At 46.0% G+C, this 71,305-nt stretch overlaps 1 protein-coding gene, 2 long non-coding RNA genes and 1 pseudogene across 3 annotated transcripts; 2 read left to right on the top strand and 2 right to left on the bottom strand.

Moving 5' to 3' along the window:
- Positions 1-30,673: 30,673 nt before the first annotated feature.
- LOC101726104 (testis-specific serine/threonine-protein kinase 2) lies at positions 30,674-31,995 on the bottom strand. The gene has a single exon (XM_004843374.4). The coding sequence runs from the start codon at positions 31,860-31,862 to the stop codon at positions 30,798-30,800; it is 1,065 nt and encodes a 354-aa protein (XP_004843431.1). The 5' UTR covers positions 31,863-31,995; the 3' UTR covers positions 30,674-30,797.
- A 3,305-nt stretch (positions 31,996-35,300) lies between these two features.
- Positions 35,301-37,461, bottom strand: LOC147821948 (uncharacterized). Its single transcript, XR_015446165.1, has 2 exons — positions 36,878-37,461; positions 35,301-36,107 (listed from the first exon to the last, which is right to left on the bottom strand). It is a non-coding gene; the product is annotated as an uncharacterized LOC147821948 (long non-coding RNA).
- Positions 37,462-37,559: 98 nt separating this feature from the next.
- LOC110348854 (uncharacterized) lies at positions 37,560-50,205 on the top strand. Its single transcript, XR_002394439.2, has 4 exons — positions 37,560-37,634; positions 42,418-42,494; positions 45,030-45,140; positions 48,960-50,205. It is a non-coding gene; the product is annotated as an uncharacterized LOC110348854 (long non-coding RNA).
- A 14,709-nt stretch (positions 50,206-64,914) lies between these two features.
- On the top strand, positions 64,915-65,865 carry LOC101725757 (cysteine and histidine-rich domain-containing protein 1-like; annotated as a pseudogene).
- The last annotated feature ends 5,440 nt before the right edge of the window (positions 65,866-71,305 follow it).

Genomic DNA, 71,305 nt, shown 5'->3' with positions numbered 1-71,305 from the left:
AGGCAGCCACAGCTGTCATAGCAACAGTTTCAGCAACACTGGGAGAAGTGGCTGCTTGATTGACAGGTGTCTCTGCAAAATAGCAGGGCTAAAACTGGCACTTCTGCTGCTTTTGGGGAATCTCCAGGAGGGCTAGCCAGGTTAATCATGGCTTATTGGAGTTTGAGGATTTCAGGGATGTTAACAATAGGTGCAGATCCCTCTTTGATCTTTGCCCTGTTATGGTAGTTTTCTGGCAGCTTCTTCCCATAGGTGGCAACAACACCTGGAGAGGTGGGAGTGGGTGAGGCACCTCCTGTCAGTCTGTCTGTACAAAGTAACCTCAGGGGTAGTGGGAGGACATTGGATGCTTCCGTCCTTAGGGGACCAATGGGGAGTCCAGGAAAGTGACAGGGAGGGACATGAGACGCATTGGTTGAACTACACCCCCTTCCAGCTGTCACAGAAAAAGAGAAGAGTCAACCATTTCTTTTCTGTCTCACTCCTTCTCCTGTGCCCAGATGAAGACTTTTTTAAAAATACCTTTTTAAACTTATAAAATACTCAACTACTTATTAGGAGAAAAATTTCCAACCTGGGGATAATAGGGCAAGCTTTGGTTTCAGATGGATCAGAGTTCCAGCCTTGACTTGGCATACATCATGGGTGCCCTAGGAAGGTCCCAGACCCCAGAGCCTCAGTCTTCCCATCTGTGAAGTGGTGCTCATAATAGAGTGGGAGAATCTAAATGAGCCGACACAAGAAGGCCTGGGCACAGCTCCTAATGTGCAGCAAGTGGGACAAGCAGAGGTGGCTGGTAGTGTAGGAGATGGATGAACAGATAGACCACAGCCCTCCTTGCTCCCAGAGGTGGCAACTTGATGAGTGTGATTTTTCCCTAAATTCACACGCATACATCTATGTATGTACATAGAAGTATATAGTTGTTTGCTACCCTCTGTCTCTGTTTCTGTCTCTGTTTGTCTCTCTAATGTTTTAATACAAATACAATTGTTCAGTAACTTTTGGTCTGGGCTTGCTTTCCTCCCTTAACAGATATGACAGCTGGCTCTCGGATCAGCACACAGAGACCTCGGGTTGTGTTACAACATCTGGTTTTCTGTATGTGGTGGTCCTGTAGCAGTTTAGATTGATCCCAGTTTTGGGCTGCTTCCAGTGGTGCTGCAATAAGCACTGGTCAACTGTGTCATGGTCTGGTCAGCCAAGGGCTCTGCTGACCTCTGGGCTTTGTAGGCCAAGCTGAATTGCCCCTTCTGTCATCTTCCCCCTACCCCGGCCTTTGCCCAGGCTTTTCTTCCTCCTAGACTGATTCTAGTGTGGCCCAGAGAGATGGAGGGACTTCCCCAGGGTCCCACAGCCTGAATGGACTAAATTTTGTTTTTGGCCAAGGACTTTCTCTTTCTGGTGGGCCAGGGTGGGGGTGGACAGCATCTGGGGTGTTGCACTGCAGTGGGATTGGAAGTCTCTTCAATAGCTGGGACATTCCAGGTGCTCAGCAGCCCTCAGCCTTGCATGGGGTCACAGGCCCAGTGTTCTTGGCCAGGGCCGGGGAGGGAGGATGGTTTCAGATGACCTTTCTCTGCCTGGGCTCCTCCACACTATCAGACTTTGTGGCCTTGAGCCCAGGGTCAGCAGGTTCCCAGGCTGGGACCTTCACAGAGCCACAGACCATAGCTCAAGGGGATGGGGAGGAGATGAGAACTGAGGCTTCTGGGAAGGTGTCAAAGGCCAGGCTGAGCTTTCCATATCCCTGGGCTCTAATTCAGCTCCTCAATGCACCAGCTTGGTGACATAAGTGGTTGTCATTTACCTTCCTGAACTTCACTTCCCTTCTAAACAAGTTGGGGGAAGATTTTTGGTTCACCATTAGAGTATGATATAAATACTCTTAGCATATAATAAGTGTTCACTGCATGTATTGGAAATGTGATTTTAATTTGCATTTGGAGAAGTCAGTCCTCTGTACAGGAATACTGATTGTGCTTCCTGGTTTCACAGAGGGGTCATGAGGATTAAGGAGACAAAGTCTGTTCTATCTCATACCAGCAAAGGGGCCAGGCATGGATCACCTGCTTTGTTCAGCTTGACAGGCACTCAGGATGCTGCAGGATCCAGGATTGGGAACTATCAGGTCTGCTCAAGTAGGGTAGACATGGGAAAGGATGGAGGAAAGAGGTGAGCACAGTGGGCTTTAAAGGTAGAAGGCAGTGCATGGCGAATGGAAGGAAGTATGGTTCATGCAGTTGGCCGAGGGCAATCAAAGGCCTAGAGGGGAGGGAGCCATGGCATAGGTGGGTGCAGCAGTTCCCAAGGGCTAGGGAGCAGAGATGGTGGGAGTAAGGGAGTTGTCTGGAAAGGATTCCTTTTATGACATTCCCTAGCCAGGTGTGGTACTGGAAGTCTGTGGTCCCTGCTACTTGGGAGGCTGAGGTTGGAAGATAGTTGAGCCCAGGAGTTCGAGGACTGCCCTGGAAACACAGTAAGATCCTCATCTCAAAAAACAGTAAAGGTGTCGGGGATTTAGCTCAGTGGTTTCGCCGCCTGCCTGGCAAGTGCAAGGACTCAAGTTCGATCCCTGGTGAAAAAACAAAACAAAAAACAACCCACTAAAAAAGACTTTCTTGGGCCCCTAAAGTAGTGGTTTTGAGCCTGTCAGGGTATTGTTTGGATGATGGGGACAAAAGTGCCACTGGGAAAGTGATGTGAATTGTGGCTCCTCCTACCAAAATGCTTAAAACATGGTGTACAGATTTAGGGGGCTCAGAAGTCCCCTGCAGCCTATGAGATATCCCCAGGGTGCCCCAGTCCTCCCTGAGTGAAGGAAGAGAGGAGGGAGGAAGCAACCTGGGCTGAGAAAAGCTGGATGGTCCATGTGCAGGAGGGGCTCGCGGGCACAGAAAGAACACTCCCTGCAAATGGACAAATGTGCAGATGCACGCACATACAGGGGCAAATGCATATGCACACAGGAATACTCACAGATGCAGGGCAAGAATCTACAGACATAGCCTTCCTTCTTGCAAATGTCTAAGCATATACACATGCTTGCGCGCGCGCACACACACACTCTCTCGTGTGGACACAGACGGGCTGTGGATGTGCTCTCTGCATGTTCACACAAGCACACGCAGCACCATGTGCTCTCATCTATGTATGCATATGTACACACATGCACACACCACCAGGCACACACAGATTTGTGGAGACAGTCACAGCAGGGCCCTGGATGCTGATGCTGTCCTTCTCACATGTGTCCACACAGGTACATACGCATGTGCACACACCCTGTGCCCAATCTCTGGACTAGGCTAGGAAATGGGGCTAAGACTGTCCATAATCTCCTGAGTTGTTTTTCTTTACAGGGGCCTGGAAAACAATGTTTTATTCCATAATTTAAAATTTCCCTATGAAGGTCCCATCCTGGTTGTCTATTTATTTCATACAAGTGGGACTTTGCTTGAATCTTCTGCTTAGGAGGGAAATAAGAGCTTGTAGTTGGCTAGTCAGACCTTTTATAGAGGAGAGGACACTGACTCCAGGTGGGATTTAAGGTCAACTGGTCAACTCCTCCACCTGAGGATCACCAATTATTTCCCCATTGCCAGTTTTCAGGACATAGCCCCAGTGTACCCAGCATAAGCTTGACTTCCTCCACAGAATCCCACCTCTTTGTCCATTTTTCAGGTATAGCAGGAGGCTTCATAGAAAATATGGACCTAATGTTACCACTGCACATCAAAGAATCCCAAGTCCACCACGGCTCCCCATTGCACTGTAAGCCCTGCCTGCTCCATCCTTCATCCTATGTGCTGTTCTCGTCAACCACACACCCATGCTACTCCTCCTACTTCTCATCTTTGCAAACTAGGATTTCTATGCCTATAAAAGCCTGACCCTTGCCCTGCAAACTCTTATTCATATGTTGAGTCCCAGCTCAGATGCTCAGGTGAGGTTAGATCTGTCCAGGCGACCACCTCAGCCATTCACAGCTTTATAGGTACTGAGGTGGAGGCTCTGGGCAGGGACCTGGTTAGTACAGGGATCAGTTTACAGGGGCTCAGGGATGTTTGCTGAAGGACTGAGTGAGAGAATACACAGTGGCCCTGGGCAGCTGAAGTAGAACCTTAGGTTCCTAGAGACAGATGCGGTACTTGGACACTCTGCCTCCATCCCTGCTGCCCCTGGGGCCTCCTGACTGGGGTGTGACCAGCAATAAGGCACCCAGGAGACAGGTGAGGTTGGATGGTGAGGTGGGGCAAGGGCAGGGGCTGAGAGACTGCATATTCCTCTTGGTCCTGCCACTTCTGCCCACTCAGAACCTCCTGGGCCTCCACAGGGCTCTGGGAGAAGAGAAAACAGGACGACCTCCTCAGCCTGGCACTGGTCACCCTCATGTCCTCACCTCCTCCCAACACCAGCCCTCCACTCCCTGCCACAAGGGGCCCAGGGGACTTTGTCTCCACTGGGCCCAGGGCTGCGATCCGGAACAGTGATAGGGGGTAATTGCAGGAGGCAGCCAAGCGGGCCTGGAGCCAAGGGCCCTTATGAAAAGGAGAGGAAAGAACAGAGACAGGAGGAAGGGGGCGGGGTGACAAGAGCCAGAACCCCACACTGGGGGTGCCGTTCCAGTCCTGGCTCTGCTGCTGTCCAAACTGGTGGCCTTGGACAAGGCCCTGACCCTCTCTGACCTCGCTTTGTCCATCTGCAAATGGGGAGAGCAGAAGAATCTCCTCCGGACAGGAAGCTTCATGAAAAGTACTTACTTAGCATGGTTCTCAATGTGATTGTTAATTCTTGTTCCTGGGCTGCGATCCCATAGTCAGACATGGGCACCCTAGCTGGTGGCTGTGACCCAGGAGCTTCCCTTTGGCTTGAGGACACCAGCCCAGTCCCTTCTCCACAAGGACAGACTGTCAGGCTCTGCAGTTTACAGAGCGGGAGACTGAGTCTCCAAGAAAAGGCACCTGCCTGGTTCCCCATGTGGGCACAGAGCTGGGATCTGAGTTCCTTGACAGCAGAGCTCTCTACCTCCCTGGCACTTGGATTTGTCGGAAGGAAGCTAAGACTACAGAGGTCAGAGGACTGTGCCAGCACACCAATGACACTGAAGATGATGGCTTTAACTCTAGAACTACAGTGTTGAGATGAATATTTCAAAAAAAACAGGGACTCAACCTGGGAGAGAACTTGGGGGGGGGCAGGAATCAGCCCCAGCAGGGTCTGGGGGGGATGACAGGTATATTCATTCGTATTGGAGGTATCCTATTTGAGGCAGGTCTCAAAGTCTCACCACATTCCTTCGATGCCTTCCCAGGCCTCCCCCTCCCCAGGAACAAAGCCTTTTTCTTCCTTTGGTCCCTTGGTTGCCAAGGGGTGCCCGGGGCATGACATCTGCGTGCTGTCTCCGATGATGCTGGACAGGGCCACTGGTAGCCAAGAACCATAGTCTCCTCTGGATCCAGGTCCCCTCCCCCCAAATGCTGGTGATAGCAGGAGTGCTGTACAGGAGGTTCCATGCTGGTCCAACCCACTGGGTTTGTTTACTTCCAGAACAGACTGACCAAACAGCGTGTGAGGAAAAGAAAGGGAAATTGATACCTATGGCCTCAAAGTGACCCACTTTAGATTGCTCAATGAGTGAGTGATAGAGCCAGGAATAAAACCTGTGTCCAAAGCCAGAGCCCCAAACTCCTTACTAAAACCTACAAAGTTTTCCAGGCCCCTAAACTGACAACTTCTTTCCCTCATTTGGGAGGGATGCTGGGGAGGAAAAGATTCTGGATTTGCAAACTTCCTGGACTGGACTGTGCTGCCTCTTTTCCTCTCTTGGCCTCTGTCTCCCTAGCTATAAAATGAGGGGACGAGCACTGCCTACATGGCTTTTGTGATGCTCAGTCTGAGACAGAAGAGAAGCTCTCAACTTTTTCATTTTTTTCCATGCTGGCTGGAAGGAGGATGTGGCTTGGCTGGTAGGTGTTGTGCCCCTGCCCCTTGCCTCCTTTTCACCCCCTCACCCCATGAATGAACTGGGACTACTGGCTTCAGTGTCCTTCCTGGCTATCAAACCATGGTTCTCCACTCCAACATGAGTGCAGTCAGTCAGCACGGTACCCTTCCCCAAGTCCTGGCTTCAGAGCACACTGTGGCCTTTTTGAAAAAGGAAGAGAGCATCCTGGAGTGGCTAAGGTGGGGATGGGAGGGATCTGGGCCTCTTATTTACATAACCAACATTCCTAGCAAATTTTCAGCCCTGCCCCTCATTGAAACAAGCCTGCAGCTGCTGTATAAGTAGCACTCCCCAGCCAGCCACTTCTGAGGTTTTAGTCTAGGAGGGCTCCCTCCTGTGTACTGACCCACTGTGCTACAGCACAGGCCTTGTTAAGGTTGCTCAAGCTCACTTTGGTGTTCCTGTAAAATTACTAGTGATTTATGTCTTAGGTAGTGTGGGCTCCAAAAATCCTGTAAATCTATTTGGGATTTTTTTTTTTTTTGGTATCAGGGATCGAACTCAGGTCCTTGCACTTGTGGGGCAGGCGGTGGAACCGCTGAACTAAATCCTCGGTCCTATTTGGGATTTTTTAATCCTGAGTAGTGTAGTTGCTTCAAAAGAAAGAGCAATAAGCACTCAGAGCAGTTAACACTGAAAAGCTCCAGAGACCAGCAGACAACAAGACCAAGGACAGAAGCCAGTGCCTGGTAGAGCTGATCTACACTGCCCAGCATGAGCTGGCTCTTGCAGAGATCAACAGCTGGCTGTGTCAACTGTTGTCATCCAGCATTACCTAGTGTCATCTGGTAACATCAGGACTGCCAGCAGAACTGCACTTTGCTGATTCATGATTTCCATTTGAATCACACAAAAGAATCCTGGGCTCATGGGGCTCAAGTCTATTTTGATCAAGTCTACTGCTCTCACCCGGAAATCTCTGGATGTGAGGAGCCCAGTCTGGGAGGCCTGCTTCAGACTGGCTGGAGAAGAGGCCAGGTCTTACGTTGTCTTCACTATAGTACTGAGCCTGACACGGGGAAGTCCAAGTTCATCATCTCTGTCATCTTAGCATTTGAGATCCTGGGGTTCACACCCATGCTCTGGGCAGGTCATATTCCCACACATTGGCTTCCTGCTCTGTGAAACAAGGATCCAAAAAGCATGTCTCTGATAACTGGTGGGAAGATTCTGGAGGTCAGGTTGCAGTAAAAGTGCCCAATCCAAACCAGCCCTGGCCGGCACACAGTAGGTGGTGGCTGTGACAAGTAGTGATGAAAAGTCTGCCCCAACTCAGAAAACTGCTCTTCTTGCCTCTGATGCCTTGGCTACCTCCATCCTCCAGGCCTGCCCATGTCATCTGCTTTTGCTAGCCTAGTAGAGGTCATGCTGGCCCTTGACCACTGAGAAGGGTGAATTTCTGAAAAGAATAGAAGAGCTGAGGCCATAGGAGTTGGAGGCCAGGTTGACTTTTGAATAGGATGAAAGGACCTGGAGAGGCCTGGCTAGTCCACATTGTCTGCCTTGGATAATGGTGGCTGGTCCTCCAGAGAGGGCCCGGCAGCAGGCAGCTCAGAGGCCAGGACAGGTTCAAACACTGTCATCAAGGCCAGAAAGACAGACTGAATTCAAATCCTTCAAGAAAATTAGTCTAGATGATTGTCAATTCTCTGGTCTTAGTCTGCTTTGCTTATCCATTAAATGGGGACGTTTTTTCCTACCACTTTTAGTCCTTGAAAGATTAATGAGGAGACTATCTACAGGGCCTTACAGCACAAGGTCCTGCTAGATACTTCATAAAGGCTAGCAAAGACAGTGTTCTCTGCTGTTAAGGGCTGTTAGGAGAGCAGTAAGAAAGTAGAATACTCTGTTCCTCTATCTCCAAAATGCCAGATCCCAGGAGAGCCTCTGACACTCATTCCCTGGTCTGAGACTCCACCCCAGTCCTTTCTCTAAGGGCAATAAATAGCTGGTGTACTAAAACAGGCCAGAAGACAGGAAAGGGGGAGGGAGCTCCCAAATGTTCCTAAGGGGTGTCCTGGGCCTTTCCCATGTGCAAGAGAGGGGCTTTGGGCCAGGGTGATAAAGTCCTGAAGGGCTTTGCCCTTATTACATCTTTCCCCCTCCAGCTGCACTTTGGAGCTGAAGGAGAGGGAGTGAGGAGGCTGCCAGCCCTGGATACTTGGGTAGCGGACCCCGCACATCCAGGAGTCTCCTCCAGATAGCCCAGTACCTGGGTGGCTCAGGTCCCTGCCCCAGCCGGTTTGGCATCGTGGTGGGGGACCCAGTTGGCTCATCCAGTCCTGGGAGTACATGGAAGTGGTGGTATGTGTGTGCCTGGACTCCTGGTTCCTACACCATCCTGGTAGGGAACAAGATGTGGGGAGGCTTTACCTGTGTCAAGAGAACAGGGCACCCCTGACAGACCACATGGTGCTGCCTCCTGGGAGCAGCAGTCTAAGACAGAGCAGCACCCAGGCCCACGGATCACCCATGCCATCCTTGCCTGTCATGCTGCCAGCCTTCTAGAAACACAGACCCGGGTTCCCAGCATGACAGGGGAGGGTGGGACCCCAGTGGGACCCCACCCCCACCCACTCTGTTGCTGCCAATCTGCCAGGTACCCACCTGAACCCTCAGTCCCAGTTCTGGTCTGAGTAGCCATCTAGGGGAAGGGGCCATTTCTGAGGTGCTTGGAAAAATGACAATTTCTATGCATCCCTTAGTTTGGAAGCCCTGATGTCCATTTGTCACCCATCAGAGACATCTTATGCATACAGTGTGCTGCCCAGATTAGTATGGTTATAGGGAGAGCCTGTTTCTATGTGAGAATAGTGCTGGTGGTAGTTTCCCCCAAAAAGTGACATAGGAGCCCAGGTACAGATGACCAGCAAGGGTCTAGCATGTGCACAAGAAGGACATGACATGCTAGGTAGCCATCATGGTTGTCTTGGCCGGAGGCACGGCCATGTAGATAGGCCTGCAGCAGGTAGGGAGTGTCCTGTGTCTGGCAGCTTAGTCAGGCTGCCAGGCTGAGACAGGATGCTCAGGGTGGACAGATGGGCCCACGATATCCAGCTTCCAGCAGCACCTTCCTCTTGTTCCAGACCCAGGACCATGATACCTCCATCTACTTCTACATCCCTTGCACCTCCAAATGCCCTGTCTGGTACATCCCTGTATCAGCCTTCTCAGCTGACTCTAGCAAATCATTCTCCCTCTTTTGTGGATTCTCCTCCCTCACATCCCACCCTTGCTCAGGACAGTGTGGTCTTTGGTTCATGGGGGGCATGCTAGAAGATGCAGGTGTCAGCTTGGCACAGGCAGAGTTGCTGGGGCATGGAGTTGGTGGCTTCATCCAGGATGTGCACACAGGGCTGGAACACCTGATGTGTTCAAGGGAAGGGGTTAGATAGGATGGGGGACCTCCAGGGTTCCTCCTGGTGTTGCAGTCCCATGGGCCCATGCCCCACAGATTCTGGGAAATCTACTGCCCTCTCTGCTTGGTTTTCCTTCTGAAAGTGGATACCATTGACCCATCCATTCTACAAGCATTTGAGGATCTCTCCTAAGTGCAGAGGGACAGTGCCATTCTTCTTGGAGCCCAAAGGCCAGGGAGGCTCGTTGTCACAACAGTCAGCGTGATGGAGGCTGTGGTGGAACCCAGAATCATGGAGCTGTGAGGACAGGGGCCTGAGATGAGGGAGGTTGGGTAAGGCTGAGGTCTAAGGAATCAGCCATGTGGAGGAGGATAAGGATGGGTAATGGCCATGATGGCCTGAGAATCATGGCTTGATGGGAGCATGAAAAGACCGTGGGGAGCACCTTGAGTTCATGGTCTGAAGCCTCTGAAGGGTCACTGAAGATGACTGAGCCAGGGTTGTCCAACGGGATGGGGCTGTCTGAGGAAGAGTGGGCTGCAGTTATCTGGTCCTGCTGCCCTGGCTGTTGTGCTTTCAGGCAGGTCACTGAGAAATTTCCCCATGTGTAAAGCACGCAACAGTTGTTCCTGCTGCAGTCCTCCTGCCCAGGCTGACTCCTGGCTGGTCTGTGGCCAGGTGCCTCCAGGCCCCTTGCTGTCTTCTGCCCAGAGGATCATGGCAGGCCTGTGGCAAAGGACGGGGAGGAGGCTCAGGAGCCTCTCAGCTCCTCCCCACCCAGCCAGCCCCTTGTGCTGTGGGATCTCACTCCACAAGTTCCTTCATGGGAAAGACAGGGGACTCCTGCAGTGACAGGGCCTGTTCCGTGCCTGGACCTTGGGCACTCACAGGCAGGAGCAAGCTGCAGTGTTTGGGACCCCCAGAGGGCTCTGTTCATGCCAAGGCCCCTTGGCCGAACCTGGGAAGGTGGGTAGAGTCTGCAGGGACAAATCCACAAGTATGATTATGGCACATGTATGTCACGGGGGTATGGGTGGGACAGTTCTGGGAGATCAGCAGGACAGGTCAACAGAGGAAGGCCAGGCCTAGAAGAGTGTCTCAGTGACTTCTCTTGCATCTTAGACACAGTATTTGAGACCCACAACTTAAGGGAGAGTTTATTTTGGCTCAGTTTATAGAGGTTTCAGTTCACAGGTAGCTGACTCCAAAGTAGGCATGGCACAGGGGCATGATAGAGGAATGCTTCTCACAGCACGGCATCCAGGAAGCAGAGAGTGTAAAAACAAAATGGCTGAGGAGGGAGATAAACTATTTCAGTTTTTGCCCCACTGACTCACCTCTTAACAGCAAGTCAATGTCCCTACAATCCAATCACTTTATAAAGTCCTGCCTATGATTGCACGAGGCTTTAGGGGGATATCTAGGTATAAACCATAACAGAGGGCCTCAGAGGCTGGGCACTGGGGACCTTCCTCTGGGGGTAAGATTCAGGATGGCTGTAGAAGTGAGAGGCAATGGGAAGGGCAGAGGGCTGTGTGGTGAGGGAAGTGGACCTATGTGGGCAAGAGTGCTGGGAGGGCAGTTCTAGGGTCTGGCTGGAGCCCATTTCTCGCAGGGGTCTGAGGACTGAGATCTTCTCAAGGTGGATGCACAGGCTCGTGGGGGAAGACGTGAAGCGAAATGCTCTTGTTTTGTGTGTGAAAACCTAGGCTCCTACAAGGTGGTCCAGAGTGACGTGAGGAGAAAGGCGCCACCATGGCAAGGTGAGGACTGTGAGACACTGTGCGTGTGGTGGTGGTGGGCAGCTGGGGATGTCAGATGGAGCCATACCCACCACAGGACATCAGAGGCTCACAGGATCCAGATATGCTTTGTTGAGGTGCTGTCCTACTTGGTAGTATCAGCTTCTCAGCTCCAGCAGGGATGTCACCCCTTGAGACAGGCTGGGACTCGAGGGGAATGAGATGCAGTCGAGGCCACACAGGACCGTGGAACATGCTGGCCCATCCAGTGGAGCTCTCACTTCTCCTGGGCTGTAGAATGGCCACAGAGTGGGATGATTCAGGGCACCACTGAGAACTGGCTGGATATGGGGGCGAAGCCATTGTGGACAGAGTGGAAAAGAAGACCACCTCACAGATCGGGGAGCTGGAGAGACTGACAGGCTGGTTTGTCTGACGTCTGCAGTCTGCCCCCAGGCCCCACACTGGCAGCCTTGTATGGTTAGATGCCCAAGGGTGATGATGGAATGGCTGCCTAGATCCTCAGCTCTAAATGCATCCAGAGCCAACTCTCCCAGTGTGAGGGGCCCTGGCCTCCCACCCTCTCTGTGCTCTCCCCTCCCCCAGTCTACAATGATGGTCTTCCCTCTGGAAGTAACATCCTCCTCACTGTTCTCTCCCTCATTGCTCAGCTCTCTGCTCTGGCCCTGCCTCCCCAGGTCTCCTTTAATCCTGTCCCAGCTTCTGAGTAGTGAAGTTCCTCAGTCAGAGCCTGAGCACACAGACTGAACTGGGCACCAGTGGGCTTTTTTTTTTTTTTTTTTTTGGTACCAGGGATCAAACTCAGGACCTTGCGCTTTCCAGGCAGGCGGCGGAACCACTGAGCTAAATCCCCAGCCCCAGAGGGCTGTATTTTCCCAGGAGTGAAAAGCCAGAGGGAGCTCCAGACTGCAGTCATCTGGGTAATGATATTCACCTTGGGGTCTGCACTAATATAGGGATTTATTGCTTGTTATCAATGTGAGTTGCAAAGTTCAAAGAGAGGGAGAAGAAAATGATGAAAATAACAGCGTATCCAGGACTGTCTTTCTTTGGCTTGTCCTTTGACTTCTTCCAGGCTCAGGCTTTGAGGACAAGTTCTGCCTCATCCCCTGCTGGGCACCTGGCTCACTAGCTATGCATCTCTGGAGACTGGTGGTGGTGGTGGTGGCAGCTCCTCTGGTCATCTGCTTGCTGAAGTCAGGATCTCTGACTGCCTGGCCACCTGCACCTCATTCTCCTACATTTTGTCTTGGGTGCTGCCTGTGGCTATGCCTCTCCGTGAGGCTCCACCTTTGTGGCAGACTTCTTGCCAGAGCCAGGTTCAGGATTCCATACGGGATCCATGCCCTGGGAGCTCCTCTTCTATTCCCTGTTGATGGCTGCAGAAGAGAGATCCCGTGCTTGGGCTGCACCCAGAAGTGCTTGGGGATCTCGTGAGTGTTGAGCTGCCAGTTAATATTGGGTTGTAGTATGAGATGGATGAGATCCAACAGTCACTGGTTAGATGCCAGGAGCATGGGACATTGTCACAGTGGTCCTGCATGTGTTGAAGCTGTCGTAGTGCACGGAGCCACAGAAGATCACATAGAGGACGATGGCAGGGTTCTGTATGTTGGATGCTTTGGGTTAGTAGGGGATGTGCTACAGTGCCTTGGAGGCCAAGTATGCTGTCAATCCACAGGTCTTACTTAATGCCAGTTGGCCACTCCTATCCTGCAGGCAGCACTTGGAGAAGCTGAAGTCAGACAGCTTGATGTTGACGTCTCTGTCAGGGAGGACATCTCACATTGAATATCTCTGTGGACAACATCTAGGTTATGGTGGTATCTGACTGCTGAGGAGAGCTGGTGGAAGCTCTTGTGAGCATCATTCCCTTACAAGAGCTCCAGGGTTTTGAGGAACTCGAGTCAGTGGCCTTACCTGGAGCTCCAGCCTGATACAAACCTTGCTATTTGATGTCTCAAAGATCTCATAGATCTTGATGATGGAGCTGAGCTTTAACATGACCACAATCTCAATTACTCAGAGAAGGAATTTCTCCAGGAAGTCTTTGGGGGCTTTCTCGCAGTTGATGATCATGACTGCCACCTTGAACTTTAAGTGCCCAGAGTGTGCAGATTTGACTTTTGTGTATAACTCCTCTCCCAAACTTACTTACCTCCATAATGTAGCCTCATTGTTTGAGGATGGCAGTATCATTCATGGAGCTAGGAGTACCCAATACCTCCGAGGCTGCCTTTTGCATCTCTATGGGATATGGAACAGCAGTGACCTGAATTACACTATGGACAGAGAGTCCTCTGGACTTGCCAGGCCTGCTGTTCTTGTTTCTTAGGAGGCTAAGACCTTGGGATGGAACATTGAGAGTACTCCTGGGTGGCTTCAGTGGGTGAAGTCACAGGAGGAGTACTCTAGGGAATGTGAATAGTATAGAAAGGACCACCCCAAAGGACATAGTGACCATGGGTGGAGGGAAGGAAGGAGGCTGCAGTGACCCCACAGTCAGGGAGTTTGTCCCTTACCTCTTTTCCCTCCCTTCAGCTCTTGATGCTGTCCACATGGGCAGCCTGCAGGGGCCCAGAGCAGGGCTGAGAAGGGTGTGGGTGGGTCAGCAGGGGCAAAGACTCTCAGTGCAGCCATCACTGCAGCTTGGGAAGCCAGGACTCTGCCTTCTTGCTGGATGGTTTGGCTGGGCTTTTCATCTCCTTGTACATACTTCTTTCTCCCCATCTGAACATTTCCTGCCCTGCTTCTCTTACAGTGGCTCTGCAGGGGGACAACTGGCAGGAATTCTGCTCCTGGCTATGAGTTCTCTCCCTTCTTGGCCCTTAGGCTGATTGCACTCCCAGGGCAGAGTGGGGCTGGGAACAAAAGGCTGGGTCCAGATCCCATGCTGAGCACTGGCAGCTGCTCTGAGGAATGCTCCACAAGGACTCCACAATCAGCCAGGGCAAAACTGGACAGGGACCTTTTTTTTGCCGGCAGTTGGACCCCTCTGTAGTGACAAGCCCTTTGTGCAGCACCTGCTCTAGGTCACATCTTGAGGAAGCAGGAGAGCCTGATGTTCTGGCTTAAACTTGGGTTTGACCTTGACTATATCTGCCTAGAGAGTGAACTGACCTCTCACACTTGGGGCCACCTTAACACTCCTAGTGTTATAGACTGGAATTCTGGGACCCTCAGGAGGACATTCAGGAGTGATTTGGGTAGAATGGAGGTAGGTCAGGGTGGGCTGGGTCTCAGGTTTACCCCATTTCCCAGCCCTAACCATCCACTGCTAGGTTTGTGTGTTTGGCTGGTGGTCCTTCCCCTGGACAGCTTGTTTCTCACTCCTGCTAAAGATGCCTATTCTGTTTCTCTCCTCCCTGTTCATGATGAAAGGTGCAAGATCAGCACTTGGAACTTTCTTCCCAGAGAGCTTAGCCACATATCTGTCCAGTGCTTTCCCCTGTGCAGATGTGGCCTCCTGTCCTTCCCCAGTGTGCAGGCAGGTACCTCCTTCAGAGGAGGCCAGCTGCTCAGTCTCTGGGATCTGGGCTTCCACTTACTCTCTGTATGACATTCCCTTAGGCCATTTCTTCATCTGTTGAAACATTTTTAGCTTTGTGTGCTGGTGAAGTCACACCAGACGTTTCCCTCATGAAGTAGACCCTCTTTGGCCATTCTGAGAGCCTCTGGCCTTGCAGTTTTCTTCCTCTTGATTCCTTGACCTTTTAAAACCCACTGTAGCTGGGTGTGATGGCCCATGTCTGCACTCAGTATTCTGAGGCTGCAAGATCTCGTGTTCAAGGCCAGCCTGGGCAACAAAGTGAGTTCAAGGCCGGCCAGAACTACACAGAATCCCTGTTAAAGCAAAACAAACAAAACAAAAAAACGAAAGAAAGAAAAAACCAAAACAAAACACTTTAGCGTGCACTGTTGGACATAGTACCAGACCTGGGCCTGTAGGTGTGAAGACCCTTGGAGTCCCAGGGTCCTGCTTAACGTCCTGGGTTCCCTACTCTTTCGGCCCCACTCGGCTTCTCCCGCAAGCCCGCCCTTTCAGTAGCCTTCTTGGGAACCCTGGACCCTTTGGAACTAGTTGCTCAGGCTCCGCCCCTACCCCACCCCTTCCTTAGCCAATGGCACGCCTCATTGTGTATCGCCCCGCCCTCTCCGTCGGGCCCGCCCCTCAGTTCTTGGCTCCCTGACCTTAGGCTCCTCCCATTTTGGACCCTGCAGCTCAGACTCTCACAGCCAGTATAACTGCTGGAGGAAGCGGGCCTTGGCGTCGCGGAATGTAGGCGAGGCCTGCGGGCTCGGAGCCTCTGTCCTGGCCCGCGATCCTGCTCAGCCGCGGTCCATCCCCTTCCCGGACCCGCTGGAACCTTTCCATTAGTCCGACCCAGCGATCCTCAGCCCGTCTCAGTGAGGTCTCCTCCCGGCGTCACTGCGCCACGAATGCCCTCCCCTGGACCGATGAAAGGAGGACAAACGTGACTGAGGCAGAGGCGGTGCTACGCTGTGCTCAGGGTCTCTGAGCTGCTGCCGCCGGAAGCGCAGCGTGGTGGGGCGGAGTGGCGGCGAGGTCCGGCCCGGGTTGGGGGCGCCCTTACTACTTCCGAACCCGCGACTTCAGCCGGGGCTGAGCCCGGCTAAGGAGCGGCCTGGGCTGCAGCGCTTCGCGCGCGTAGATCCGCCCTTGGCTCGGAGGTGTCACCTGTGGACTCGCGTCCACGGAGCACTCAGGCTCTGAGGGCCACCGGGGAGGAGCTGCGCCTCTTGCGCGCGGTATTGATCGGCCAGCGACCTCCAGTTGACCTGGAGGGCTTCGGACCCCGAGCAGCCCGCGGAGGCATCTGCTTTCACGGGGTCGCCTGACGGCCGCCTCATGCCAGCTTTGGGGCCCTGGACAGCAGTGCCTGGGTGGCAACTTGTCACTCACTGAGGGGCTGGCCTACAGAGGTCCTTAGTTCAGAACCTGGCCCAAAAGAGGTAGTAGGAGTCCGCCAAACACCCTGTGCAGGCGGTAGAGACATCGCACCGGTGCTGGATTCCTAGGAGTGTCCCAACTGTGTAATAAGATGAAATAAATGCTTTTGGAACACCCTTTGGAGGTTGTTTGGGTACGTCTGTGGTGGGGAATCAGAACCATGCCAGCCAGATGGCCCTTTCTATCTATTTTGGCTACCCCTGAATCACACCAAGACCATGTAATAAAATCAGGATGGATTTATGCATTAGGCAGGGAGACTCGATGCCAAAGGCCCGTGTACTTTTAGGGTCTGGCAAAAATGTTTTAGAATTACCAGGAAAAAAACCCTTTTATATAAAAATGTCTTAATATACATACATTAATATGGTTACATTTATACCAATGTAGCAGAAAGTATGATTAATATATGGTAATGGAAGAAGGCTCCCATGAGGGCAAAAGTGCCCAGGGCCATCTGTGAGCAATATTAAGGTTGGATGTGGGATTTCTGTGATACTCTAACCGGGCTCCCAACCCGGACACATCACAGCTCTTGGCTCTGTGCCTTTGTTATCTACATGAAACATCTGCCTCCTCTCTAATGTCTGCCTTGTGGCCAAATCCCTGGGCCTGTACTCAACCCAGAAAGGCTCAGTGATGTTTCCCTGAGCTCCCTGAGTACAGCTTGCTGCTCACTGCTCCTGGCTGCTCTCTACACAGCAGGGAGACTGGTTGTGGAGTGGCCTCAGTAGGAACAGAAGCCCAGAAAAGGGTCACCTGTGGAGGGAGCATCATATAGACTCTTGTGGGTGAGAGCCTAGGGGTTTGTAAGGTTTCTTGATTAAATTCTTTTTAAACCTACATACACCTGTAGAGAGGTAAAACTTTATCCTGTTCTAGTTCCTGGGCCCCAGTTTTGCAGATGAGGTCACTCAGGCTCAAAGACAAGGCCTATTTTCCTTGGGGTGCCTCTGGTTCCAGGTCCCACATCTCCTGCCTGTGTCACAGAGGTCACTGATGTCCCTAACTCCTTTTCCCTTGCCAGTGTGTTTGCCTATGCTGCCAGCTGCCCAGATGTGGTTTGGAAAGGTATATGTGAGTGCTCACTGCCTGCCCATTACTATGGAAGTTCAAATGAAGAGATCACAGCTACCCTGTAGGAGGCCCCACTTGGAAGCAGAGGCTGGATCAGTCAGTCCAGTCCAGTGTTGAGTACTCCTGAGGGTGGGAGCACAGAGGTAGGCAGCAGAGGTGGTCATCTGGACCTGTGAAGCAGGGGATGGCTTCATAGCAGACCTCATGTTAAGGTCTGAGTGGGGGATAGAATGGGTGGGTCTCTGCTAAAGGGAACAAAGTTATCCTTCTAATTCCTTGGCTTTCCAGGCCAGAACTTAGCAGCAGCCCTGGTGGTATCTTGGTCTGGCCCATAAAATCTAGGGGCCTCCATCAGGCCCCCTGTCTTTGGTTGGACAATGAGGGCATGTTTCTTTCCCTCTGGGTTACATGTTTGCCTTGCGTGCTTGTATATGTGACCTTCCTGAAAGTGCCAGGCAGCCTTGTACTTGCCAGAGCAAGGAACTTCTGTGACCTTGGTCTATATTCTTTCTGTCCAAGTCCTGGCTTTAAACCATACTTAGGCATGTGGAGGGCATCAGCTAGAACCCAGTTTTTGGGAGGTAGACAGTGTTACCCTGTATGGTGTAAGACTTGACTTTTTTCTCTTTTTTTTTTTTTTTTTTTTTTGCTGAGGTTTCTTTTTTCTTTCTTTTCCTCCTTTTCCTCCAGGACTTAGATTGATCCCAGGACCTTTCCACTGAGCTCCATCCCTACCCCCTGTCCAGGCCTTTTTTTTTTTTTCATTTTGAGGTAATCTTGCTAAATCACTAAGTTATTAGGATGGTTGGAATTTAGAATCTTCCTGCCTCAGCCTGTGCCACTATTACAGACAGCTACGTTAGGTAGAAATATTATAGGCAGTCAGACAGGGCTGGGCCCTCTAGAGAGCCAGAGCAAAAGATGAAAGCACATTACAGCTGTGGCTGCAGGTACATCAGTTGGAGACCAGGCCTCAAGATAAAGACAAAGTGACCAAGCCTACATACTTCCCCAAGGGATGAGATAAGTGGTAACTCAGGTGTTGTCACTTAGAACAGCCAAGTCTGATGAAGTCTAGATAGACATCAGGAAGTGACCAAGATCCTTGGACTCATCCCCTTCCTGAAAAGTTCTTTGTTCTTTCCATGTACACTTGCTATGTGACTTGCCACCCCCCCGCATTGGATCACTATTACCTAAGTGATTATACTTATAACCTTATTGGTTGATCATCTCGAATCCACATTCTACCCATGTGGTTATGCTTTTAAACTTCCCCTGTAAAGTGGAGTCCTTGGCCACATGTTCAGGACCCCTCATGCCTCTTGGGAGCTAAAACATCTCTTCTCAGTAAGTATTTCTTAATTTCCGTTGTTCCTTAGAATTCATTCTTCAATTTTGGGGAACATGAACTTGGCGTATCTGACATCTAGTAAGTTGGGAGTTGTAATATTTCCCCTATATCATTTGGAGGTTCAATATCATTCCTATACCACCAACATACCTGGTTTCTACAATGTTTCTTTTTGTATTTGGTTTTGGTTGATTGAGGATGTGTTTCCTGTCAGGCACTGTTCTGAGCGTGAGCTTGTGTATTGATTAGCTCTCAGGGAGTCCTTGGGAGATTGTTATTTGTTCTATTTTACAGATAAGGAAACTGAAATACAAAGTGCTCATAAAGCCAAGTGGCTCAGATGAAATCTTATCCCAGGAGTCTGGCTTTTCCCCTCATTATGCACTCTTGGCTAGGTCCATGTCTAGTCACACACTATAAGCCAGGAATGGAGGGTACAGGTAGAGTCCTGCAATCTCTGGAGGGCACACCTCCAAGAGGACCCTCCATAGGCCCTGTCTCTTAAAGGTTCACAGCACTTTCCACCCTAGGAGCCAGGCCTTTAGCACATGGACCTGGAGACTTCCCATTTTTTACCTTCTTGCCAGCAAATCACCAATGATGTGGGAGGGACCTAGGTATGTCTGATTGTTTCCTCTCTCCCTCTTGTAATATAAGAAATTTCAAATAGACAGAAAAGTCATAAGAATAAAGACTATTCATAAGAATAGTATGATAAGCACTCATATCATTTTTATCTGGATCTACCGACGAATAGTATTGTGCCAAAATTGGCTTTTTTTTTTCTGAATGCTTTGAGAATTTTACTGGTAAATGCTGTCATCTAAGAACACAAACACAATGCAATTTTCACATGCAAGAAATTTATTATGATAATATTATATATAGTTCATATCTAAATCTTTTCACTCTCCCCAAAATGTCTTTTACAAGTTTTTTTTAAACCTAGGATTTATTTAATGAGTACACGCTGTACTCATCATCTGCTTTGTTTTTTAATGTAAAAGTGTTCCCCAGCCCTCTTGATTTTTTGTTGTTGTTGTTGTTGGAGATCTTCCATGAATGACTTAGTTGAAAAAGTCCAGATCAGTTGTTTTGTAGAACTCTCCTTCAATTTGGACTTGTTTCTTTCCTTATGATTAGCTTTGAGTGAGACCATTAAGAAAAAATAATAGGAATACTATATAGGTCACATCAGGAGGCAGAAGAGGTCAATTTATTCCATTACTGGTGATGTTGAATTTGATCAGTTGGTTAAGGTAATGTTGGCTAGATGTCACTATTGTGAATACTCCTTCCTTTGTAATGATAATGTGATTTGTGAATAAGTTCATCTGTAGAATGGTGTTCAAAGTGTTCCCCACCACCTTTTGACCCAGTAGTTTTGCCATCTATTGATGATTCTTGTCTGAATTAACTATAAGAGTGATGGCTTAAAAATGGCAATTTTTGTACCTGGGCATGGTGGCATATGCCTATAATCTCAAAACTCGGAGAGGCTGAAGCAGGAGGATCACAAGTTCAAGCCCATCTGAGGCAACTTAGCAACTGAGAGATTCTGTCTCAGAAAAAAGAAGAGGGGGCTGAGGATGTAGGATGTAGTCAGTGTGAAGGCCCTGGGTTCAATCCCCAGTGCAAAAAAATGACCATTTTTGTAATTGTCATACATGCTACATTTAATGAAGAGTTCTCCTGTTCTTCCTTATGCCTCAAGTTCAGCATGTGCTTTTCCTGCCTGTTATGGCTGAGATCTAAACTGTCTTCCCAAAGTCTCATATGTGACTGGAAGGTGATTGGATCATGGGGTGGTATTTTCATCAGTGGATTAATTCATTGATGAGTTTATAGCTGAATGTGCCACTAGGTGCTGCTGGCTGGAAGAGGTAAATTAGTGGGGGATGACCTAGAAGTGTGTATTCTTGTCCCTTGCCCCTCCCCTTCGCTCTGCTTCCTGGTCGCTGTGAGTTGAGCAGCTTTCCTCTGCCATCTCCTTCTACTTTGCCATTTCTGCCTTTGAGCCAACCAACCATGGACTGATTTCTTTAAAAATGTGAGTGAAAATAAATCTCTCTTCTTTTAAGTGACAGACGTTGGGCATTGTGTCCCAGTGATGGGAAAGTGACTAACATACCACTGAAGTCCTGGAAGCAGTCCTTTCTCTTAGGAGGCTTGCTCCCTTAGGGTGATGGTGTTGAGACATCAACATCTCTGTGTTGGCTGAGCCAATAGTTACTGGGGTGTCTGTGGTACTGTCAGTAGATAGAGTTAGACATCTTTTTAAGTCATAAGTTCATAATGATGCCTGTACCGCTACCAGTGAAAAAACTGCTGTTATGGTTTAGATCTAAATTGTCCCCTAAAACCTCATGTGTTTGAAAGGTGATTGGGTAGAGGCACATCACTGGGAGCATGACCTGGAAGGGTATTTCTACATCCTTGGTTCTTCCCTTTTCTCTCTGCTTCCTGGCTCTGATGACACGAGTAGCTTTCCTCCATGGCAAGTCCTTTTGCCATGCTGTTTCTGCTGTAGCAAGCTGACTGTGAACTGAAACCTCTAAAATCCATGAGTCTAAATAAACCTTTCTTCCTTAAGTTGTGTTGCACATTTTGTCCCAATGATGAAGAAAGTGACTAAGACACCTGCTAAGTCAATGTCAGAGGATTTCTTTGCAGTTTTACATGTTGTTAGACCAGAGGTTTCCCAGGTATCAGTCCATGCCTTATTATGAACTGGGCCACACAGCAGGAAGTGAGTGGCCAGCATGTGAGCAAAGCTTCATTTGTATTTACTGCCACTCCCCATTGATAACCTTACTGCCTGAGCTCTCCCTCCTGTCAGATGAGTGGTGGCATTAGATTCTCCTAGGAGTGCAAGTCCTAATGTTATATGCACATGTGAGGGATATAGGTTGCATGCTCCTTATGAGAAGCTAATGCTTGATGATCTGAAGTGAATCTGAGGCAGTGATGCTAGCACTGGATACTGGCAGCAAATACAGATTTACATTAGCAGAAAGGATTGACTGCACAGAGATCATAGTAAATCAATTGCTTACAGACTCATCAAAACCCTAACAGTGAGTGGCAAGTGACGATTAAGCTGCATCTGGTGACAGGATTTATAGTGGCAAATAAGTTGATGTACTTCAATTGTACATTTGCATCTGATGGCCAACTTTATTTTCTATAAGTGAATATCCAGTATTCCCAGCACCATTTGTTAAAAAGGCTGTCTTTTCTCCAGCATGTTTTTGGCCTCTGTCAAAAATCAAATAGCTGTAGGGCTGGGGATTTAGCTCAGTGGTCCCACTGCCTGCCTCATAAGTGCAAGGTCCCAAGTTCGGTCCCTGGTACAAAAAATAAAAAATCACATAGATGTAGGTGCCTGGGATTTTTTTCTGTCTTCTGTTCTATTCCATTGGCCTGTGTGTCTGTTTTTGTGCCAATATTGTGTTGTGTTGTTTTTATTATAATGGGTTTATACTATAACTTGAAATATGGTATTAGGACGTCCCTAGCATTGCTCCCTTTGCCGACAATTGCTTAGGCCATTCTGAGTCTTTTCATTTTAAGGTTGTTTTTTCCTCAGCTCTATAAAGAATGTTGTTGGTATTTTAATAGGAAATACATAGAATCTATAGATCGTTGTTGGCTATATGGCCATTTTTTGGTACCGGAGATCGATCTCGGGTCCTTGCGCTTGCTAGGCAGGCGGTGGAACCACTGAGCTAAATCCCCAGCCTCCTTCCTGCTAGTTTTTAGAATTTTGTAATTTTCTTTTCTGTTGTATTTGTCCTTGAGACCATGTCCCTTTTAAAAAATTCTCATTACTCTTGTTTTCATAGATACCAGGAGAGACACATGAATGCATTTGCTCAATCTGATATCTTTAAGCAAAAGCCTCAAAGATGTTATTAATCTGGGATTTTTATACCTAAAGAAAGCGATCATACATTAGGATAGAATTTTAAAAATGTATAGATGTGGACAGAGTCAGAAAAGTTGTCATATTCTTTCTAGGGAGACAATGTGAGTTTGTAAAAGAGAGAGCAAATCAAGAAAGAAGATGACCCTGGATCAGCTGGGTCAGATCAGAGCAAGACAGAACAAGTCAGGCTGTAAGATACTGAGAGGGTGTGTAAGTATTTACAAGTCTTTTTTTTTTTTTTTTTGGAACCAGGGATTGAACTTGGGTCCTTGAGCTTGCGCAGCAGGCAGCGAAACCACTGAGCTAAATCCCAGGCCCAGTATTTACAAATCTTATTACTAGCCTTTATCTATTATTGCAGTGATAAAAAACATGGAAAACTAATTTTAAAGTTTGTGTAAAAGTTGACTCTAGGAAAAAGAAAATTGCTAGAGAAATGAAATAACCTTAGGGTGCTATTTGATTTACAAGTGAAGAATAGTTACATTATTATACTGACTTTAATTATGAAATTGACTCTAATTCAGCAACTGCTGTTGACTATTGAGGAAAACTTAAAGATCTTTTAGAAGTGGGAGAGATCACTGAATATACTTGCATCATAGGTTAAATTTGCATTTTAGAGAAATTTAAGTATTTCCATAAAGTGTGTGGTTTTACAATCAGGAATTTGTCCTCTTGAGCCTCAGTTTTCATTTCTCTAGGGTGATTTCTTTTTTTCTTTTTTCTTTTTTTTTTTTTTTTTGGTACCAGGGATCAAACTCAGGTCCTTGTGCTTGCGAGGCAGGCGGCAGAACCAGAGCTAAATCCCCGGCCCTCTCTAGGGTGATTTCTGAGGTGTGCCTGTCCCTGATATAGCATACAGAATTTTGTTTTTGAAGTCTGGATCCTAATTTGGGGGACAACTCTACTTCTATTCTTTGTTTCCTAGGGACTTGGGTGACAAGGTTGCACCTCTATGAAAGCACCAGAGCTGCTACTGGTTCTACTTGAGTGGGGAAGACAACTGGAATACTTCGCAGACCTGCTGGCATATGAGCGGCTCTCTCATCAGCTTCTCCACTGACCAGGAGCTACACTTCATCTGGTGCAGGAATGGAACCAGCCTGAGCTGAGTGCATGGCCCCTGGCCATCCCTAAGGCGAGGCATAGCTCACACCCAGCATTTGGGGAAGGCAGACCCCACCACCACCACCACACTGGAAGCAGAAGGAAAGACAGTGGTTTAGTGTGTGCATTGAAATGGAGCTGGGGCTTATAAGGGAGACAGGGGCAGGTGAGCTCTGTTGCTGCCTTGTGGGACTGTGGCCCAGCCCCTTTCATTGGTCCCTTTTGTGGGGACAGCTGCAGTTGATCAGTATAGCCAGGGTGTGCTAGCCTATGTTCCCAGTAGATGCTTGGTGTGAGACATCACAGGACTGGTGTAAGGGGTGCACAAGTAGGCAGGTTTCCTTGTGAGAAAGAGATCTTGCCAGCTCCATGCTCAGTGTTTTCTGTGAGCCTGTTCACTCAGACCTCCCAGAAACCCAGGGTGGGCACACATGTGACTGTGGACATACACCACTGGGCACGTACCAGGATTGGATCCTAGGCAGTCTCCTGAGCCTGGCTCCTGACCCCCAGGCCCTGTGTGTTGAAGAGTAAGTATGCAAATGGCAACCAACTGCACATCTGCCAGGCCCTGCATTTGGCTGTGGGGATTGTTTAAGGGATAACAGTATGCAGAGATCTACAGAGCGACACCTCAAGAGGTTGCATCATGCTGTCCCATCCACCTTGATGGGGATATGGACTGGAAAAGGCAGCCAGTGTGCAACCAGTGCCCCTCTTCCTGAAGGAAACAGCTCTATGGGGTCCAAAATATGGCTGATGCTTCCTACATCAGCCTGGTCTCCTGGTGCCTCCCTACAGCTGCCACACTGCCATGGGAGCATGATGTCCTGACACAGGTGGACAGAAGGCCTTTATTTTAAGAGTGGAGCTGGGTTTCATTTCCACAGTTATGTCTCATCATTGTCAAGTCACAAGATTGGGCTGTTTTTCCTTCTGCAGATGCAAAGTGAGAAAATAAGTCTTCATTCACAGGCTGTTTTACCATCCCATGAGGAAATGCCTGGAAGTCTAGCAGAGAGGTGAGGACATTGGATGGTGGGTAAGGAGGGCCTGCCTTCCACAGTGGCTGTGTGTGCACAGCACAGGTTGAATGCAGAGTGGCATGGGCCAGGAAATCCCCCATGGCAGGTACACCAGCTGATGGGCATCTCCAGGACTGAACTGGAAAGCTGGGATTGGAGGGGCACCTACTGGGCTGGGGTTTGTGGCGCTGGTTAGGTCCATGTGCAGGATCCCCTTTGTGCTGGGCTGACTGCCTTTGGGAGCGTATCTAAGGTGAGATGGTCTCTTAGAGGGAAGCTGTGTTCATGTCTTTATTCACCTTGGCAACATATTCATAGACACCACAACACTCATCCCTTTAGAGCATATTGTTCCTTGGTTTTAACACATTTACAGAGGCATCGTCCTGAGGCTTTATGCCTCCAAGAATAAGGTTGATCTGGGGCGGGGGATTTAGCTCACTGGTGCTGCCACCTGTCTTGCAAGAGCAAGATTCCGAGTTTGATTCCCGGTACCAAAAAAATTTGGGTCAGTTCCTCAATGCACAGGGCATCCCTCTGCCTTTCTCACACTGGCCTCTGTGCTCTCAGGTACTGGTTGCTTGATGAAGACAAGGGCATGTGGAGGCCACAGGTTTGCCCTGAGTCCTAGGTGGTTTTGGAGCCCTGGGAACCTGCATGTCTCTCCTCCCTTGGAGTAGGTGTAGCCTCCAAGAAGCCCCTGGCCTTGTGCTGGGGGCTCAGCTGGATCTTGCTTCCCAAAGGTAGCATGCCTGTCCTGCTTTGGGTCCCTGGTGACCTTGGGCTTTCCCTCTCAGAGGATGGAGATGCCAGTGTTCCTGAATCCCGTGGAAGGACAGAGAGCTAGTTGCTGGCTTTGATGTTAACTGGGATGGACATGGGGTTACCCCGCTATGGTTGAAGGAGAGCTTGGGGTGGAACCTTAACCAGGGTTCCCTGGCTTGAGGTAACTCTGGGCTCTCCATCTGCAGATGTAAATGAGTTCCTGCTGATGACCCAAGGAGAGGTTGAGAACCCACTGCTGAGAGTTGAAGGTTCAGAGACCCTCAACGTGTATAGGACACCAGAACCAGCCTTCAAGGTGGGGCTGAGCAATGGCACTTCTGAATGCCAGGGAGCTAAAGACAGAGACAGATCTGTCAAGGAGGCATCTGGGGCAGTAGAGCCAAGGCACCAAGGCAGGGAGTGACCTGTGCCCCTTCTAGGCATGGAGGCCAGGAGCTGTTCCCAGATGAGATGAGATGGTCACAGAGTCAGACCAGGAGCTTCTGCTGCCCTGCTGGCCTGAAGGCCCTGGCACATGGTTTGTGTTCTCAGAAGGGCTGTGTGCTGGCAGAGGGGCTATAGTTACAGGGCACAGTGAAGGACACCCCACATGGTGTGGCTGCATCCTTGCACTGTAGAAGGGAGTGGAGTGGAGTATGTGAGGCCTGGGGTAGGCCAGGGTTACTCTTCATGGGCTGGGTCAGATGTGGCCAGATGGGGGTACATCATGTGGCCCCTGAGTTCCAGGCAGGGTGAGAAGGTGGGGGCAGAGAGCCTGTAGAAATCGAATGGCCCATGCTCACTTAGGCAGCACATATACTAAAGATGAAATTGGGTGGTGGCCCAGGATGGCGTATATGAGTAGGTGGCCAGGTATGTCCCTGAGAACCATGGGGAAGGCAAGATGCCCTGGTCTGCAGGGAGTCTGTGAGGAAACTGAGTGCTTGGAGTCATTTGGAAAAGGAAGAAGGGAAACTTGGGAGCATGGATGTTCCACTGGTAGGGTGCTGAACCCTTACACATGTTGTCTCTGGGGTGTCATGAAATCACAGGAGGGAGGGAGTTTGTGTTGTCCCAGAGGCCAAAGTGTGGATTATATCATCTCCTTTGGAAACCTAAGAGAATCAAGTGTAGGGTCAAGAATGAATATACAGATCTGGTCCAGTGGCTGGGTCAGAGGTCATCTTGCCAGTATCTTCCAACACTGGCAGTGATCAGTTTGAAATGGAAAGGGTGAAAGAAGGGAGAGAAGGAAGGAGGGAGGGGGAGAGAGAGAGAGAGAGAGAGAGAGAGAGAGAGAGAGAGAGAGAGAGAGAGAGAGAGAGAGATATTGTGTAATAATAAAAACTTATAACAACAAGTTGTGCTGCAGTCCTGAGGAGAACATCCAGCCCATACCTAGCCTGAGGGCATGGGGCCAGGAAGGCCTCCCCGTGCAGCACTGCTGGCAGTTCCCCAGAGTCCTTAGACGTGCTCTATGTCCACACAAAACATAGGCAGGGGTTTGGGATGCCCTTGGTTCTAGAATTTGTGTGAGATGTAAGGATAACCAAAAAAAACTTAAGAGAGGAATAACCAAAGAAAGACCTATGGTATCAAACATTAAAGCATATTCTCGGGCCATTGATGTGTCAGAAAAGTGCCACTGGGCCTGGAGACTGTTGGCTGATAGCAAAGGAGAATGGTCCTGAAAGAAACCATAGTCCAAGTAAGAAATACTTTGTTATGATGTGTCTAGGAAAAAACAATTATGTATGCTTTAGTATTATCCCAGCCTTCACTTATCTGCTGGGGTCTTGGTATGTATTCCAAGGATAAGGGGGATTACTGTACATGAAAATGAACTTTTGTACAGCAGAAATTATCATAAAAAACAAAATAACTGAAAAAAATGTGTATAGTGTGATTTAATTTTATAGAGAAAGCTCCTGTAATTAACAAAACAAAAAACAAAGTAGGCATCTCTATAAAAAAAAAAAGAGGCTGGATTTACAAATGGAAGGTTCTTAAAAGAAACATGGAAAGCCAGTAAAGACAGAAAGATGTTTGTCCCTAAAACCATGTCAGAGGCTCATGCCTTGGCTGTCCTGGGCATGAGACCCATTGAGGACAGGTGAGAGGGCTGAGCCCTAGCAAAGTGGGCAGATTGGGCCGGGGATTTAGCTCAGTGGTTTCACTGCCTGCTGTGCAAGCGCAAGGACCCGAGTTCAGTCAGCGGTACCAAAAAAAAAAAAAGTGGGCAGGTTTGGTGGGCCAGGTGGAAGTTTTTGACAGTCTTTTAAGGGGAGACAATGGTGGGTTGCTGGGATCATGGCAGCCAGGGGAAGAGGCTGATGGCCACAGTAGATGCTCTTTCAGATGAGGAACTGTCTGATTTGGTGGCAAGTCCAGAACCTACCTGCCTGCTGCCCTGTAGATCTTGGATCCCAGCCCCAGGGAGTGACTGGGCTTGAGGATGACCAATGAGGCAGCTCCCAAGCCCCAAGGCAAGTACTATAGCAGGAAGCCTTGTGGAGATGACAGGGATCCTGGCCAAGTGAGGGGTGGCCAGGCCCTCTGGCAGAGGTAGAAGTGGGGCTGGGGTGGGTGGGGTTGAGCTGGTGTTTCTGGTGTCCCTGCTTTGCCTATATAGAGCTATGTGGATGTGTGGCCTGCACGGCAGAGCCCAGGACAAGTCCACGGGGTTCTACAGTGGGGCCCTGGCTGAATCTCTGCTCCAGAACACGGGTGCTCATGGACCAGGCTGCAGGCCTCTCTCCAGCTTCCTTCCTCCGTATCCTCCTTGGCCTGTCATTAAGAAGTACTTTTAGATCACTTGTCCCATCGTGAGCTCCAGTTAGCCCTGTGAGCCAGTTTTGTCATTCCCCTTGCACAGTAATGGGGACAACAAACTCTCAGAGATCTGGCCCCCACCTGTCCCCCAGCTCACAGCCAAAGGCAGCACTGCCACTTAATTCACCTCACTGCTGTGAGCCAGGCTTTCCAGCATTGTCCTCAGCTCAGAATGACTGAATCTAACAAGGCTCTTCCTGAGGGGTTGAGGGAGCCCTGCTGCTGGTTCTGCCTATCCCTCTACACCAGCTTCATCCTGAAACATGCGAGCCCAGATATGTCCCCAGATCTGCAGCGCATCATGAGCAGGACACTCAGCAAGCACACACACCGTGCCCTCTGGGCCAGCCACACACCCATCCCCACCATGCTCAACTCACCTCAAGACCCCGGCTGGTGGGGTTCAGATTCCCATGAGTACACCAGGTTCTGGCTTTGCCCCCCAGGCAGGACTTGGCCTCCATCACAGACAACCTGCTACAGCTCTGTGTTCAGCACAAAGCCTTGTATTTGTTTTCAAAGTGGCCTGGGCTGGATCTGTGGACACTTTGTGGAGCCTGCAGGGCAGCTACCTACCTGGAGAGGACTCCAGCCGCTGGGGACCCAAACTCTGACTAGAGGACATTGATCATCACAGGAAGCACAGATGATAGGTGTTCTGCCACAGCCAAGCTGGCACAGGACACACAGGCACTCCTCTTGGAATATGGCACCTGTGCTGATCCCCAGGCCTTGCTGGAACTGTTTTCTATTTAACCCCACCTGAACTTCTGTGAAAGAACACTTGGCACAGTCTGGCTGGGCCTCCTTTCCATGCTGTGCCTTGAACCCCAGGCCCGAGACCCCAGGCCTGCATCAGTCACAGGAGTTGAGGGCTCCAGGCAAGGGCCCTTTGTGGAGGAGAAGCTGTGGATGGCTCCCAGACATGCTTCTGAGCTGAGAGTGCACACACCCTCTTCTCCCCGGGTCTTCACCTCTGAAGGAGAAATGGAGGTCTTAGAAATAGTGTCCTCTGGGTCACTGGGGCTCTGGGCCTGTAGCCTCCTGGCAGGCTTGGCCTGTTTGAGCTTTCTGGTTGTAGGGCCCTGTAGATCCTACTTATTAAGCCCAAACCAGCATAAGTCACCTTCCTGGTAGCCTCAGCTGTTACCTCCCAGTTTCCAGCTCAAGTGGGTCTGAGTCATCTCTACCGTCCTGCTCTCTGCCTTCTTGTACTGCTCTTGGCACTGCCCACTGGACTCTACTGAGGCACTAGCATCTGCACAATGCGAGAGGCATTGTAAAAATAAATATGGTCAGGTTCCACACAGACTGCAGATGGTGTGTGCACCGTGGGGTGGCATTTGCCTGTGGGCCAAGCATGGGCTGAGGATATGGGGGCCACCCTCACTTGGGTGGCAGCCAGCTGGACCCATGAACCTACTGTCTCTTCAGAGGTGAGGGGCCTTACTCCTGGCCTGGCTGTGTCCAGGACTGTGTGTTTAGGCCTCAGGTAGAGGTCACAAGAATGTTCACTGTTTGGGGGCTCAGGGCACACACTGGACTTGGCTTAGAGTCCTGCTTTGAGGCCTACATGTTCTCTCCAGTCTTCTGTATGGGTCTTCTCACCCCCTCTCTAAATGCAGAGGTTCTCTGGAGGCCATTCTAGGGCCTGACTCCAGCTTGGGCCCTCTACCAACCTGTGTTCCCCCACAGTGCATTCCTACAAGCCCCTAGGGTGGTTGCCCTGGAACTCCCTGGAGGTTGAAGCTGGGGTCTGGGCTGGGATGTTTAGGGGTCAAGACGGTAAGCCTCTGGGTCATTTTGACTTATACAGAAGGTTTGGCTTTAACCCAAGGGGATTCCCAGGAAGTAGGAGGCAGAGATCTGGGGTCACTTGGTCAGTGTGTAAATAGTGTGCTCTGGGGAGGGATGATGACCAAACAGGAAACATGAGAGACTGGACATCCCATCACCAAAGGCTGTCGCATGGTATAGGGTTGCATGTCCACAGGGAGGGGTAGGTGCCAGTGAATGGTCTCAGTTGGGCTGCCCCTGGGAAAAAGCAAGGATGGAGCTCGAGCCGCCAAGGTCACCAATCTCAAATGACCCTGGAAGTTGAAGGAGAACATTGAGGTAAGATTTGTGTGAGGGAGCAGGATGGGGTCAGTGTGTCCACCACTTGAGGCTAAGAAGAGTTGTGGAGCTGTCTAGCCCCAGGGGCCTGGGAATCTGGGGCAGGTCAGAGGTGGACAAGAGTGGGCCTGGCAGACGGATGATGATAAACATCCTCTCCTTGCCACAAGCCTCACTGTGACTCTGCCTGTGCTTGAGCACCAGTCCCTGGACCCCTGAGCTGGAGATCCCACCTCAGCTGAGTCCTAGAGAAAAAGGCCCCTCTTGGGATTCTCTATGCTTATATACACTTTGTGGTTTATTTGTTGGTCAGTAATTAAGATCTTTGCTATGAAGTGGAAGAAAGCTGAAAGAACATAGTCAAACTAGTGGATTGACAGATTTTACTTGTTCCTGGCACCTGTGCCTTCTTCAGCTCCTGCCTGCCTACTTGGTTTACATGAGCGCAAACTACACGCACATTCCTCCCATTCCAGGGCCCCCTCCACCGCTAGACGCTCGCCTTCCCCACCTCAGCTCCAGGGATGTGATGCTCTTTACCTCTGGAGGTCTCGGCCAGCCTATCCTCCACCCTGTCTTCATTCTTGGACTGGTGGTGGGTTTCAGCCCCCAGCTTGTAGTCGGCCTTGTGCTCAGGCCTTGAGCCTGCCCTGGTGTCCAGTTTGTACTCAGCCTGGTACTTGCCCTCCCCATCCCTCTTGAGTGAATCAGAAGACATAGCTTTGGGCTTGGGGGGCTGCAGCCATGAGTGACTGAGGATCTCATCAATGTGCAGCCGCCGGTTGACGTCTGGCTGGAGGATGCGATAGATGAGGTCCTTGCACTCACTGGACAGGTTCTTCGAGCGAGGGAAGTCCACGCGGTGCTCCTTCTGGGTGCGCAGCATCTTTTTGATGTTGGAGTCATCATAGGGCATGCAGCCACAGACCATGATGTAGAGGATAACGCCCAGGCTCCAGATGTCGTACACCTTGGGCTGGTAGGGGATGCCCTGCAGAACTTCGGGGGCTGCGTATGCTGTTGACCCACAAAAGGTCTTGCTGAGGACAATGTGCCCACACTTATCCCGCAGGCAGCGCTTGGAGAATCCAAAGTCAGACAACTTGATGTTGAAGTCCTTGTCAAGGAGAAGGTTCTCGCACTTAAGGTCTCGGTGGACAATGTCTAAGTCATGGCAGTACTTGACAGCTGAGGAGAGCTGGCGGAACATCTTGTGTCCCTCATCCTCATGCAGGGCTCCCCGACACTTTATGAACTCCAGGAGGTCTCCCTGGACACCGAGCTCCATGACGATGTAAATGCATCCATCAGAGGTCTCAAAAATCTCATAGATCTTGATGATGGAGTGATGGTTGACAGTTGCTAAGATGTCTATCTCCCGAGGAAGGAATCTCTCCACAAAGTCAGTGGGTGTTTTCTTGCGGTCGATGATCTTGACCGCCACATTGAACTTGAGGCGCTCTGAGTAGGCAGACTTGACTTTTGCATAGGAACCCTGGCCCAGATTGATTCCCGCAATGTAACCCTTCTTTTTTAGGACTGCAGCATCGTCCATGGTGCCAGGACCGGCTGGTGCCACTGCCCTCTACACCCCCTCCTTGCGCCAGCCAGTAGGAATTGTCTTCATTTTTCCACTATGGGGAGTCCTCTGGCCAGGCTGGGCCTGGGCTTGGGGCAGCGGAATGCTTAGCATTGTCCCCAGGTGACTTCAGCAAATGAAGTCATAAAGCCAGGATGCTGGGAGGGGTGGACTGGTCTGGGGGTGCAGGACTCCTGGAATCCTGGAAGCCAGGCTGGCCTAAAAGGAGCACCAGCTCCCCAGCCCACTGGAAGGAATCCTGCACCTAAGACTGTGGCAGTTCTTCCTGCTCACCTTTCTCATTGTGGCTTCCCTGCACAAGTCAGGCCTGAGGGGAGGTGGTCTAGGCCCACCAGTGTCAGCTCCAAGCCTGTTTCCCTCACCTGGCCTTACTTGCATTGGTCCTTGTCCCACAAGGGTCAATTTCCTGCAGCTTCTTCACAGTGTGAAGAAAAGTTCCTGCAGAGGTGGTGTCCTTTGAACTAGTCCAGCTGAGCCGGCAGTGTTTCCAAGCTTGGTGGATGAAAGCAGTTCCATGTCTTTTCCTTGAGTTAGAGCCAGGCAGAGGAAATGCTGCTGCTTTGGTGAGCAGGAGCATTTATAGGGGTGGGAAAACCAGCAGCCCTGAGGATGCCCCAAGTGAGTGGGCCTAGGGACTGGGGCAGGCAGATGCACATTCCAAGGAGTAGGATTGGCATGGAGGATGGATAGGGCTTTGACCAGATGGAGCAGGCGTTGAGGCACATAGGTGGGAAAGAGCTTCTGAGAATGGCTAAGAAATAGAAATCAAGAGAGAAGAGGAGAAGGTAGCAGGTTTTTTCTTTAGATGATAGGCAGCCATTGCACAATCCAAGTCCCATTTTAAGATGGCAACTGGCTGAAAGAGGATAATTGGCTTGGGGGTGATTTGGTGATCAGAGCCTTGGGCAGATCCAAAGAGGCTGGGCAAAGGAGGACACCTAAGAGACAGAAGAAGCTAGAGCAGGGCCAGCCTGGATCCAGTCAGTGAGTGGATAGGCCATGTGGCAGGGCCTTGGTGCAGGGAGAGATCCAAGGGGCTGGAGGCACTCAGCAAGCTTCTCTCCATTTTGGACATTTGAGAGGTGTGGCGGGGTCACCTATTGGAACTCTGACTTACATATCATTTGTGTCTCAGCTGTCTTTTGTACCTGGTGCATGGATTTTTGCTTTGGAAAATGGCCTCCTCCTTAGCTACTTTGCAGACCCTGATAGCTATTTGTCATCTGTCACAGGCATCCTTTGCCATAGGGAAGTGTCTAAATAGGTGAATGAGGGGTGCAGTGGTCATAGGGAGAGCAGAGACGCCTATTTCTATATGGAGGGTGGTGGTGGTTTTCAAAGAGTAAGTGATGTAGGAGTCTAAGTGCAGAGGATCAGCGGGGCCCCAGCAAGGGAAAAGACATGCTAGGCAGCCATGTCGTCTTTGGCTGAGCATCGTGGTGGGAACATACCTGGAACAGGTAGGGTGTGTCTTGTGTCTGGCAGCCAGTCACCCTCCAGGCTGAGAGACAGGATGGGCAGGGTGGACAGATGAGCCCATAGTGACCACCTTCTGGCAGCACCAGCCTTGCAAGTCTCACCCAGGCTATGTAGAGCACTGGTGGTTCATAGCTTTAGCTTAGTGCATTCCTTTCTCCTGGGGACTTATTTTTTCCGAAGTGACCAGAACTTCTCTCCTTGTGTCCCAGAAGAGACTAAGATTTATAGGCCAGGACCCAAAAGCATAACACCTCTGTCCTCTCCAGTATTCCTTGCACTCCCAGTGCTCCATCTGGTGCATCCTTCTGAGTATCAGCCTTCTCAGCTGACTCCAACAACTCACTCTTCCTCTTTTGTGCATTGTGCTGTATTGGGCCCTGCCTTTGCCCAGTACATTCTGGTCTCTCTGGTTCTTAGGGTACATGCCAGAGGAGGCAAGTATCAGCTTGGCATAAGCCCAGAGCTTCTGGGAATCCAGTGAGTGGCTTCATCCACCACTCTATGAGCCTGGGGAGTGGGCAGAGTGTGCAGAGACAAAAGTCCACGATATGATTACGGCACATGTGTGGATGAGGACCCTGGGTGAGTGGCAGACCTGGGGTGAGGGGCAGCAGAGGAAGGATGAGTCAACAGAAAAGGCCAGGCCTGGGAGGGCCTCCAGGTATTACAGGGGTGGGAGCCAGACTGGGTTTAGGAGGTGGGTCTGACTGCTGTGGGAGCCAATGGGAAGGGTAAGGTGCTGTGTGGTGAAGGAGGTGGACTGTATGTGGATAATGGTATAGGGAGGCAAATCCAGGAGCTTGAAGGGCTCTACTTCTCTCAGAGGTCTGGGGGTTGGGGTCTTTCCAAGGTGGATACAGGCTGGGGGACCAGGTGAGTTGGAATGCTTTTGTTTTGTGCATATTAAACCCTCAAGCCCCGCTGGAGTTGTCCAGGTTAAGGTGAAGAGGAAGGGGCTGCTGTGGTAAGGTGAGGACTGCCTGGGACATGGCACAGGCAGGGTGGGAAGTACATGGCAGCCAGTGGTGCCAATGCAGGCCACACCCACCACAGGATACCAGTGGTTGCCTTTTTTGCTCACAGTATCCAGGCAAGATTTGTGAAGTTGCCTACCTAGCCTCCTCACCAGTGTCAGCTTCTCAGCTCCAGCAGGAACTGGAGGGAAGTGGGATGTGGTCAAGGCCACACTGGACTGTGGGTCATACTGGGCCATCTAGCTTAGCTCTCTCTCCTCCTGGACAGGATGACTCTAGACACTGTTGAGAATTGAGTGCCTGTTGGACATGTGAGGACCTGGTGGTGGGAAAAGAAGGAAAACAAGTCACTCAGCAGGTTGGGGAGCTCAAGAAGGATGACAGGCTGCTTGGCCTGCCCCCTGCAGTCTCCCCCAGCCCCCGCCCATGGCCTCATGCAGCTGGATGCTTAGGGTTGATGATTGTTTTGCTGCTTAGATCCTCAGCTCCAAATGCAGCCAGAGCCAAATCTCCCAGTGTGAGAGTCCGTGGCCTCCCACCCTTCTCCGTGTCTCTCCTTCTCTGCCTCACTCTTCCTGTCTTTTCCCTACTCCCACTCGGCACTGGCGGACCACCCTCTGCATGTAACATCTTCCTCACTCTGCTCTCTGCCTCATTACTCAGCTCTCTGCTCTGACCCCTTCCCCTCTTTGTCTCCCCCAACCAGCCTCTGACTGGTGCAGCTCCTTCAGCTGGGGCCTGAGCTAACAGTCTGGGCTGAGCACCCTGGGATGTGTTTTCCCATGAGTGAGAAGCCAGAGGGAACCCAGAACAGCAGTCACCTGGGAAAAACATTCATCTTGGTGTCTGCACTAATATACAGTACTGATAGACTGCTTGTTTAGCATGTGAGTTGGGAAGCCAGAGAGAGCCCAGGACTGCAGTCAGCTGGACAAAGACATGAATTCAATGATTTATTTGTTCATTATGAAGTTCAAATGGAGGAACAAGAAACTAACGAAAAGAATCCAGGACTGTCTTTCTTCTCTGGCTTATCCTTTGAGTTCTCTGTTCCCTGATGGCCTCCTGGCTCACTAGCTGCGCATTTCTGGAGACTGCTGGTGGTGGTGAGGGGCCTCCTTTGTTTCCCTGGTCAGCTGCTTGCTGCTGAAGCTCAGGATCTCTGACTGACTGGCCACTTCCACCTTATCTTTTTGGTGTTTTTCTCTGCCTGTGCCTCAGGCTGTGCTTTTTACTCCAGCTTGGTGGGAGTCTTCCTCTCAGAGCCAAGTTTCAGAGTTTCTGAAGACTGGGCCTGGGGAGCTCTCCAGCTCCTTGTTTTTTGGTTTTCAGCACCAGGAATGGAACTCAGGACCTTGCACTTGCCAGGCAGGCACTGTACCACTGAGCTAAATCCCTGTTCCTCTAACTCCTTGTTGATGGCCACAGAAGGCAGACTTTGTGCCTTGGGCTGCACCCAGCAGTGGCTGGGGGGTCTCATCAACGTGCAGCTGCAAGTTGACATAGGGTTGTAGCACATGGTAGATGAGGTCCTGGCATTCATTAGCAGGTACTTGGAACACAGGAAGTTGTCTTAATGCTCCTTCTGTGGGTGCAGCATTTTCATGATGTTGGACCTGTCATAGGGCATGGAGCCACAAACCATCATGTCTTGGAGGATCGTGGGTAGGCTCTTGATGTCAGATGTGTAGGTCCAGTGTTACTGGATGGAGGGTCTTACTGGACTTCTTTCCAAGTCCTTGGTGTCCTGAACAAAGAATTGGACAAGACACACAAAAAAGGCAGTGAAAGTGTGCATTTATTGAAGGCAGAAAAAAAGTAAGCTCTGCAGAGTGAAAGTGGGCCAATTAAAAGGCTCACAGTGGCCTTGCAGTTAAAGGGAAAGAAATCTTTTATACTCAAATTCCTGAATTATCTGTCTTTCAGGCAAATAAGGCTGAAAGTTGTCCTATCAAACACTCACTTAACATCATGCCAGGTATAAACTGTCCTATCAAAAAACACATTTCAGGCCGGGGATTTAGCTCAGGTGTTTCTCCACCTGCTGCGCAAGCGCAAGGACCCGAGTTTGATCCCTGGTACCAAAAAAACCCCAAAAAACCCCACATTTGGCGGGCTAGGGATTTACCTCAGTGGTTCTGCCTCCTGCCTCGCAAGCACAAGGTCCCGAGTTCAATCCCCAGTACCAAAAAAACAAAACAAAACAAAAAACACACATTTGGCTTCCTGATACATGTAAATAAAGAATCAGAAATAGTGTCTTTTGGTTGGTTGTGCTCACATGCAAATGAATGATTGAAAAGAGCATCTTCTGATTGGTCTTGTGAACAGCACCAGATTCAAATGAAGGAATGAAAATAGCAAGTTTCTGACTGGTCCAAAATAGCCCTTGTTTGATTGGTTCTATATACAGTGACGGTGGCATTACTGTATTGGGAGTATCCCTCACCCTGTCGCTCTGGCTTACTGAAGGAGGATGTACTATATAGCACCTAAGGGGATGAGTATGCTACTGACCTCCAAAAGGTCTAGTTAAAGTCAGTTGGCCACTCCTGCCCTGCAGGCAGCACTTGGAGAAGCTGAACCCAGACAGCGTGATGTTGATGTCCTTGTCAAGGAGGAAGGTCTTGAGCTTGAGGTCTCTGTGGGTGATGGACAAGCTATGGCAATACTTGACTGCCAAGGACAGCTGGCACAACTTCTTGGAAGCATAATTCTCTTTCAGGGCTCCCTGGGTTTTGATGAATTCAAGGAAGTTGCCCTCAACTCTGAGCTCCATCATGATGTAGACTTTGTATGATGCCTCAAAGATCTCGGTTTTGGTGATGGAAGGGTGGTTTTTCCTCAGGGGCTTTTTGGTGGTTGATTATCTTGACTACCATGCTAACCATTAGGTACTCAAAATGTGCAAATTTGACTTTTCCCTTACAAATCCTCTCCCCAGGTTATACCTACGGTATAGCCTTTTTGCTTAAGGACATTCATTTTTATGTAAGGTGCTAGTGCCCAGTGCCTCTGAGCCTGCCATCTAAATCTCTGCGGGGCCACCAGCAACCTCAATTACACTGTGGATAGAGTTCTCTGGGCAGGCAGGTCTGCTGTCACTGCCTCCTAAGAGACCACATCTCTAGGACAGAACATTCAGAACTGTCTCCCTGGTGACTTCAGTGTGTGAAGTCACAAAGGAGGTGTGCCCCAGGGGAATGAATCTGTGGCCTGAGCTATTTGGACTTGGAACCCTGAAGGTCTGCCAGTGGGCTGGAGCAGAATGAAGGTCAGCAGAGTTGCCTTGTGCTTGGCTGGGATTTAAGAGAGGAGGGAGCCAGGACTGCATGTGGAGCAGTGGGCTGATGATTGCACACCAGGTTATCCCAGGGAATCCAGGACAGGTAGCCCTTTAAATCAGGATGGCAGCATGAAACAGAAGATTCAGTCAGTTTAGGACACTCTCAAGAGGGCTTATTATAGGGATAATTTACAAAAGTGGGGAGCAGGGTGAGAGAACCCCAAGGGTAATGCAGGTGCCCTAAATAGTGACAGACCCCTGGGCTACAGGAAGAGGAAGGTAATAGAGTAGTATAGAAAGAACTACCAAGAGAGATATGACAACCATGGGAGAAGGAAAGGATGCAGGATGCAGGGGTCCCTGGACTTTGATGAATCAAGGAGGGCAATCCCACAGGCCAGTGGCAGGAGGACATCCCTGATCTCCTTTCCCTCTCTTCAGCTCTTAACACTGTCCACACAGGCAGCCTGCAGGAGCCCAGAGCAGGGCTGAGAAAGGTGTGGGTGTGTCTGCAGGGCCAAAGACTCCCTGTGCAGCTATCACTGTAGCCTGGGAAGCCAGGACTCTGCCTTCTTGTTGGATGGTTTGCCTGGGCTTTTCATCTCCCTATATTTCTCTCTCCCCATCTGAACTTTTGCTGGCCTGCTTCTCTTACAGTGGCTCCGCAGGGGGGTGACTGGCAGGAGTTCCGCTCTTGGCTGTGAGTTCCCTCTTAGGGACCTTCCCAGCCTGTGGGCCCGGCTGCACTCCCAGGCCTGGGGGACAGAAGGCTGGGTCCAGATCCCATGCTGAGCATAGGCTGCTGCTCCTGGGAATGTTTCATGAGGACAACACAAGCGGCCAGAGGGACCTTTATTCCTGCTAGCAAATGGAGCCCTCTGTGGTGACAAGTCTTTTGTGCAGCACCTGCTCTGGGCCATGTCATGGAGGGAGTAAGGTCCCCTGGAGGACTGGTGAGGCTGGCGGGGAGGGGTTCTATATTATTGGTGGGAATGTAAACTAGTACAACCATTATGGAAATCAGTATGGAGAGTCCTCAAAAAACTAAAAACAGAAATTCTGTTCAACTCAGGTCTGGTTTAAACTTGGGCTTAACCTTGACTATATTTGCCTAGAGAGAGTGAACTGCCCTCTCTCACCCTTGGGACCACACTCATCACCCATCACGTTACACACTGGAATCCTGGGACCCGCAGGAAGACACTCAAGAGTGGGTTTGTGAGATAGAAAAAGAAGCTGAGCTTTCTCTTTTTTATCTAAAAGGGGTGATTTTTCCGGCAGCTGTCAGGCATCTCCTCTTGGTCTGGGGCAACTAGCCCCAGTGTCTTCCTGAGACCCTGAGGTTGTTTCTGTGGCCCTCTAAGCCATGCCTTAGGAGTCTGTGTGGCTGCAGCCTCCAGAAGGGGCAGCCACAAAATTATTGGCTATTAGGAAGGCATCATTGGAAGGGTCCATTGCTGATATCCCTGAAGTCCCAGAGCCTCAGGGGGCCTGGATCACATGATAGAGACCACTGCAGGGAGGGTGGGTTAGGCCACAAAGGCCCTGGCTTGATCACCTAGTAATCGAGGTAGCAGAATGTTTCTGCCACTCTAGTCCTCCAGGTAGTATTGTGGCTTGGTTTGGTGCACTGTGATTTTTGAGCAAATATTTTCTTCCGTTCCTCAAGGGAACCTAAAACTAATTAGAATTGGTGTTAACTAATCATTCCTCTTGTGCAAACTAGGTGCACATATTCTAGGAAGTAGCTTTAAAATTCTGAAAATTTTTTTCTGCCTCCTCCTTTTTTGTCTTGTGAGATTTTTTTTTTCTTCTGTCTTTCCATTAAGGACTCACAGATTCTTTTTTTGTGTGTGTTAAATTCTTTTATTGGTACATTGTAGGTATACAACACAATTACATTTCTCCCATCCAAGTACTAACCAGGCCCGACCCTGCTTATCTTCCGAGATCAGACGAGATTGGGCGCATTCAGGGTGGTATGGCTGTAGACACAATTACATTTCTCATTGGGAATTGTAACTTTACATAATGCATCTTGGTTCTTATTTTTTCCCCATTCCTAGCCCTCCCTTTACGCCCTCCACCCTTCCCTATTTACAAAGAATTTACTTCCATTTTTTTCCATTTCTCATCATTTTTCCTTTCCCTTCTTTCCTTTCCCCTGCCCCTCCCACTACCCCTACCCCTTTGGACCTTTTCTTCCTATTTTACATTATCGATTATTCATTCTAGTCATTGGCACATTTTAGGTATACAATATAATGACATTCATCATTGGAAATTTGCACCTTTACATAATCTCTCTTGGTTCTTATTTTTCACCCTTGCCCAGCCCTCCCTTCAACCCCTCCAGTCCTCCCTATTTACAAAGATTTTGTTCCTATTTTTCCATTTTCTCATATTAATCCCATTCCCTTCTATCCTTTCCCCTACCCCTCCCACTTCCTTCCCCTTTGCCCCTTTTCTTCCTATTTCACATTACCTATTATACATTTAGTCCTTATTTACACTTTCAGTTTCTCACACCAGAGAAACTATTCGGTATTTACACATGAGGACTCACAGTATTCTAAAAGGCTTTCCTTTTGGGAAAATTAATAATTTCCTCTCAGGTCTAATTAATAATTAAGATTTGATCAAACTTTTGGTTGTGTTTTCTGGAGGATTGATCTTCTGGGGTACAGAAAGACATTCCAATAGGAACAAATTCCCATAGGACTTGCACCTAAGTGGGAATTGGATATCGGGCCCTGTTCGTTTGTCCCAATTGATTGTGGTTTCGAGAGGCATTGATTCTTTTTCCTACTGAAGATAGATTTTTCTGTTGGGCAGGGGGTCTCAATTTCTTAGATTTCCCTGCATTTATCTCCCCCATTGTCCGCTCTGTACTTGCTAACTGCTGTCTGTGCTTCCACTGCACACCCACACCTACCTCTCAGACAGCACCCCCTTCTGGTGGTTTGTAACTTGCACTCCCTTACTGTCTTTTTAAAAATACTGGGAGACCGGGAGGGCTTTTTCCTTTGGGATTTGGTTACTACAGCTGTCTTATCCCAGATAACCAGAGAGCAGTAACAAGTCTCACTAGGGTCTTTTTGTCATTCAACTTTGCAACCCCTCCATCTGATAAAAGTTCTACCAAAATATTGGGGTCACAGAGAGCATGCCAAATGACACCATTAGGATGCTTTTAGCTAATTGGGAGAAATTTAAGGAAGAAAGTTTAAAGAAAAAGAAGCTGATTTTCTTTTTGTAACATGGTCTGGCCTCTGTATCAACTGAAGAACAACATGTGACCAAAAAAAATGGGTCCCTCAGTCATAATACAATCTTGTAGCTAGATTTGTTCTGAAGGAGGGAAAGCAAATGGGGTGAAGTTTTTTTTTATGTCCAAACTTTTATGGCTCTATACTTGGATAAGTATTTAAGAGTTTTTACCTTCCTTTCAGACCCTTTCCCATTCTCCTGGTTGGCTAACGAGGAGCCTTCTGGTGACTCCCGTCACTCCAACTACTTTAACTAAGGTGCCTGGAGCCCTAGCAACCCATGAAACAGCACCACCATATCTCTCTATTGCCATTCTATAATCCCCTCTGCCAGAGGGATCCAGTCCTGATAGCACCAGGTGCAGAGTTCCCTACCAACCCAGTCCCCGACTCTACCATCTCTGGGTAGTGACAGAGGGAGGAAGAGCCACTATACAGGCGCGTGTGCCTTTCTCCGTGTCTGTCTTAGGCACATGTAGAGAGGTTTGGTTGATTCTCTGAGACTCCCAACTGCTTTACTGATTAAAAGGGCTACCCTGACCTTTACTCTGACCTTGGTGACATTTACATACTGATCTCCCACTGCTGCACAGTAGAGGAGACAGTGAGGACCAGGAGGACAGAACAAAAGGTTGAATTCTTATATGTGACCTTAAGCTCCCAGCTACTTCATGGTGACCTGAATAATAGTACCTTGGTGAGACTGGACCCTGGGTTTTGCCCAAGGCTATAGCTTTGGATCGCCAGCCCTTTGAGAACAACCAGTGTGCTTTCTGTAAACAAGGAGGTCACTGGAAAAAGGAATGTCCCCAACTTCAGGGCAGGCCAGGGAAGCCTGAACTTATGATGGCCAAAAGTACAGGAGACTGACAGCCCAAAGCCTCCCATGGCTCCCCATGGACAACTTGCTGTCACCACTGACATGGCACATGGCAGGTGACACTATTGATGGGGGGAGGGGTGGGCATTGGAATGTTTGTTACAAAAACTTTGAGTGTCTAATTTAGCTTGTGAATTACATGCACTACATGGTCATCAACTTTAGCTTCTTCTCTGTATGGGTCATAAACTTCTGTACCCCTTAGTTTGAGCTCCATTACCTGAGTTGTAGTAAGCATATCAGTTGAAAGAACACATAGACAAAAAGCATCTCACTGTAGACAGCAAAGAATACCCCAACCCTCTGTTAAAAATGCCAAAATTACAACTCTTTTGTTGGAATACCTTTGGGACAATTTAAGGTAACTTATGGCTGGAAGCCAACACCATAAACAAAGCAAAAAGAGGAACATTACATCTACAGCTGGCCATTGTGTACAACAGTGAGCCCAGCTGCGAGAACTTGTCAGTACAGTTCCTCATCATTAGAACATTGATAGAGAAGACCTTTTCTTACCTTCAATATAGTAAATGTAACTAGAAATAGAGTAATACAGGTTCTAGATTTCCTGGCACAATGATGATTTGGAGTGTCACTTGAAGTGTCCCAAATTTCTTCCCAGGAACTAAAATACTAGGGCTATGACCTTGATTCCAGCATAAGAACTCTAGCCGCTGAGAGGAAGAGGCAATTCTCAAGGTATGCTCACCTCCAAACTAAAAGGCAGTTTAAGACCTTCCTGGGAATGGCTGCCTTCTGCCACATCTGGATACCTGGGATTAGCCTGATAGCCAGGCCTCTGTATGAGGCTTTAAAGAGGGAGAAATAGGGACCTTTAATGAGATAAGTGCCAGCTGCCTTTCCAGACTGGAAAACACTTTCCCAGCCTTAGCTCTGGGTTTGCCCTCCATTATTATCTCTGAAAAGGGGTGGCAATAGGAGTCCTTACTCAGAGATTAGGAGATGTCCCCTGAATGGTGACCCATTTCTGCAAGCACTTAGAGTGACACTAAGATGGCCTGATTGCCTGAAGGCTACTAAGTTAAATTAAACCTCCACCGATCTCTGGAAGTACAGACCCTCACCAGATTCAAGCTGTCTTAGAGGCAAAGGGGCATCACTGGTTGATCTGAAGCTGGCTATTGCAACATCAGGCTCTCCTTTTAAATGTCACCTTGTGGGTATTCCACACTCTAAACCCAGCCTCCCCACTCCCACTTGGGGGTACTCAAGTAGAGACTGTTGATCTTTTACATGAACAGGTTTATTCAAGTCATAAATTGTTGGTGTGTATAAAAATAGTTCATGATTGCTTTTTGCTGGGTCTTCTGTAAAGGATAAGATTGAGAGTTAAAAATTCTAATTAATATGTGTAATTCTATAAACAGGGAGGCTGGGCTGTGTTTTGATGGGAAAGCTGTAGGAAGACCTGGAATTTTTGTTAGAGGAAGAATGATTTTGTTTAGAGTAAGGTTTATGGGTATAATTTTAGGGTGCAGATTTAAGAAAGGAACTGGGGCAGATGTAAAGAAAGACAGCAATATGAAGAGGGAATACTTTTGGACAGGAAAGAATTTTGTATGATAAAATTTTGCCATACCAGAATGAAAGAAAAAAAGATGAAAATAAAACCGTAAAGTTAACATAAGTCATGGAAATTCTATGAAGAATGAAATGTATAAAAGGAAACTCATATTAATGGTAAAGTTGAATATAATTTTGGAAAATTAATAAAAGAGTTTTCTAAAAATTAAGAGTTAATACATTGATATGGTTTTGGCGGGGGGTTGGCACTGGGGATCGAACTGGGGTCCTTGTGCTGGCTGGGCAGGCAGCAGAACCACTGAGCTAAATCCCAGGCCCCAATACATTGATATGGGATCAAATTCTATTCTCTATGTTTGAAACAATGAGGAGCTACTCTTAGTAAACTTTGTTAAGAACAATCTTTTGCCCTATTTGGAGCCCTACAACAGAGGCAAGTAAGACATTAAATGTCTTGCAGCTCTACAATTGTAGTAGGAGGGGCTGCCTCTACTATCTGGATGGCAATTAAGAAAGCTCTCCAAAGTTTAACTTGGCTTCTATTCTTGCTCAATCCTCTTTACACATTTTCCACATCCCTGGGTGTACAGACAGAGAGGCCTCTGGAGCAAGCAGAGAGCCTCACAAGCCCATGGGCCACAAAGCTACTGTAGTCAGGTACAGAAGTGGCTCAGGATGCACAGAGGACACAAACACTAAAAGTCTTTGAAGTGAATACAACCCTGAGGCAAACAACATACCACTGACTGGCCCTGCCCCCTGGGAAAGACAGGGCAAGACTCAGCATTCACACAGAAACAGGCTGTTAAGTGGGTTTGGAAACACAACTGGGCCCAATTGCAACCTAGTACCTGATGCCTTCCAATACTATAGGTCCTGGGAGGAAACTTTACCATCCAGACATACTGATGTGGGGATAATTTTTGGACCTGTTTCTCTTTTTCTATGTTTGTTTTTGAGTTTTCTTTCTTTCTTTTTTCTTTTTCTTTTTCTTGTTTGTTGTTTTTTCTGTTACTTTTACCTAATTTTATTTACCTTTTTTTTCAGTATTGGGAACTGAACTCAGGACTTTGCACTTGGCAGACAGGCACAGAGCCACTGAGCTAAATCTCCAGCCAGCCCCAGCTGGTTTTTTTTTTTTTTTTGGTACCGGGTCGAATTTGGGTCCTTGAGCTTGTGCAGCGGCGGTGAAACCACTGAGCTAAATCCCCGGCCCCCCAGCTGGTATTTTTTTTAAAAACTTTTTTATTCTCAATTGAATTTTTATTTCTTATTTCTTATCTTCTTTTCCTTTTTAAAAATTTTACTTCTGGCCCGGGGATTTAGCTCAGTGGTTCCGGTGCCTGCCTTGCAAGTGCAAGGTCCCAAGTTTGATCAATCCCTGGTACCAAAAAATTTTTTTTTACTTCTTCAGGCCTGGGGATTTAGCTCAGTGGCTCTGCCGCCTGCTTTGTAAGCACAAGGTCCCAAGTTTGATCCCCAGTACCAAAAAAATTTTTTTTTTACTTTCTTCCATTTTCCCTTTCCCTACTCCCTCTATTCATTACTGTTATTTTTAACATTTATTTTTTTTTAGCCTTTTAGTTCATATTATTGTTGCTTTCTTTTTTTGTTATTAATGGTGGCATAGTTGTTGCTTTTAACTGTATGTCAATATCTTATTTGTTGCCTCTTTTTGAGTGGTGCTAGGAATCAAGCCCTGAAAAGAAGACTGAACACTAAGAAGACACATAAAAGTAGACAAGATATCCATTCCAATGGATCCACAAATCTCAATATAGAAACATAAAAAATATGAAGGTAAAGGTACCATGATTCTTCTGAAGGTCCATAACTCTTTAGTAACTGAATGTAAAGATATCATTGCAGTAGTGGCACAGTTTGTAAAGTGAAAGCTTGGAAACAACCCAAGTGCCCATCAACTGGAAAATGGATAAAGAAGATGTGGGTTTTTTAAATAAAATGGAGTACTACTCAGCCATAAAGAATGAGAAACTAGGCCCGGGGATTTAGCTCAGTGGTTCCGCTGCCTGCCTTGCAAGCTCAAGGACCCAAGTACGATCCCCAGCACCAAAAAAAAAAAAGAATGAGAAACTGGAGTCATTTATAGCTAAATGGATGCATATTGAGGCCATACTCTTAAGTGAAATAAATAGGACACATGTGTGTAAATACTGAATAGTTTCTCTAGTGTGAGAAACTGAAAGTGTAAATAAGGATTAAAAAGATTAATAATGAATAATTGATAATTTGAAATGGGAAAAGGTCCAAAGGTGGAGGGGTGGTGGGAGGGGAAGGGGAAAGGAAAGAAGGGAAAGGAAAAATTATGAGAAAAGAAAAAAATGGAAACAAAATCTATGTAAACAGGGAAGGGTGGAGGGGGTGAAGGGCGCACAGGTAATGGGGAAAAGATAAGAACCAAGATACATCATGTACAGGTACAAGCACCCAATGATAAATGTAAATGTATTGCATACCTAAAATGTACCAATAAAAGAACTTAAACAAAAAAATAGGAAATTACATCCAAAAAGGCTGGAACATGACTGAAAGACTAAACTTACAAATTTTGTTGTAGAAGAGGGCTCTAGGGTATAGACTAATGCATGGTGTGAGTAGTAACAGAAATTTTCCCAAATCTTGGGAAAGATAAAGCCATTTAGAACCCAAAACAGGCATGACCAGGAAAAGAACCTCCCCGTGTCACATAATAGTTAAAATGTTGAGGTACAGAACAAGAAGAAATATTAAAAGCTGCAAGAGAGAAATGCCAAGTCACTTACAGAGACAATCCCATCAGAATAACTGCAGTCTTTCTGACAGAAACTCCTAAACCAGGAAGGCATGGAACAATGTATTTCCAACCCTGAAAGAAAATATTGCCAACCTAGAATACTACATCTAGCAAAGGTATCCTTCAAACTGAAGGTGAAATAATAACCACTAGGCCAGCTTTGCAGAAGATACTAAAAGAAATTCTACATACAAAAGAGGAAAGATAGATAAGCTGTTGAGAATTAGAAAAGAATCAAACATTAGAAAAACAACAAAATGATGAATGAGTACATACATTTCTATAATAACTCTGAAATATAAATGGTCTTAATTCTTTAATTAAAGAACAGACTCACAGGTTAGATTAAAAATAAGACTCGGGGGCCGGGGATTTAGCTCAGTGGTTTTGACGCCTGCTGCAAAAGTGCAAGGTCCCGAGTTCGATCCCCGGTACCAAAAAAAAAAAGACTCAGTATTTGGCTGTCTGAAAGAACATAGCTCATTAGCAAAGACATACACAGACTGAAAGGGAAAGAATGGAAAAAATATTCCATGCTAATGCAGCTCAAAAGGAAGGAGTAGTTATATCTGACAAAGCAGACTTCAAGACAAAATTTGTTAGATCATTATACCCATAAACACTTGAATCATGTACACATGTTCTCTGGAAGAATTCATAAGAAAGTGGTACTAATCTGCCTCTGGAAAGGTGAACTGAGGGATGAGGGTGTTTACACAGTTTGGAAAAAAAAAGTAACACCAAAAAGTACACATAGCATGGTCACTCTTTTCCCTCATAATGAAATTAGAGTGTGTGTCTGCTCGTATAAAATGGCAGCCCTTATTATTCCAGGCTGGCAGCTATTGCCAACAGCCTGGGAGGGCCCCTGAGTGCTGGGGTGAGGCCTCTATGTAGATCTTCACCTCCAGGGAGCACAAATAGGCAGGGAGAGCATTTCGGGGACAGAGATGACTCAAGAATTGTCCCCTGGCTGGGACAAGAAGAGAAGCTCCTAAGGGCAGTGTCCCCTCCCTGTTTTCCCAGGAAGGATACTGTGCCTTTGTCCTCAGGAGGCCTGGCTGTAGCCTCCCACATGGTTGGAATATATCTAAGTGGAGGCCATTCAGGGGAAGATGGGGAGATGAGATGGAGCTGGAAAGGAGGACCTGCCCCCAGAGGTCAGGCCTGCAGAGAGCCAGGGTCCCCCCCCCATCCCATGTCTAAAGATGGAGCCACATGAAGTAAAATTGGCTGTCTTCCTGCCCATTTCTTTCTGTGTCAGCTCTAAGTCCTCATTTCTGTAACACATGCATATTCCCACCACAGTGAGAAGGCGTCTCAGTGGAGAGGGAGGCCATGGAGGGAAGTGAACACCCACAGCTAGAAGTCCCTGAGCCAGATTCAAACTCTGGCTGGAGCAGGGATCCAGAAGGGTCAGATCCAGAAGGGGGCAGCACTCTGCACTCTACCCATTACCCTCCTGACAGGGTCCTGTTGGCCCTTCTTCACTGCTTGGGGCTGGCCCTGGTGGGATATTTCCAGGGCTACCACTGATGTGCCTTGGACTCCTCTGGCAGCAAGATGAGTAGCCTGTGCTCAAGGAAGAGTCCAACATGGGAATATAGCAGGGGCCCCAGTTGGCCAGAAGGTATTAATCACACCTTTGTCTCCCCTTCAGTGTGACCTTGGCCAAATTACTTTTTCTCTCTGAGCCTCAGTGATCCCACTTATAAAATGGAGATAACAACACTTGTCTCAGGGGAGCTAGCAATGAGGAACGTTTAAATTAGGCATGTCTATTTCCTTGCCTGATGCTTGCTCATACAGTGCTCAGGAGAGAGTACTCGTGTGAATTCAGAAGGTGTTACACAGAGTGTGTTACACATTGTATGGAGAGTGAGACATCTGGGTAGGCTTGGACTGAGACTGACAAGGCTGAGTCAGCCTTGTCCAAGAGAATTTTGGAGAAGAGTCTGAAATTTTCTAAAGACCCTTTGCTTCCACCTGTTGCCTGAAATGATTCTACTAGCCAATCTCTTGGGGCCAAGCAAGGAAAACCCATGTTGAAATTCCAAACTGTTCTATAGGGGGGATATTGTATTTACCCAAGACTAGATAGAAGCACTCATTGCTTTGGGTTTGTGAAGTTTCTCAGCACTCTGCTTGCAATTAGAAGCTCTACCACTAGGTGGTGGTGTGGTTCAGCACCTACACAGAAGTTGGATTTTTCTTCTTTCCACTCTAGAAGATGCCTTTTGAGTATAAAAAGAAATAGAGGGCCGGGGATTTAGCTCAGTGGTTTCGCCTCCTGCTGTGCAAGCTCAAGGACCCAAGTTCAATCCCTGGTACCTAAAAAAAAAAAAAGTCTTTAGATTTGTGGAAGACTTCTGTCATCAACTAGCAATGTCCTCTCTGGTTACAGGATGGGAAAGTAGCAGATTCTATGCTAGGCATTCTTCCACCTCTATCTATATTATACCTCTGAGTAGACTAGTATGTTTTTCTATTTAATAGTAATCTTATAATAAGCAGGCTATTTTTTAAAACATTGTGTATAGCCAGGCCTGATGGTACATGTCTGTAATCCCATCACTCAAGAGACTGAGGCAAGATCACCATAAGTTCAAGGCCAGCCTGGGCTACATAGTGAATGCAAGAGCAGGCTGTCTCAAAAAAAAAAAAAAAAGTAATAATAATAATAATACAATAAAAAACAAAACATTGAGTATAATTACTAGAATTATCAATCACTGTTCACATGGGGATGCATATCAGGTTTCTCTAGAGGAACAGAATCAATGTAAAATAAATGTGTAATCATACAAGGGAATTTATTATGTAAGTTTACAGGATCAGAGTCAGGAACGTCCACAATGACCATCTGTGCTGGGTAGCTGGAGGATCCAGTAGCTGCTTAGCCCAAGAAAAGATGAAAACTGCAGAACAAGACAGATCCAGGATGCTGCACCAGTCAAAGATCAAAGATCAATGGCCTGACCGCTCACTGTACAGTCACTGGTGTGCTTCTGCATTGAAAAGTGGAAGAAAATGGAGACAGATGTTGAAAGGCAATGGTGAACACTGGAGCGCTTCCAAATTGGCACACTTCCTCCTTTCTCTTTATATTCCATCCAGGCTACAAGCCTATTGGTTAGTGGCTGCCACATCTGGCATGGGTCTTCCTCTCAATTTGCTGGCCTCTATGTCAAACATCCACAGGCACACCTAAAACTGAGCTCTACTAATCTCCTAGGTGCTTCTTACTCAAGTCAAATTGACATAATGGTCACAGGATGCTATTAAAAATAGTATGGTAAAGAATTTAAGGTTTTTATTTATTGTTTTTGAGACAAGGTCTCACTGTTACCCTGAACTCCTGGGTTCAAGTGATCCTGCTATCTTAGCCTACAGCATAGCTGGGACTATAGGCATGTATTATCATTCCCTGTACAATTTTAGATTTTTTCACAATGATTTCCTTCCCTCTTTCCTTCCTTCCTTCCTTCCTTCCTTCCTTCCTTCCTTCCTTCCTTCCCTCCCTCCTTCCTGTATTTGTTGTGCTGGGACTTGATCCCAGAGTCTCTTACTGAACTATATTCCCAGCTCATTTCATTGTTTATTTTGAAACAAAGTCTGGCTAAATTGTCCAGCTGGACTTGAACTTGGAATCCTCCTGCCTTACCCTCCTGAGTAGCTGGGATTGCAGACATGTGCCACTGCATACCACTTTCACATCCATCTATCTACTGTATCTATCTATCTATCATCTATCTATCTATTTGAGAGTCTCACCACATAGCCTAGGCTGGCTGTAAAATTGCCATCTTTTTGCTGGGATTGCAGGTGTGCATTATTATACCTGGCTCTGTCACAATGATTTTAATTGTGAAAATTAAAATGTCTTTCTTACCTGCTTACCTCTTAGGCCTCTTCTTACTCCCTTTCCTTCTGTGCTTTTAAGCAAATCCCATTCCTGAAGATGTATGGTGGTAGCTTCCCTCAGGTCTACAGCTGTCTGCTTATTTAGCTTCTGCATTAGCAAACCAGTTCTCGCAAGAAACAATAAATGAACAGAAAAACCTTTTTTGCTGAGTTCCATAAAATCACTGTTTGTCATCAGTAATTCCTCAGTGCCTTCTCAGTCTTTTTAGTGGTAAAACATAATAACAATATAATATCACTAAAGCGATTTTTGTTTGATTTTTTTTTTTTCTGGTACCGGGGGTGGAACTCAGGACCTTGTGCTTCTGAGGCAGGTGGTGGAACTATTGAGCTAAATCCCCGGCCCCACTAAAGTGATTTAAAAGAAAATGAGTCACCTCTAATCCATACACCGTAATATACAGATTCCTCAGGGTTTTTTTTTTAGGTCTTTTTTAAACTCCCCACTCCATTTTATTAAGGAAAGAAGAGGTCCCAGCCCTTTGAATATCTTTCTTTGCCCCCATCCAGGTGAAAATACTCATTTTTTATACCTCCCTATTTGTCCTTTGAAGTCAAAATTGGTTTTACTTAAAATCTGCACTGAATGGTTCTTCCTTGACAGTTCCATGCAGGATCAAAGGGCTGCCTTCTGCACAGGGTGGGAGGTATCAGTTTCCTCATACACGGCTGCCCTGTCACATCCGTGTAAGTTCACATGAGCAAGGGAATGCTCACAGGACTGGACCCAAGATATCTGTGTGCACATTGTGGCTGTGTCAACATTTTTTTGTTTCCAACTTGTTACTCTTGTGATCTTTGATATATCTTTTTTGTTTGTTTGTTTTTTTGTTTTCTGAGGCAGGGTCTCCCTTTGTAGTTCAGGCTGGCCCTGAATTCACTATGTAGCCAGGCTGGCCTCGAACTTGCAGCGATCCTCCTGCCTCAGCCTCCCAAGTGCTGGGATTACAGGCGTGTGTCACCACGCCCGGCTGATGTATCATTTTTATAATTAAGAATATAAGATATTTTGGGGCTGAGTGTATCGCTCAGTGGTAGAACACATGCCTAGCATGCACAAGGCTCTGGGTTCAATCCCCCCCATCCCTACCAGGGATCCAACTCAGGACCTTGTGCTTGCCAGGCAGGTGTGGTGCCACTGAGCTACATCCCTCGTGCACATAAGTTATTATTAATTTTAAAAAAATATATTTACCACCTTCTAGGTGTATACTCAAGAGAAATGAAAACACATTCACACAAGTGTGAATGTTCATAGAAGCAATTCATAATAGCCAAAAAGTGGGAGGAAATGAAATGTCCAATGACAAATGAATAGAGACAAAATGTGGCCTATCCATCCACTAGTACAATGTAATAGTGTTAAACTATCAAAAGAAAGAACAATTGATAAACCTGGATGTACTTGGAAAACATTACACTAAAGTGAAGGAAGTCAGGCCCAAAAGACCACTTACTGCATGAGTCCATATATGAAATGTTCACAATGAACAAATCTACAAAGATAGGAAGGAGATTGGTGATTGCCAGGGAAGGGGATGAGGTTAGGATAACAGATAGTGACTGCTAATGGCGACAGAGTTTCTTCTCAGGGTGATAAAAATGTTCTAAATTTGATTATGGTAATGTTTGCACAACCTTATGACTATTCTAAATATCATTGAATTGTACACTTTACATAGGTGAATTGGGTGGTGTATAAGTGATGGCGAATCCTTTAGAGCTTTTAATAATACAAACAGTTTGATCCCCAGTACCACAAAAAAACAAAAACAAAAACAAAAAATAATAATAATACCAATAGCTCATTGGAGCAATGTGTGCAATAGGTCCACCACCACTGATATATAAATTTTATCTTAATAAAGCTGATGTGTATATATATATATATGTATGCATATATATTAAAACACATTTAAACAGAACTTAATTTTTTTTCTTTGAGACAGAGACTTGCTATGTTGCCCAGTGTGTTTGGCTCCAGAACTTAAGATTTTAAAGGTGAGAAAAAAAAGTATGCCCAAGAATCTGAGGAAGGAAGATTTTCAGGAGTGGGAGGTGGAGGAAAGGTCTAACCATGTCTGACTCTTATGGCCCCTTGAAACACCACAGGATCCCAACCGTGAGGCAGCCATGGTACAATGAGCAAGATGGAAGTGGATAACATGGCTGGGCTCCTAGTCCAGAGAGCAGGTGACCCACCATTATAATCTGGTGCAATAGCCTGTAATAGTGACAGCCCCAGGGAGCCCTAACAACCTAGGTTGCCATGGGAAGTTGGAGGAGGATTGAAATAGAGTTTGTGTGTTTGAGTAGAAAGCTTTCAGGTGAAGCCTGAGGGCTGGACAGAGGAAACAACAGAAATAGCACAGAGGAGGCCTGGGACAAGAGAAAGCTTGGACTCAAGAAAAGGTCAGTGTCTTAGTCACTTTCCTGGTCACTGGGACAAAATATCCAACACCCACAACTTAAAGGGGAAGTTTATTTGGGATCATGTTTTTAGGCCGTAGTTAGCCAGCTCCAAGGGAAGAAGGCATGGTAGAAAGACTTGGGTAGAGGAAAGTTGCTCATGCCAGGTTGGCCAGGAAGCACAGAAGGGAGGAGCCAGGGAGGAAGAATGAAGTTGAGGAGGACACAGAATAATATTCTTGTGAGCCTGACTTTCCATTGGATGCCACTCAGCTAGGAGCATCATTTACATTTTTAAAAATCACAATTTGTTCATTTTTTTGGTACCGAGGATTGAACTCCAGACTTTGTGCTTGCGAGGCAGGTGGCGGAACCACTGAGCTAAATCCCCGGCCCAAAATCACAATTTGTAAAGACACAAATGAGAACTTCCAGAACTGCTTCAGAAAGTGTCAAGGATAAGTGTGTTTGAAAACATGGAGGGGCCGGGGATTTAGCTCAGTGGTTTCTCTGCCTGCTGCGCAAGCGCAAGGACCCGAGTTCGATACCCTGTACCTAAAAAAAAAAATAAATAAAATAATAATAATAATAATAATAATAATAAACCTTTAAAAAAGAAAATATGGAGAGTATTTTGAGGGGGATACATGGTAATATGTTTTTTATTGTATTAATTTTTTAAAGCATTCATTGTATGTTTTGATCACACTTCATATAAAAGGGTATTTGGAGGGGCCGGGGATTTAGCTCAGTGGTTCCACCGCCTGCCTCGCTAGCGCAAGGTCCCGAGTTCGATCCAAAAGAAAAAGAGGGGGGTGGTGTTTGGATATTCAGACAGATATATATAGGGGGAAGATGGTATAAAGACACTGGAAAAAGGTGGTCGTGTGCAAGCCAAGGAACACCCACCAGAAGCTCAAAGAGCCTTGGAACAGTTCTCTCTCCCAGCCCTCAGAAGGAACTAAGCCTTCCCCTGACTTGATTTTCAGACTTCTAGGCACCAAAATTGTGAGACCACAAATTTCTGTTGTTCAGACCACACAGTTTGTGGTTATGACAGCCCCAGGAGAGGAATCCAGGTAGGAATAATATGAATATCACCTTCTGGGGCCTGCAGGAACATACCTGGGGCCTTAGAGGAGAACCACCAAGTGCTGGTACCAAACCCTACAGCCCACAGTCATTGTCCAGGCCTATGGCCAGGCTTGGTGGCCCCTCTGTCCCCCATTACCCCAGAAGGAGGGCACCAGAGATGTCCAGAGCAGATGTCTGGGATGCATTTGGAAACCCTGGCAGAGGAGTCTCAAGTTAGAGCCTGTCCTGCTCAGGGGGTATCCAGCATCTGGATCCTGTTTGCTGTCCCCTGGCAGGGAATTTGAGCTGAACTGTGGAAAGTATAAGAGAAAGGGTAACTCTGTCTGAAGCCAGGGCCCCGGGTTGGCAGTGAGGAGACAGCAGGACCTGGAGTCAGGGGTCCTGTGCTGAATTCTACCCTTCCTATTTGCTGGGTAAACTCAGGCTAATCATGTCACCTCTTTGTCATAGTTTTTCTCATCTGTAAAATGAGTGCAATGGTAGAATTTATCTCAGAATATTGCTGCCAGGATTCAATAGAATAATGCAAATACCAGGATGTTTAATGAAGGAGGGCTTTAGATTCTTTTTTATAAATCGTGATACAATGTACAGTCTTCATCTATTTTCTGTTATTATAACAGAATACCTGAGCCTGGCTAATTTATGCAGAAAAGAAGTTTATTTGGCTCATAGTTCTGGAAGGTGGTGATTCCAAGAGCACAACACCAGCTAGGGCTTTGTGCTGTGTCAACCCACACTGAAAGCAGAAGGGCAAGCAGGTATATAGGAAAGGAAGGAACTATGAAAGGCAGCATCACTTTATGATTACTGTCTTAGTCATTTTCCCATCACTGAGAAACAATACCCGATACCCACAACTTAAAGGAGGAGAAGTTCATTTTGGATCATGGCTTCAGCCCATGGGGAGCAGGGCCCAAGGCAGAAACAGGATAGTCAAGGGGCATGGTGGAAGAAAAGATGCTACAGCATGGCATTCAGCAAGTACAGCAGAAAAGGTGTGGGAGATTGCAATATTGATTATGCTCAAAGCAGGCTGTAAGCAGTGCAGGCTGTGAAGAGTTAACCCCACAATTTCTCATTTTGAGAACAAGTCCCCACAAAGCCTATGTGCTGAAGTCAGAGTAACTCGCACCCAAATTCCATTCCTACAACTAAAACCTTCTTAACTAGAAGGATAATGTTCTAATTACAACCATATATTTTGTCTATTCTATTCCTAATTAGAGATGGCTTTGTCTTGTCTTTTATGACCCTTGCTTACATTAATTTCCATAGAAACCACACAACTTCTGATCCTTGCACATAGTACTGCCCTTGCAAGTAGCTTGTCTTTACCCCAACTGATTACTAATAAAAATGAGTGGCTTGGACAGATCAGCACCTTTGTTGATTGCACTGGTATTGGTTGTCCTGGTGCCCCGCTTTCTGTCTCTCTCTGTTTTGTCTTTTAGTTTTTTTCTCAGGCCTGGATCATAGACTGAGCAGGAGACTGGAGCCTACTGTAGAGGTTTCTGGTAAATTTTCAGGGGTCTCCAGTAAAAGGGAGGATCAAGGGAGGGAGATATGACTAATTGCTCACATAAGTAGAAACATATAATACTGTCTTTTTGTGGCTGGCTCATTTCACTTAACATGTCTTGAAAATTCTTCCATTACAGCACATGTTAGCTTACCTTTCTTTCTTTTTAAGAAAACATTAGGTAGCTGGACATGGTGGTACACCTGTAATCCCAGCACTCTGGAAAACTGAGGCAGGGGAATTGCACATTCAAGCCCAGGCTGAGCAATTTAGTGACTTAGCAGGGCTCTGTCTCAAAATTGGAAATATGAAAGGGCTGAGAATGTAGCTCAGTGTTAAGGCCCTGGGTTCTATTCCCAGTACCCAGGTATGTTTTTTAATGTGGATATATATAAAAGTTGCTACTTTAACCATTATAAAGTGTGGGGTTCTGCAGTATTAAATATATCCAAAATATTGTGCCATCATCGCCACCATCCTTCTCCAGAACTCTTTTCATCTTGAAGTTCTGTATCCATTACCATTCCACTTTCTGTCTCTATAATTTTGTCTACTTATACTACCTCACATAAGTAGAATCATACACTACTATTTTTCAACTTACTTATTTCACTTAGCGTAAGGTCAGCAAGGCTCCTCCATGCTGAAGTATGTGTCAGAATTTCCTTGCTTTTTTTTGGTACCAGGAATCGAACTCAGGGCCTCGCGCTTGCCAGTCAGGCACTGTACCATTGAGCTATAGAGCTATATCCCCAGCCCCAGAATTTCCTTGCTTTTTATGGGTGAGTAATATTCCATTAGCTGAACAGATCAAACATTATCTGTTGATGGACATTTGGGCTCCTTCCTCATGCTAGCTATTTGGGATAGTGTTGCTATAAACATGCATGTACAAGTGTCTCTTTGAGACCTGTTTTCAATTTTGAGGGGAGATGTATACTCAGAAGTGAAGTTTCTGGATCATATGGCAATTCTGTGTTTCATTTTTTGAGGAACTGCCATAATGTTTTCCACAATGGCAGCATTATTTTACATCTGTTATGATTTAAATATGAAATTTCCTCCAGAAGTCTCGTGTATTCAGAGGTGGGGCTTTAGAAGATGATTGGATCATGGGGGTGATATATTCACCATGAATTAATCTAAATGTGTTGTTAGGAGGTAGGGCCTTGAAGTGGTGTGTCACTGGGAGGGTATATCTCATTCTTTGGCTCGTTGGAAAAAAGATCCTAGACTCAATTTGTTGGTGCCAAAAAGAATGTATTCAGACACAGAACAAGAAATCTTGACAAGCCAGGGATTTAGCTTAATGATGCCTTGCCTGCCTGGCAAGTACAAGGTTCTGAGTTTGATCTCTGGTACAAAAAAAAAAGAAAGAAAGAAATCTTGACAAGGCAGTTTTAGTATTTCTTCTGGAGAAGAAAGCAAGTATAAGGTAGCAGGCATGCAAGACACAAAGAAGGGTCAGCTCTTTTATTCTAATAGGAAGGGGTAGCTGACCTCTTCCCTGTTGGCTGGGTAGAAGGTTCACAATCTGTCCAGATTGGTTAGCTCAGGTGGTATGGGAGGAATCAGAAAAATTGTTGAGGAGGAAGGAGTGCTGAGCAAAGGGGGAATGTAGATAATAAAAAGTCCTTGGCTCCTGATAAGCTATCTTGGGTTTATAGCTGTGTTCCCAGAGTTTGAACTGAACAGGCAACTTTGTGACTGGTGTGTCCAGGAAGGACTTTTCAGGGTGAGCCAGAGCCCAAGATATAAAGAATCCTGTTTGAAGGGCTGGGGATTTAGCTCAGTGGTTTCACCGCCTGCTGTGCAAGCACAAGGACCCGAGTTTGATCCCCGGTACTAAAAAATAAAAAAAAAAGAATCCTGTTTGATAGAAAACACAGAAGCTTATTGTTTACAACACCTCCTTTTCTGTGCTTCCTGGCTGCCATGAGGTGAGCAGCTTTCCTCCACAAAGCCCTTCCACTATGATATTTTTCTTTGGAGCCGCCCAACCATGGACTGAATCCCCTGAACCATTAGCCAAAAACCTCTCCTCTTCTAAGTGTGAGTGTTAGGTATTGTGTCCCAGCAACTGTAAAGCTGACTAATATAACATTTCCACCAGCAAAAGAGTTCCAGTTTCTCCACATGCTCACCAACACATTATTTTCGGGATTAATTTGTTTGTTTTGTGGTGCTAGGGATGGAATCCAAAACTTCATACATGGTAGGCAAGTGCTCTATCTTGAGCTACTACCCCAGATCCCAGGCCTTTTAATTGTTTCTTTTTTCTTTTTTTTTTCCTTTGGTACCCGGAATCAAACTTGGGACCTTGTGCTTGCGAGGCAGGCAACGGCACCACTTTGCTAAATCCCCAGCCTTTTGTAATTGTTTTTGTTAGTTTTAATTTTTTTTTTTTTTTTTTTTGGTACCAGGGATCAAACTTGGGTCCTTGCACCTGCAAGGCAGGTGGTGGAACCACTGAGCTAAATCCCCGGCCCTGTTAGTTTTGATTTTGAGGCAGAGTCTCACTAAGTTGTCTAGACTAGTCTCAAACTTGCAGTCCTCTTGCCTCTGTTTTTCAAAGTAGATGTGTGCCATCACACCTGCCTCTTATTGTTTTTGTTTTTAAACAGAAATGGGTGAGATGGTATGCCTTCTTTTTCTATGAGACAAATATTATATGCTGCTTTGTGCTGAGCCCTGAGCTACCTCAGTGTAAGCACAAAGCTGCAACTCTGCTTATTTGGCTAAGGGACAAGTGGGCATGAGGAAGGAGGCCCATGATTCATGTCTACTCTTGGGGGGCACCCTCTTCTGGGCATCTGAAAGAGGCATTTTTCCTCAGGATGCCTGACTCAGGGAACACTGATGCCCGTCCTTTATGTGTTTGCACAGTTTCTAGGAGACCCCAGGATTCCAGGGGCAGCCCACTGCGTGGAAGGGAAGTGGGAACAGTTGCCTGGATCTTGACCTGAGACCCACCCTGGGTTGGGGAACCAGGCTGGTCTGGGGCATGTTTGGGTTAGGAAAAGCTGTATTCATAATTACATGCAAAAACCTATGTGATCCAAAATGCAGAAACTGCTGAAATGCTGGGAAGATACAGGCTAATTTGGGGGTTGTTCAGACAGTTTCTGATAGGGGTTTTAGAAATCTTCCCCTCGGTGGTTCTGCTGTCAATGTAGCCAGGCTAGACTCTCCCTGAGAGACATCCCTGATTCCCAGAAATATAGATGGAGGGCCTAATAGTGGATAGGGGACAGACCCTCCTCATGATGGATGGCAGCGGGTGCCCTCCCTGGCCCTGGAACCAGTGAGTGCTCCCAAAAATGGAGCCCTTGTCTCCTGGGTCAGCCTCATACACCACTTAGCTGGGCTGTTAACTGGGCTGTTCCCTTTGGCCTTCTGCTCCCCAGGAGAGCCTCACTCCCAGCACTGAAGCTGCTCTGGACACACACTCATGAGATGGAGTAGCTCTTAGATAACCAGTGGCTCGAAAGGCCTTGGGGTCATCCTTCTGCCTGACGAGCTTCACCATTCAGGAAGATGAGGCCACCTTGGAAAGTGGTGGGGCCAGACATGGGGCCTGGATGTCAGATAGACTTAAGTTACCTGCTGACCTGGGGAGGGGATTTACCTCCTGCAGCCACATCTCCTCACCTAAAAAGTGTAGCGAACAATAATTGTGACCACCTGATAAAGCACATGAGAACCAGTGAGGCACTAAAAAACATCCAGCCTATGCCTGGGTGTTGTAAGTAAATGGCCTGTGACCAGTGAAAATAGCTGGCCAAATGTGTATCAGATGTCCCTTGAAATGTGGCCCTGGGTATAGCAGCTCACTCTCTACCCACAGGTCTCTTCTAGAAATTGCACACAGAGAAAAGATCTCTGTTAATGAGGATTCTGGTTAAAGTTTAAAAATTCACAGCAAGCCCACTCTGCATAATAAAGTGACAGAAATACAACAATCCTTTAATGTAGAAGAATTAACTGTTGGTCCCAGAAATTCAGGGCATGCCAACAGAATTCTTAATTTCTTGAACTGATGGTTTTCAAAAGGCAACCAATTTTAGACTTCTTTCTATGTGTCAGTAAGACTCCCACAGCCCTGACAAAGGGCAAGATTGTCTTAATGTCTTACTCAGTAAAAACCATGCATGTGGGGTCTGAATTAAAGGCAGCTCTGAATTTCTCCTGCTGAGCAGAACGTTGATATTCTCTAATCCCCAACAGAGTCAATGGCAGCACTGTAGCCTGGGCCTCCCGGCATTGTAAGGCTCTACATAGGGCAAATTTTCATTCATCCTACATACGTTCATTTTGTACTCAGTCCCTGTCCAAGCTCAGGTTCCGTGTTGTGAGGCAGGAAGTTATTTCAACCAGCCGTGAACACAGATGTTTGATAAAGCTGCAGTCAAGTTACTGTGCAGTTGAACAACATGACAAGCAAATGATGTGAAGGAATAGGGCAAGGTGTGTGAAAGAGAATAAGAGAGACTAGATAATGTAGATGGCAGGACTTGTGGAAGGATGTCATGCAAGGAAAACCTTGGTAGGGTGAAAACTGAAGGATGATGTGAATTAACCAGAGAACAGCAAGAATATTGGAGTTCCTGGGTGTCAACACCCGTGGAAAGCCCCCAGGTAGGAATATGCCATTATAGGAGATAGGAACTGTTTTCAAATAGCTGGTAACGACTGAGGCACAGTGAAACAAAAGAGGAAAAATCATCATCACCATCATTGTCAGATGAAGCTGGAGGCTCATAACTATTTTGTATGGGCTCATATACACCAGCCAGTGTGCTATACCCAGGGGAATACTAGCCCCATTTAGTTCCGAAAGGGTGCCAGCCTTGCTGCAGATGGAGAGGCAGGAGACAGACAGGTGAGGGCACACACTGTCGGTCACACGACCTGGCTTTTCTTCCTGATTCCCCTTTTAAGACAGGAAAGAAGGCCTCCAACTCCTCAACACAGAAATTTCATTATTTTGAAATTTTTATCAGTGGTGGTGAACCTATGGCATGCATGTTATTTGTTTTTCTTTTAAGACAAAAGATGTTAAGGTCTGAGTTATTTTTTTCTAAACTAAAACCTCAGTGTTGAGTTTTAATTGCAGTGTTGGCACTTTGTGATTAACAAGTGGGTTTTGTGTAGCAGTTTGGGCACCTGTCTCTAAAAGGTTTGCCATCACTATTAGGTATCATATTGCATACTTTATTTTAAATTGGGTTGATGAGGCATCGACACAAGAAATTCCACTTAGAATATACAATTTGATCAGTTTTCATATGTTTATACCTGGGAAATTATCTCCATAATTAAGGTAGTAGATCTTTCTACCACCTCCAAAATTTCTTCATTCTCCTCTGTAATCACTTCCTCTTTTCCTTCCCCTAGTCCTTAGGCAAACTCTGATCTGCTTTCTGCTATAGCATTAGTCTCTTCTCTATTGCTATAAGAAAATACCTGGAGCTGGGCATTTAAAAGAAAAGAGGTTTAGGGGAGATCCATCACGGTCGACTAGAGCCAGCAGTACCACAGACTGTTCTGAGACATTGACCCAGGTCAGTGCACACGGAGCTGTACAGGGTGGTTGGAAGATCAATCATCAGAATACACTTGAAGAAGGTAACAAACAGGTGAAATCCAGAGAAGAGTGGCTGGAATAAGAAATGAACTACCACTTGACCTGGAACAGATTGCAGCACAGGTTTAGAGAGCACACCATTGTGTGAGACACACAAAGTTCTCCAGAGCAAGAAGCTGATGGGGGTTGCTATTGCTCAGTGGTCAGCATAGCCACCACTGCCCTCAGTACCAGGCACGCTGAGCAAATGAAGAGACCAGAGCCTGAAATAGTTGCCTGGGAATGCCTCCCAGATCCTGGGTGCCATGAGGACTGTGAGACAGAGAAGCCCAGGGGTGAGGAATTTGAAAACAATAGTGCTCTGCAAGCAACCAGTACCTGGCAGTGGTGGAACATTGGGGAGAGAGGTTTGATTGACCCAGAAATAATTAGTCACCCATTCATCCCACACGATGGGAGTGCTGTGCTAGTGGAACATTCAGTGCACTGCCTATGCTTGCTGACAGTTGCCCCCAGGGGCCCCACAGCACCCCCTCGGTCAGGGCTGCAGAGGGCAGGGAGCATTGACTGCATCAAGTCCATGAGTTAGAGAGTGAAGTTCTTGAGACAGTAACCAAAAAAGGATCATGAGCAGAGGGACAGAGTGGCACCCAGGTCAGAGGGCTCCTGCTTATGCACTAAGCAAAGGGCTTGTGGAGGGAAAACACAGAGTTGACCATGGGATTTATCCTACAGAAAAGGGAGTGGGAGTGAGAGGTCCCTGGTAGAAGCTGACAGAGAATCTGATGGAGGGGAGACTATGCCACATGTGTCCTCCCTTAAATTAACTAGGGTGGTCAGATCTTGGGACAGAGACAGAGGCCTAAAGTTAACCACACCCAGAGCAATTGCAGCCAGGAAGCTGGCCCAGAGAAGCAGCTGACTTGGCAGCCTACTTGCTCACAGGTTGGAAGTGAGGCTATGGGTGAGGGGGACCAGACCTGCAATCAGACTGTAGTGTAAAAGCACTGTGAGGAAACCTCAGTTTTGAGTTTTTGCAATAGCAAGAGGATTTTTAAAAAATTATTGTGTCTTGGGCTGGGGACTTAGCTCAGTGGTTCCGCCACCTGCTTCGCGAGTGCAAAGTCCAGAGTTCGATCCCCGGTACCCGCCCTCCAAATTATTGCTTCTTCTTTATTATATTTTAAAATTGTTATTATTCTTCTCTTCCCTCCCCCCATGTCTCCTTTTCTTCTTTCCTTTGTCTTTTTCCTCTTATTCCCTTTTGCTTCTCTTTTCTTCTCTCTTCCTCTCCTTCTTTCTATCTCCCTACTTTTCCTCTCTTCCTTTACACCTTTCATCTGGATTATATGTACAAGATGTCCATGTATATGTGCAAAAATGAGTTAGAATTAGCTGGCACTGTTGTACCTTTCAAAGGCATGGCAGGGTAACTTTTACCAAAACTGACATAGCAGATGCAAACATAAACTAACTACTAATATACTAACAGATTCTGACAATCTCGCAGTTGTTTTCAATCACTAATTACACCTCCCTCCCTCTGCATCCCTCATCCCACTCCCAAGCCTCTCCTCAATACCCTCAATACTAACCTTTTTCTCCTACTATAAAAATAACCCAAATAGAGTCTGACCTTCTGTTTCTTTTCCATCTATTGATATTTCTCTTCTCTACCTTTCTTCTGACTGGCCTACCCTTCTTTTTCTGACTTTTTTCTCTCCCTCCCTCCACATCTCAATGTAATTATTGATAGCAGTATAGTTCAGTCTGTAAAGGGCACTGACAAAAGGGTGAAACTGTTAAAACAAGTTTTCACGTACATCATTGATATATGATTGGGTCTCTTGATGTTGTAATAACCTGTAGGAATTCTTCCCTTGTAACACACTTCCAGTTCCAATTATATTAAGCTGAGTAGATCAAGGAGGTAGGCAATACCAAGAAGCAAAGAAATTCAAGATCATGTCACAGCAAAGCAGACACTAGCTAAAGGAATCTCCGTACTAGCCACATAGCCTTTCCATTCTAGCTGATGTTTAACCCACAGCACACACATACAAAACCAGAAGCATAAGAAAAAAGGCAACAGGGCCAGGGATTTAGCTCAGTGGTGTCATGCCTACCTCGCAAGTGCAAGGTCCTAAGTTCAATCCTTGGTACCAGAAAAAGAAAAAAGAAAGAAAGAAAAGAAAAAAGGCAACATAATGGCGTCTCAAACTCCCAACTTTCTCAAAGCAGATCCAAGGAACATTGGTGGAAGCAGGAGCCAGGTGGCTAAATTACTTGAAATGATCAAAGAGGAAACAAAGAAACTTTCTGAACTCAAAAATGATATAATCAAACAAATACTGGACTTAATAAACAAACTAATCAATGAGCTTGAAGAAGATTCAATAAAAAAATTACAAGAGCTAACTAAAACAAATCAAAACAGGAATGACAAATTTACCAGCGAATTAGAGTTCATGAAAAGGTGCCAAACAGAAATCTCAGAGATAAAGAATTCTACTGAAAGCATGAGCAGCAGAAGTGACCAATGTGAGGAAAGAATATCAGATATAGAAGACAGGCCTGTAGAGACCATATACATAGCGATACATTAAAAACAAGAGAGCAGGCTGGGGATTTAGCTCAGTGGTTCCACCACCTGCCTTGAAAGCTCAAGGACCCAAGTTTGATCCCTGGTACAAAAAAAAAAAAAGAAAGAAAAACAGGAGACCAAGGAAAGTTGATTCAACAGCTACTAGATGATGCAAAGAAGAAGTTTTAGAAAAGTCAGAAAAGAGCACACATGGCATTTTAAAAATCTGTTTACACAAATCCTAGCAGATGACATTCCAAGTATGGGAAAATAATTCAACATACAGGTAATCAAGTCATACAGAACCCCAAACCACAACCAGAAAAATACTTCTCCATACACATAATAGTCAAAATCCAAGAAGTCCAACACAAGGACAGACTCTTAAAAGCTGTTAGGGAAAAACAACAAATCAGTTAAAGGGTAACCCAATAGGATTACAGCAGATGCCTCAATTCAAACGCCCAATCAAAAGACACAAATTAACAGACTGGATCAAAAACAAAACCTAGTGGTGTGTTACCTACAAGAGATATATCTAATTCAAAAAGAAATCCATACACTAAAAATCAAAGAATAAAAACAATATTTCAGGCAATAGAATACTGAGGGCAAGCAGGAGTAGGTACCCTATTTCCAGACAAAGTGGACTTCAAAATTGATCAGAAGAGGAAAAGAAGGTCACTATATATCAGTTAAGGGAACAATTCAACAGAAAAAGATAATACTTTTAAATACATATGCACCAAACACTGGCACACTCAATTTCATAAAACAAACACTACTACACACAAAAGATCAGATAAATATCAACACAATTATAGTGGAGGACCTCAGTACCCTACTATCACAAACAGATAAACTAGAAAAAAAATCAACAAATAAATATCAGACTTGAACCTCACTTTTGAAGAAACAGACTTAATAGATAGCTAAAGAGTGTTCCACACAACGATGACAAAATACACATTCTTCTCAGCAGCACATGGAACATTCTCCAAAACAGACCACATACTAGCCTATAAAGCATGCTTAAGTAAATGCAAAAGAATAAAAATTATCCCATGCATATTAATAAAAATTATCCCATGCATATTATCAGATCATAGTGCAATAAAACTAGAAATCAATGGCAGAAGAAACCACAGAAATTATGCAAACACATGAAGATTAAACAATACATTCTCGAATTCTTCAAAAGAATTCTTCGGGTCACAAAAAATCAAGGAAGAAGTTAGACATTTCCTAGGATCAAACAATAATACTAAGAGGGAGGTTTATAGCTGTGAATGCCCATATTAGAAAAGCAGAACAAGCCCAAATAAACAATCTAATCATACAATGCTCTAGGATGCACCTCAGCATCCTAGAAAAGCAAGAACAAACAAAATCTAAAACTAGTACAAGGAAGGAATTATAAAGATCAGAGCAGAAATTCATGAAACTGAGACAAAACAAAACAAAACAAAACTATAAAGCATCAATGAATCAAAGAACTGATTCTTTGAAAGAATAAAAATACATAGACCCTTAGCCAATCTTACCGAAAAAAAGAAAAAGAATGACGGACCAGTGCTTGTGCTTGGGATAGGACAGTCACAGTCATATAGTTTTGCAGTTCTGGTGTTTCAGCTTTGCCTATAATGAAGGGAAAGAAAAATGGCCCTGCTGTGCTATGACCAGGGCTGTGGTGAGTGCTCCGATTCCAAGGCCAATTCCAGTGCTTGCACATACCATCCAGGTGTTGCAGTCTTTCATGATGTGCTAAAGGATTAGTCTTGCTATAAGAGAAGAACAACTGATTTTTCTGATTTCTTAGTATTGTAGGCTGTACAAAAGGTAGGCATAATAGTGAGAACCCACTAGACCCAGTAAAGCCAGAAGTCAAGACAACTGAGAAGAAAGAACGATCTGAATTGAAGCCTAAGTCTCAGGAATGTATCATTCATTACCAAAACCAGTAGAAGCAAAAAAAAGACCAAGACCAGATGAATCAATGACAAGTTTGGAATTAAAAATATCTGCCTCCCTAAAACAACTTAAAATGTCACCAGGGAATGAAGAAGATGAGAAAAAAGAATACAGAGATGAAATTAAGATTGGAACCTCAGGTAAAGATGGAGGGTGCTCAAAGACATATCAGGGTCTACAGAGTATAGAAGAAGGCTGCATATATCATTCTAGAGAGCTGATTTTTCCTGAGGGAATAAAATATTGGAGTTGTTGCAGAAGAAAAACTTCTGATTTATTTTAATATGCTCTTAGCCCGAGGGTGCTGTACAACAGGGAAACATGTGTGGACCAAAAAGAATGTTTGTTCCATGTAGACATGACTGGTGTCAGACTGGGGGTGAATTCACCATTTCAGTATATGCTAAAAATTCACTTCCTGATTTTAGATGATTAGACTAATGAAATAATACTTCATTAAATTGTATTTGAATGAGAGAAAGAATTATGGGGTGTGATTGATGTAAAGTGAAGTTATGTAACTATGACTGCTACAAAGATTGAGATCACCATGAGAAAAGCTGACCTATTCAGTGGGCACCCGGTGAACTGCCTACAACCAAAAAACAGGAAAAAAGAAAAGAAGATACTACAGATTGAGTGGAAGAATGAAAAACAAAGCTGTTGACTATTTCAGAATTCTTTTTTTGGGGGGGGTACCAGGGATTGAACTTGGTTCCTTGCGCTTGGGCAGCAGGTGGCGAAACCACTGAGCTAAATCCCCCGCCCTTGCTGCTATAATCTTTTGTTGTTGCTGTTTTTGTTTGTGAATCTAGCATTTCAGGGTCAACATTCTTAAAAGCCAAAGTCAGGTTATCTTTTTGTCTTCTGTCTTCCTTTTGCGTTCTGTAGGATTGACTATTCATTTTTCCTCACTGTGAGAACGTTGTGTCCCATACTTGAAGAAGCTGGAAAATAGCTCATAAACATAATTGCAGAATTTCTCAGGACAATACAATGTTAGACAGAAAAACAATACAGGACTTTAAAAAAAAACACTTTTGTCCAATAATTGGTAAAGCATAAAGTGTCGAATTTAATCAGATATTTCATGCATTTTTGTTCCTACAATACTTGAAAGTCTTTAAGGAAGATCTGCATTATTTTCCCTATGTGGATAGTTTTTCTAGGAGGATTAATTCTGAGATAATGCAGTAGGTAAAAGGGAATATATGTTGACTAATAAAGTAGATACCTATATTACTTGCCAAGTAGTATGATTTAAAAATACAAGAAACATAATTATAATTATAGAAGTATCAATTTGGCTAAAATCCACAATTTTATAGGACTGAACAATAATGTTAAAAATCTCTTAAAAGCGCAAGGACCCTAGTTCGATCCCTGGTACCAAAAAAAAAAATCTCTTGGGCCGGGGATTTAGCTCAGTGGTTCCGCTGCCTGCCTTGCAAGCGCAAGGTCCTGAGTTCAATCCCTGGTACCAAAAAGAAAAAACTCTCTTTGCTGATTATTTAAAGATATATGTATGGTGTTATGAGTAAATTATACCTATTATGGAATATTGCCTATTATTAAATTATACCTATTATACCATGCATGGTTTTATGATTAAATTGTACCTGATTTATAGTCTAAATCCCCTTAAATTTTTAGTTACCTATAAAAAGAAATACATATCAGGTTCCCCTGTTGGATGAAAAACTGTAAAATTATAAATGTAAAAGTTTGTGGAAATACAATTGGAGTATGGGTAAATCCATAAATTTTGCTTTATGACAACTATTACATGTTAAATAAAAAAGCTGAATTCTTTCAGAGTTTTTTAAGGATTTCATGAAGAGATTCACAATTTTAGTGATATAGTGTTAATTATAGTGTTTCGTTTCCATTACATGTAGGTAGCACAGAATTTAATTATTTATGTTATTTTTTGAGTTAGTGCAGAGCTCCAGAAGAAATTGTAAATTAAGAATGTTATGAAGTTTAGAACTCTGCCGGAACTTAATAAACTTGGGGAGTAGTCTTATATCTATTAAAAGTAAAGTAAAAGGGGTTTATTTCCAAAATCCCGAGTATTTTCTTGGTATTAATAGGATTCTTGTAAAGACAAATGTACTAAAGGACTATTTTAGTTTATAGATTGTATATATCATTCTACTATTCTTGGAAGATCACTATTAGATTTATTAGTTACATATTTAAAGATATAGCTCTGTCATAATTACAAAGACAAAAAAAGACAACCAGGCTTTGTTGACTTTGAAATGACATGGCAAGAAATTTGATGGTAGAAAGAGTACATAACTCTAATACTAGATGTGTCTCAAGTTTTTAGAGTGTTTTCCTGATGTAGATATAAGGCCAGACCGAGCCATGATTGAGACCACTGAGGCAGGCAAAGTCTAAGCAACGTGCGATGAGTTTATTGCCATCTGGGTGCAGATGGGCCAAGGCCGAGAAGGCCGTTGGCACTCAGAGGAGGGGGCTCGTGGCTGATATAGGACATTTTAGGTAAGGGAGGGAGGACTGATCAAGAGGGTGGAAAATTTGAGAGTCCTATGGGTGATGGGCCTGGGGCTAGCTGATAAACAGAGCAGTGGTGAGAGCAGCAGGGCGGCTGCTGGCTTCTTGTTATCTCTATGCTCCTGTGGATGTGGGTAGTGGATCTGTTTGGCAGGGGGTCCAACTTGGGGGACCTGTCAGTAGAAACCCAGGTTCATTTAGAGACATGGAATTTGGGGGTTTTTAAAAATATATTAATTGGTACATTTTAGGTATACAATACGTTTACATTTATCATTGGGTGTTTGTACCTGAACATGATGTATCTTGGTCCTTATTTTTTACCCCATTACCTGTGAGCCCTTCACCCCCTCTACCCTTCCCTATTTACATAGACTTTGTTTCCATTTTTTTTCTTTCTCATAATTTTTCCTTTCCCTTCTTCCCTTTCCCCTTCTCCTCCCACCACCCCTACACCTTTGGACCTTTTCCTATTTCAAATTATCAATTATTCGTTTTAATCATTTTCATCCTTATTTACACTCTCAGTTTCTCACACTAGAGAAACTATTCAGTATTTACATGTGTGTCTTATTTATTTCACTTAAGAGTATGGCCTCAATATGCATTCATTTAGCTATACATGACTCTAGTTTCTCTTTCTTTATGGCTGAGTAGTACTCCATTTTATAAAAAAACACATCTTCTTTATCCAGTTTCCAGTCGATGGGCACTTGGGCTGTTTCCAAGCTTTAGCTATTACGAACTGTGCCACTATAAACATAGGTGCACATATATCGCTGTGGTACGATTCTGTTAATTCTTTGGGGAAGATACCCAGTAGGGGAATAGCTGGATCAAATGGGACCTCTAGTCCTAGTTCTTTGAGGTATCTCTATACAGATTTCCACAGTGCTTGCACCAGTCTGCACTCCCACCCACAGTGGAGAAGGGTTCCTTTTACTCCACACCCTCGCCAGCATTTATTATTGGTTGATTTCTTGATAGCAGCCATTCTTTGTGGGGTGAGATAGAATCTCAGTGTTGTTTTCATCTGTATCTTTTGAATGACCAGTGATGTTGAACATTTTTTCATATATTTATTTGCTGTTTTTACTTCTTTGGGAAATAGCTGTTCATTTTGGATGCTCATTTTTGAATTGAGTCTTTGAATTTGGAGGGGTCTGATTTTTTTCAATTCTTTATATATTCCAGATAGTAGCCCGTTGTCTGAGTTACAGCTGCTAAAAATTTCTTCCCATATCGTAGGTTGTCTGTTAGCTCTGTTGGTGGTTTCTCTTGCAGTGCAGAAGCTTTTTAATACGATGAGATCCCAGTTGTTAATTCTTTGTGTTAGCTCCGGTGCTACTGAAGATTTGTTCATAAAGTCTTTTCCTATGCCAATGTAGAGACATGGAGTTTTGTTTATTGTTTGTAGGAAAAGGTTGATACTTAATTGAACTCAAAGTCATTTTTATTATACCGTTTTTTGGTACCTGGGATCGAACTGCTTGTGAGGCAGGTGCTGTGCCAATGAGCTAAATCTCTGGCCCTTTATGCATTTTAATGCATCCTTCTTGAGGCTGCTTTCTCCTGAATATATCTTAATCTATTATGGTCGAACTGTTATCTAAAGCAAGTGAAATATTCTAACCTCCGATTTAGTTAAAAGTGCTATTTCTTTTGATACAGCTATATAGACCAGTTTCATTAGTGGGAATGAAGTTTATTCCTAAGAACCTCTGAATGTGTTGCCCAGATAAAAATTTAAGTGACCTTATCTCAATCTTATAAAAGCCATTATGGCCTGTTGTACTTTTTCTAGAATTATCTATTCATTTTACTTGCCCATTTTTTGACTGGGTTTTTTATTTTGAGGGTATGATTTTTTTTTTTTAGTTCTTTATATATGCTAATGTTAGTCCTCTAAGGAATATCTGTAAAAAAATTTCCCGTTCTGTAAGTTGTCTCTTCTCTCTGTTGGTGGTTTCCTTTGCTGTGCAGAAGGCTTTTAATTTGGTATGATCCCACTGTTAATTCTTGGTACTATTTTCTGTGCAACTGGGTTCGGTTCAGAAAGTCCTTGCCTATGCCTATGACTTTAAGAGTTGTACCTATTTTATATTCCAGGAGGTTAAGAGTTTCTGTTTTAAGGTGTACAGTAGATCTTTGATCCACTTTGATTTTAGTTTAGTACATGGTGAAAGATATGGCTCTAGATTCAATCTTCTGCATATGCATAGCTAGTTTTCCTAGCACCCTTTATTAAAGACACTATCAATCTTCCAGGGTATGTTTTTGGCCCCATTGTCAAAGATAAAATACTTGATTGTGCTTGGGGTTGTTTCTGCATCCTCTATACTGTTGGATTGGTCCACATGTATATTGTTGTGCCAGTACCATGTTGTTTTTTTTATCACTGTGGCTTTGTAATATAACTTCAGATCTGGGATTATAATGCCTCCTACTTTGATCTTGTTACCCAGGAGGATTTTGCTATTCTGGGTCTCTTCTGGTACCGTATAAGTTTTACGATTGTTTTCTCCAGTTCTGTGAAGAATGCTGTTGGTATTTTGATTGGGATTGCAGTATATCTGTATGTTAGTTTTAGAAGTATGGTCATTTTGATGATATTGGTTCTTCCTATCCAGGAACGAGGGTATATTTCTATTTTCTGATGTCCTCTTAGCTCTACTTTCTGAATACTGTAGTTTTCCTTGTAGAGGTCTTTCACTTCCTTAGTTAGATTAATTCCTAAGTATTGAATTTTTCTTGTTGCTATTGTGAATGATATGTTTTCCAAAATTGTGTTTATGTTTCTCTAATTTTTTTATGTCCAGTTGTACTTGTTTTTTGAAGTTGGGTATGCTGCTGTATTTACATGCTGATAATTTTTTTTTTTTTTTTGGTACCGGGGATCGAACTCGGGTCCTTGCGCTTGCGCAGTAGGCGGCGAAACCACTGAGCTAAATCCCCAGCCCTATATGCTAATAATTTTAATCTCTTCTTGTTGAATTGTTCCCTTAAGCAATTTGTTGTGGCCTTCTTTGTCTCTCCTGATCAGTTTTGGGTTTTTTTGGTTTTGGTGGTTTTTTTGGTACCAGGGATTGAACTCGGGTCCTTACGCTTGCAAGACAGGCAGCAGAACCACTGAGCTAAATCCCCAGCCCTCTTCTGATCAGTTTTGTCTTGAAGTTCACAGGACAGCTACACCTGCTTTCTTCAGGAAACCATTATATGAAATATTGTCTTCTGTCCTTTGATTTTTTACCTTCATTGTGTCGAGAAGTCTGATGTAACGCTAACGGAAGTGATTTAGAAGTGATTTAGAAGCCTTTTAGAAGTGATTATGTAGGGCTGGGGATTTAGCTCAGTGGTTTCACTGCCTGCTGCACAAGCACAAGGACCAGAGTTCGATCCCTGGTACCAAAAAAAAGAAGAAGTGATTATTTTAGGGGCTGGGGATTTAGCTCAGTGGTGCTGCTGCCTGCTTCCCAAGCTCAGGGTCCTAAGTTGGATCCCTGGTACCAAAAAAAAAAAAAGTAGCTAAAAGTGATTCTATAGAAGAAAGGACACT

This window comes from Heterocephalus glaber, unplaced genomic scaffold (assembly GCF_053883595.1).
Source record: "Heterocephalus glaber isolate CG9 unplaced genomic scaffold, H.glaber_assembly_v1.0 deba00001687, whole genome shotgun sequence".
Classification (NCBI taxonomy): Eukaryota; Metazoa; Chordata; class Mammalia; order Rodentia; family Bathyergidae; genus Heterocephalus; species Heterocephalus glaber.
Note: the sequence above shows the minus strand (reverse complement) of the source record. Positions and strands in the feature narration are given on the sequence as shown.

What these genes read in the sequence shown, in the direction of transcription:
- LOC101726104 (XM_004843374.4), bottom strand. Translation starts at nt 31,862, where the DNA reads ATGGACGATGCTGCAGTCCTAAAAAAGAAGGGTTACATTGCGGGAATC.